The sequence below is a fragment of the Rousettus aegyptiacus genome, unplaced genomic scaffold (assembly GCF_014176215.1).
Source record: "Rousettus aegyptiacus isolate mRouAeg1 unplaced genomic scaffold, mRouAeg1.p scaffold_m13_p_2, whole genome shotgun sequence".
Taxonomy (NCBI): Eukaryota; Metazoa; Chordata; class Mammalia; order Chiroptera; family Pteropodidae; genus Rousettus; species Rousettus aegyptiacus.
The window spans coordinates 5,514,218-5,583,518 of record NW_023416295.1 but is presented as its reverse complement, the minus strand read 5'-3'; the positions used below and the strand labels follow the sequence as shown (position 1 = coordinate 5,583,518).

The window sequence follows — 69,301 nt, the reverse complement described above, 5'->3', positions numbered from 1 at the left end:
GCCCGCACCTGTCCCTACGTAGCCTCGGATCTCTGGCGCTGGCCCAAGGTGCCGGCATCATTTCATTTCCGGGCCGTCGTTTTACAGGAACTAGCCTGCGGCCTTTGTCCCTGGATTACGTGATAACTGAGGATGACCAGATGGTTAACCTGGGTGTTCCCTGGCTGCCTTCCCACTTGGCACACCGTGGATGCTGCTCGTAACTCCACTATCTCTCTGTGCCTCCCGCAAACACGCCTGTCCTGTGTGCTGAACGGTGTGGCACTGCTCGGGACCGCCAGTCACCGCTCCTGACAGGGACCTACAGAGCCAGAGGGACAGAGCCTGGGTTCACGGGAAACCCTGGGTTCACTGGTGGAAGGGGCGACGTAGAACCCGCAGAGAGCGCCTGAGCCAGAGGCGAGAAGTGTGGGGGCCAGCGGGCCTGGGTCATCCGAAACTAATGCATTATTATATGTCGACTACACTTTTTTTAAAAAAAGGTGCCAGGGCATGAGGTGGGGTCACTATCACCGTTCCGGGTGACGAAGCCGAAATGCCAGCTGCCGGCGGCCACACCCCCCTCTGCAGGAGGAGAGAATGCAGAACGGATCAAGAAGAGGCAGGCACACAGTCCCCGGTCGCCCTCCCTTTCCTGCTTCTCTGGGCCAACAAATTCCTGCCTTAAAAAAAAAAAAAAAATAAGGAAAAAAAAAATGATTCTTCAAGTCAAGTGTCACTTACTAGCAACCAGACTTAGACTTGGGGTTTCTGGTTGAGTTTGGGGTGCCATATGATTCCCGTCATGGCTGTTTCGAAATGGTGAGAGTCCCCTCTGGGACTAGGAAGGGGCGAGCAAGGTGACCCTGAGGCCAGAAGGGAAGCGAGACCCACAGTGAGGCAGGGATACGCTGGCGCCCCGGTCGCGGGCCGCTGGGCCACGAGACCCGCGCCACGGCCTTGGCGGTGAGGCCCGAGGTTCCTGTGAGGGTTCTAAGGTCGCCATCGGCAGGAGCAGCAGTGGGCCAAACAAACTGGACCCAGACGTTCGAGGTCTTCGTTGAAATTAAATACAACGTCTCAGAAACTCAGCCTGGCCCAGGGATGAAATACACAAACGCTCGAGATGAGGCTCCACGGCTCCGGCCTGGGCCGTCTGCAGTCCCTGAAATGCCGCCCTGCCCTTTGAGCCTCGCCTGGGACAGCTCTGGCCTCGCCCCCTGTGCCCTGGTGCAGGTCTCTGGGACCAGGCTCCAGGTCCAGCCCCACCTGGCCTCACGCATGCCTCATTACAGCATCACACTCAGGATGGGTTTCCTTTTCGCTTTTGTTGATTCTTAAACACCTGTAATCAGTGACTCCCCTCGCCTCCCATGTTCAAAAATGATCCTGGGTCCCAGTCTCCAGAATCATGGGTGCCCCATCCGCTCCTGCCCCTCACCCCAACCCCCCTCACTGACCCGCTTCCGTCCAATCCCTCCTCTTTCATCAACCCAGGGCTGCTGCCAATGTCCCGGCTCCTGCTCCAGAAGGATGACAGCTCAGGAAGAGGGGAGAGCAAGGGGGACTCACTCAGCAACCAGGAGGTCACAGTAAACAGGAGGGGAGGGGGCCTCCTAGCCTGCCCTCCTCTCTCTGTCCCGCTGCCTCTGGCTCCGCGAACCCTCAGGAGCCAGCTGGCGTCGTGGGTCTAAGGCTGGCCTCAAACCAAGAGCAAACTGCGATTCACAACTGCAGCCCACAACTGGGCCAAAATGGCATGGTCTGCAAATCCCAGAGAGAGGAAGTTTCCAGTCAAGCAAGAAATTATTCCATCAGGGTCTCCCCTCTCTGTTTCGATGGTGAGAACAGGCCTGGCTGGGAGATGGGAGAAGAGCTCAGAAGTGGGGTGGGGGGACCCCTGAGGACGTGGTCCCCCTCGACCCGCAGCTTGTCCTCTGGAAGTGGACCAGCGCAACCTCCCAGGGCCACAGGGAGCCTGAGGCTGTTTAGAGTGGTATCTGTCCATGGGGAATAGGGCGGGAAGAGGGCCCCGGCTCTCCCTGTCCTGCTGGAAGCTTCCTTGGTCAAGCAGGCCTAGGTGTGGCGTTTCATCTTCCCAAAGCAGGCTTAGCCGACGGGGGCAGGGGAGCAGCCAGCACCATGCTCCTGGATTGTCCATCCCCAAAGGCTGGCCTCGCAGCTTCGTTTCTTCCGTTGTCCAAAGCCCGAGACCCCGGGGGTGTCTGAGAGACCCCACAGGTGGGCGGCTGGCCGCAGTCCGTCTGGGCACATGGCGTCCCTTTGTCTGTGTCCAGCTTCTCGTGGCAAAGCCGGAGTGGCGGAGGGGTGGCGGGCCCCCCGGCCTCTGTCTCGCCTTGCTCCCCGGCCTCTGCCCGTCGCCTGGTGCCTCTCGGCTCCTCGCACGTCTCGCCTCTCAGCACCAGGCAGGGGCCTATCGGTCCCCGATCCCTGGCTGCGGGACACTTTCCAGTGACTAGAGCAAGCCGGGGTCTCCAGTGGGGCGGCGGCACAGCCCCCCGACACGTGTACCGCATTGTGTCTGTTACCACTTTCTGCGCGGAGCCCCAGTTTCTGAGACCCGGCCCTGTGCCGTGGAGCCATGGGTGCCGAGCGGAACCGTGAAGGGAGGCCCTGCAGGCCCCTGGGGAGGGGTCACCCCCCAGGAGACACGGGGTTAGCTCGCTCCTGGACCCAGCTCCCGCCTCCGCGTCCTTGGCCGACATGCGCCTTGGCCCCTGCCCGCCCTTCCCCGCGTACGCCGATTCCTCCCCAGGCCTCTCCCACCTGCTCCCTGTCACAGCGGGGTCGTTGCTGGTGAGCTCCAAGGGGGACCCGCTCCTCAGGTGGAAGTCTTAAAAGTTGGGTCCGAACTCTTCACTACTCAGGGAGAAGCCAAGGGCCGTAAGCTGCTTCCCACCTGCGTGTCGCTGTGCTGGGACTGAGGTATATGGTGAGCGCGGTTCAGCCTTTCTTACCCTTTCCGGTGTGGATACTTCTTGTTCTCCCAATATGTCACTCAGCTAGTTTCTGGATCTCTTCGAAGGGAGCGGCTCCATGTGCAGCTGCGGGTTTCGCCATGTGCGCAGGAGGAGGTGAGCTCAAGGGCCTGTTTTGTCACCCTCGTGGCCTTGAACCCTTATGTATGTTGACTCTTGCCAGCCTTGACAAGTTTTGGCCAAGCTACTAGAGAATGTCCTCAGAGAAGGCGCTTCTCCCTAGCTCCCAGCAAATGGCTCTCTCCCTTGTAACCTCAGCCTCGATGGGAGGAAGGAAGGGATCCGGGCTGGTGGAGAAGGGGCCACCCGAGCCTTCTGGAAGAGCTGCTTCAACTTTTTGAAGACTCGGGCCCAAGAGGGCCTGTCCCTCCCACACCCTTTGCTGTCCCCAAGGCCATGTGACGGTGGCTGTCCCCAAGTTCTGAGTGCCCCATCTACCCACCCGTAAGGGCAGACCATTTGGGAAACAGTAGAGTCAGAAAAAAATAAAGGCATTACGCCGCCCCCTCACCCCCCCCCAATTTTTTTTTCTTTTTTTTTTTTATATAACAGCATCAGTCAGGAGTCTTGGTCACGGGTGAGATAAAACACACGCAGAAATTATCGGTGCCTGTAACTACTCAGGGGAGGAAGGGCAGCCTTCGTTCTCGGGACGTACATAATCTTCCCAATGCCGCTGTCGCGAGTTACCACACTCTGCAGCTTGAGATGACTTAGACTTGCTCTCTCACATTTCTGTAGGTCAGAAGTCTAGGTTGCTCAGCGAGTTTCTCTGCTCAGAATTTTACAAAGTCAAAATCAAGGTGCCGGCCAGCTATGTTCTTAAGGGGAGGCTCTGGAAGAATCTGCTTCCGAGCGCCTTCAGGCTACGGGCAGAATCCAGTTCCTGTGGTTGTAGGACTGAGGTCCCCATGTCCTCACCGGCTGCTAGCTGGAGGTTGCCCTGAGCTTCCAGAGGCCTTCTTCCGGTCTCGGGACCACCAGTGGGTCCCTAGGTTTTAGAACCAGTTAAAGCACGGCAAATCCCTCTCACTCCCAGAATCTCTCTTTTTCTTCTGCCGCATCTCTTCTGCTCCCAGCCAGAGAAGGCTCTCTGCTTTCAAGGGCTTTTGGGATTAGACTGGGCCCGCCTAGACGATCCACGCTAACCGCCCCATTTTAAGGTCTAAAACCTCAATAACATCTGCATCCCTTTTGACAGCAACCTAACAGAGCCACAAGCCCTGAGGATTAGGGTGTGAACATCTCTGAGGGCGCGGCACTATTTCTCTGACCATGGGGCCTCCAGAACCAGGCTCCCGCCCTGTGGAGCTCCTTTTTCTGTGTCGTTCTGTTTTGTTCTCTACCTCCGCAGAGACTGGGGGGCATCGGTGCACGTGGCAACCGTATTTTCCCAATATGTTCAGAGTCACGTCCTCAAAACGCCCATGATCAGAGAGCGAAGGGGTGTTCCTCTTCCAGTTCCCCTGTGAAACTCCCCGGAGGCGAGTCCTGATTGGACCGGACTCGTTGTCAGGGTGGGAGGGGGCATACGGAGCTGTGTCAGGTCCGTCCTGAGAGAGAGGAGGGAGATCTCTTACCAAAGAAGGGAGAGATGCTGGGTGCAAAACCCACAACTTACGGGCCCTTCTCCGGGGCGTGCCTGGCTCAGCCACCTCTCCGCGCTCACTGGAACCTCACAGAGGTTCATCATGCTGTTAACCCTCATTGCCAAGACGGGGTCCCAGCTCCACCACTCACCAGCGGGCTCACCTTCCTCTGGGCCTCCATTGTCTCCTCAGGAAAATGAAAATAATAACAACCCTTGCCTGGCCAGGTTACTTACAGCCACTGGGGAGGCAGACGACAGGGTGTGTGAGAAGAAGAGCTCTTTACAGGCCTGAGGAAGCCTTTGACTGGCGCCTGGGAGGGACTCGAGGGACTTCGGTCTCACCGGCCCCTCCAGCTCCGTCCCCCTGCTGCTAGCGGGTCCCCAGCAGGCACTGGTGGGAGCAGTGCTGCCCAGAATGCACCTGGCCCGGCTCCGGGCCGTGAAAAGGCAGCCATTCAGCGCTGGCTTGGACAGGAGCCGGGCGATGAGAGACAGGAGCCCGGTGCTCTGCAGAGGAAGGAGGCCTCTGCGTGGCCTCCCCGTGGGGCTGAGCTGCCAGGCCGGGAGGCCAGGCCAGCTCACCAGGGAGGGGGAGGTGCCGGGGAGGGAAGACTGAGCTAGTGTTTGAGGCCGAGGGGCTGAAAGGAGGCTATGTGCAGCCTGGCGGGCAGGGATGTGAGTCATTGGTGGCCTGAGGGGGAGGGAGCAGCCCAGCTGTCCGGGACGAGGGGCACGATGCCCACCCGCGTGTGAATGCGTGTCAGTGTGAGTCTGAACGTGGGAGCTGGGGGTGGGGCTGGGGCTTCGCAAATCCGTCTGGGCTGCCCAAGGCTCCCTGAGGTGGGCACACCCGTCACCCTCGGAGGACGGCCCCCCTCGCTGCAGGGTTCCCTCCGGGCGGCCAGTGCTGGCGATTCACCCCCTGGGCTGTCTGACCAACGGGCATCTGTGACCCCTGCCTCCACGCTGCCAGAAACACAGAAAGGACTGTCCCCGCTCTCCGCTGTGCCAAGTGTGGCGGGATAGGTGGAAGAGGGACGGACAGACATGGTGCCAGCCCAGGCAGGGTCACCTACTCCAAGGGAGGGGACACTGAGGTGGCCTATGAAAGATGAGCAGGAGCTCACTGGATTCAGAAGGCGGCTGCGCGTTTGAGCAGCAGGAAGCCCGGCCCTCGGAGGATAGGAGGAGAAAGCCAAGCGGCTAGGGCAGGGGTTGCTGTAGCAGCGGGCGGCGTCGAGGCCCCACGGGCAGCGCCCGAGGCTGAGGGGCAGAACGAGGGGTGCGCACAGACTCGAGGACCTGGGGGCAGACCAAGAGAGGGTGCGGCAGGGCCCCGCCAGGTCCCGAGCCCATGCCCACGTCCCCGAGCAGCTGCCAGGCGGGGTTCACCTGTAGCAGATGAGCTGGTTGAGGGAGGCCCCTTCCACATGGGAAAGGCCAAGGCGCGCGCGCGCGCGCGCGTGTGTGTGTGTGTGTCTGCGGGTGTGTGTGAAGGTGTGTGTCTCTGTGTGATGAGTATCTGTGTGTGTTTCTGTGGATGTGTTTGTATCTCTCTCCGGAAATGGGTATCTGTGTGTGTGTGTGTGTGTGTGCGCGTGTGTGTGTGTTCTTACCGGATGTGCATGTATCTCGTATGCGCATGAGCGTGTGTGAATGAGTGTACACGTGTGTCTCTTTAAACAGGCATGCTCATGTATGAATGTGTCTGCTTGGGTCTGACCTATGTGTGCATGAGTGTTGTGTGTGTCTCTGAGTATTTGTGTCTGTCCCTGTCCGTGTGTGCGTACGTATCTGGGTCATTGTCACTTGCACGCCTCTGTAGCTCTGTGTGTCTGCTGTGAGTGTGTAGTTGTGTCTGTCTGTGTGTGTCTGTGAGTGCGCCCACCATGCTCTGCCGACAGGAGCCTGGGGCGCAGTCCGGCTGCTCCAAGCAACCTCTGTCAAGTCCCCCCAGAATCTGGTTCCTGGCGGTTTTGAACTCTGACTTCTCTCTTCGGCTGCTCAACTCTGGCCACACCTCACTGGCTCCCATACCTACAAAGCCGCGGGTGGCCCTGGCTGCTCCCCGGCCCAGCCAGTGGAGACTCAAGCACAGGAAGGGGGCCAGACAGTGGACAGCCCCCAAAAGAGCTCTGTCCACCCTCCCCTGGCCAGCCTGGGGCTCCTCCCACCCTGAAGAGAAGGACTTGTCAGGAAAACATGCGAAAACATGGCCCACACAGCCACCACCCCTCTCTTTCTCCTTCTAGGCTCCTGGTCTTAGGGAGTCTGTTTTGGAAGATGATTTAACAGTTAAAGTGGCTTCATATGAGCCAGAGGATTGGCCAGCATCTCTTCCCCCGCTTTCTCGATAATAGCAGCTTCTTCTGAGGGATCTGTCCTTCCAGATAGTTCCTGCGAGGCTGCTAATCCCAGGACCCTGCCCCAACCACGGCAGAGGACCAGGGTTGGCCAATTACACAGCCCGATTCCTCCAATATATGATCATAAGCCCAGGTTTGGGCGCATGACTAAAGCGAGATCAAGGAGAATGCGTCCCTGGAATTTTATCTGCGGAGCTTGGGAAGGGAAAAGCCTCTTTACTCCAGAAAGGGTGACACATGCCTGCGGCCATCTGCACACCAACCTTTCTCTTACCCCTCGTGGAAAAAGCCTGTGGGTTTACGAGAGAACCAAGAGACAGGCGAGGCTTGCAGGGGGCGGTTGTGGGGAGAGGATGAGAGAGAGCAAGAGGCAGGGCTTTCCTGTCATGTGAGTAAATAAATTCCTTTCGCTTGAGCTACTCTGAGTTGGGTTTCTGTGACTCTTGCTCAGAGGAGCCCGGGACAACCCCTGTCCCAGCTGCGGGCCTGGGTCTCCAGTGTACACCGGAGCCCCTCTGCCTGGCTCTTCACATGCTTCCCTGTCCCCCTCCGGCTTTCTCAGGTCCCACACAGAGGCCGTGGCCCCCCTTTCCCACTCTTCTTAAGCTCCTAACCCCGCCTGCTTCCTCGACCGCCACCTGCCTCACCAGGAAAAGTGAATTCCTCCCTGTCTCTGCCTCCAACTTCCTCCATAGCTGCCTCCTCATTCTGTCCTCCCTCTCCCCAGGCTCACAGGGAGAAGTGTCCTCAGCTGGCCCTTGCCCACAGCTGACCAAGAAAGCTGGAATTGGAGGGCTCAGCACCAGGGCTTCCCAGACCTGCTCGCACATCGGAATCTCCCGGGAACCTGGAAAAACACAGTTCCCCGGGTTCCAGCAGACTCTCCGCAGGCAGGCCCTGAACTGCGGTTCTGAGACATCTGACTAGTCATGGCTGCGTCACCTTCTCGGTTGCTGGGTTGGTCTTGGCTTTATCAGGAATTGGCCATAGAAGGGCATCTCGGGGTCCCTGACAACAGCATGTTGTCAGTTGTATTTCTCGTATAGAGACCTTGCAAAGAGCCCCTTTGAAATTCTCCTGTCTTCTCTCAACCCCTTGTGATCTGGGCTCCTCTTTGACCCAACCTTCCCTCGGGACAGGGCACTTCCAGACTCCCAGCCGGACCTGCTATGCTTTGAAAGCCCATCCTCCCTGCCCCTGGGCTCCCTGCCCTTCCCCCATCTCTCTCCTCTGCTGGCTCCTTCTTGGCCTCTTTCTCTTGCTCCTTTGCGGGCTGCCCTTCTTGACTGGGCAGACCCTCCCAGGGTGCCCTGCAGGATGGGCGCCCTGCAGGATGACCCTCTGCAGGGACTAGAGGTAGGCAAAGATGGTAGACCCCACCCACGCCTCCTCCCCAGATAGCATATTACAATGAAATCAGTGCTTCCCCACTTAAAACATCTATTGCCAAGCAGCTCAAAACAGACCTCCCCGCCCCCACTGCCTGGGAACCCTGGGGACCCTCACTCTGGGTGAATTCAAGGACATGATGACCAAAGACTAGCTAACCCTCCAATCGGATCATTACATAGAGGGATCCTGGACGAATTAGAGAAAGTTCTGGACCCAGGGCGCTATTCCGCTGGGTCGCTGGGCTCATCCATGCACGGGCGGAGGTGCATTTTGCCAGGCACGCGCCTTTAACGACACATCACTTAACAGACCCTTCCGTGCAGCCGGGCGGGCTTGAAGCACTGACCCTGGCCGCACCTGGAGTGTAGATTTCTGCTCAGGGTCTCTAAACACTGAGATGAACTCACACACACCACGCAGCTGCAATGAAGTGAATGCGGCCACCGCTGCTCTCCACCCTGTGGCCACTGCCTTGCCACCGAGCACCAGCCTCTGGCGATGGCAGTCTCTCTCCAAGGTGCCCAGGGCTCCTCACACCCTGCTTTCTGATCCTCTCAGGCCCCAGTCAGCTCCGCATTGTCCAGTTAAGGGCTGACTCAGAGCAACCTCTGGCCCACCAGGGATCTCCCCACATGGAAGGTCAAGACTGGTGCTTGGCCCCAGGCAAGCCGAGCTGCTGTGTGCTTGCTTGCCTGACACCAGCAGAGTGTGGATTCCAACTGACTCAGGAGGGTGGGCGGGGCAGATAGAAAGAAAGTGAGAATGAGGAAAAGAAAAGGGAAAGGAGAAAAAGAAACCGAGAGCAAGGTGGGGAGGAAGGGAGGGAGGGGGAAAGGAGGGGAGTGTCTCGGGGTTCTCCCTTATCAGGCCTCACTGAGTTTCCTCTTCCAGGGCAGAACCTCAGCTTGAGGGGAGCAGAGAACCTTCTGACAGAAATGCCCACGTCTGCCATTGCTTGGGACCCCTGCCCCTTGCCCAAAGAGCTCCTGCCAGGGCCTGACAGACCACCCCGACTCCCCACATCTGTAAGTCCATCCATCCATCCATCACTCCGTGCTCCTCCTGTCTTCAGCCAGGGTCCTGAGGCTGGGCAGTTTCCATCTGCAGACTGACCGTCACCCTCTCAGGGGCCTTCCTCCACCGCCCCCTGTGCAGCAGCAGGAGCAGGAATCCCCTGAGGCTCTGCCCACGGGGAGGGGCAGAGACAGGTGGCTGAGTCTCACTGATAGGACAGACCCTAGAAGCCAGCTCCGGGGAGCCTGTCAGAGCGACAGGACAGTGAAAGCTGACCAGGGCCTGGCCGGGCTCCCACGTCCCCCGCCCCCGCCACCGCCCCGCAGGCAGGCCCAGAGCATTTCATTGTTATCCATTTCTGCAGTCTGAGTTCCACCTAAGCGAAAATGGAAACGAATTCGTAGTGATAAACCAGCCCTCCCAAAGGACCAGATTCCCCTGGTGAACACTCAGCTGGCCTCGGCGGCTCCCCTCACATCACCACCTCCTTGGGCCCTGGTGGGTTCCGGGGCCTGGTGGGCTGAATTGCTAATATCAATAATAATATTAACATCAGCCAGCCCATCATGATGCCACTGCATGGGAGACACTGATCTGCACGCTTCACCTAATGTCACCGGTCCTCACAGGAAACCGAGTCTCAAGGGGATAAGCCACCAGCCCCTGATGACAGCCAGAGCCCTGACCCAACTCCTGCCCCTCTAGTCCCCAAACCTGGGCTCAAAACCCTTTCGCACACGGGGAACAGCTACGGGGAACAGCTACGTGCTCCCCTCACCAGGCACCTGAGGAGAGACCCCACGGCTTCCAGGTGAAAGGTCAGTGCTGAGGCAGGGCGGGCTGTCTGTCCTCAGGCAGGCAGGCCTTGGCCCTCCCTCAGGGTCACACTTACAGGGCAAAGGGGGAGAACCCGGAAGGCTGGGCAGTGAAGTGCCTGGTGCCTTGCAGGACCGGCAGCCAGTGGGGCTGTGGGTGGCCCTCCAGGGCAGGCAGGCAGGCCAAGGGGCCTTCTAGACACAGGTCAGAACTTCCTCTTGCTCTGGTACTTGGGAAGGGCTGTTACAGGGGCTGCCGGGCCCCACAAGAATTATTCCTGTCAGGCCCGTCACTTTCCCTGACTGGAGATTGCAACATCCAGGGAAAACCTCTTGCACCTTGAGTCTCTCCTGGCCTCCGAAGGGCCCTGAGCCTTACGGAAACGGCTAGAGGGGCTTCTGGCTTGAGCCTCAGAGGCCTGGGACCCAGCCTGGCAAGAGCGGCCTCCTTAGGCTTCTACTATCTACTTCTCACTGTACCCTGGGGGCCCACAGGTGGAAAGTCACTCCCTGTCACGGCTGTGCCTGCGAGAAGGGCCCAGAGCCTGCCTCCGGAGCCAGGCAGGCCTCCTGAATATTCTCACTAACTTTGGGCCCTGGCCCACTGGCTTTTTCCCCTTCTGGCACCCCTATTTCCTCTTTTGTAAAGTGGGAATAATAATAGTATTCACCCCCAGAATCAAGCAAGTCAGTCATGCACCAGCCCGGAATTGTGCTTGGCAGATCGAAACTGCCTGATGAATGTTAGCTATTGTTTACCGGACTGTGAAATGTTTTCGTTTCAGTTCTACGAGCATTTTTTAAGGTCCCATTGTATGCTCAGTGATGGGACCTCAACCAGAACAGGACTAGAACAGGTATCTGGATGAAAGCGGGCAGTGGAGGTTTGTACCTGTTAGAGGATTCTGGAAGTCGCCTGGATGGGAAGGCCCCACCCCAGCCCCCCGCTGGGCGCAGAACGCGCCTCCAAGTCCAAGCCCAGTGCAGCCCACACCCTAGGAAGGGCTGGGTCTGGCACGCACGCAAACGAATTAATAAAAGCTTGGGGACAAACGAGTTTTGAGTGAAATATTTGTTAATGGACGAACAGAAAGGGGGTTGGGCTGGCAGACAGGCCTTCCGTAGGTTGGGGGGGGGGGGACTGTGGCTCGGCAGAGGTGGGACGGCCGTGGTCGAGGTCACAGAGAAGCGTCTTACGCCTGAGCGCCTCTGTCGCCCCCACCCGGGAGTGCGAATGCGGCCGGAGGGAAGTGCGTCCCCACCCTGAGAAGGCTGGAGGTGGGTGGTGTCCGGATTCCCACGCGTCCAGATGCGCTGGCGACTTGGAGAAGCTCCGCGGGCGGAACCGCGCACCCGTGGGCGAAGTCGCGGCTCGGCCACCCACGCTCGGGCTGGGCGACCCTGGGTGGCTGCGCGCGCTCCGGAGTCTCGGGTTCCGCCTCTGAGAAGGGGGTGACTCCCGCGGGGCCGCCGCCTGGAAGGGGTTAAGGCACCTGGGACGCCGCCGCCCCTCCCGGCCCCTCCTCCGGCCACGGGGAGGAGAAAAGTCCCCGCGGGCGTGCGGCTCGCCCTCCGCCCCCGCCCTCTCCTCTCCGTCCCAGTCTCCGCCCGCCGTCCCCAGAGCCGCGCGCCCAGAGCTGCGACCCGCGCGCCCCGCTCCGCCGCCGCCCCGGCCCGGGCCGCCATGTCTCTGGGGTGAGTAGGGGCCGCAGGGCCGGGACACCCGGGGCGGGACGCGGGGACCCGGGGCTGCCCCTGCCCCGGAGGCCGGAGGGCCGACGGGACGCCGGACGGCTCCGGGCGGGAGAGATGCCGCGCTGGAAGTCGGGCTGGCCGCAGCGCCCTGGGACGCACGGGCTCGCGCGGTGGCGGCCGGAGATGCCCGGCCGCGCGCCCCGCCCTCCGCGGCGGCCCCGAGGCCCCCAGATCCCACCCGGGACCTCGGGAGTTGGGGACCCGAAGTGTCGCTGGCAGCTTGGTTCCTGCATCCTGGGCGAACTTCGTCCTCCCCTAGAGCTGGGGCCTCCGGCCTGCGCGCTCTCCCCTCTGCTCCCCTCCCCTGAGGGACAGTGCAGGTGGAACCAGCCTGGGGTGGAAGAGTCTCTCCGCATCCCCCTCCCCCGGGGTGACCCCCTCTGGACTTCCTGGAGTCGGGCCTCCCGACCTGGGCTGTGAGCACCGAGCACTCTGCTCCCTCATCCTCCCAGGGTGGGTCTCAGGGCTCACGGCCCTGCCCCAGCACCCGGGGTGACCCAACCTTCCTTCCGCCCCGCACACGGGAAACCTTGGGACCCCACAGGAACATGTCGCTCTAACGCGGCTCAGACTTCCCTCTCCCGCACCTTCAACCAGCCAGCCCTGGGGCCACCCCGGGCTTCCCAGCAGTGCCCTTGCCCTGCCACATGGAAGTCTGTCTCCCCATCGCCGGCACCTCCCCCCTTGGAGCCCAGGGCCACCTCCCTGCTGGCCTAGCCCTGGAAGCCCAGACTTTATTGGCCTGCCTTTTCCCCTCCCGGAGCCCTCAGCCACTTTGTCTGCAAAGGAGAGACCAGGACAGGCCTTTTGGTTACCCCCAGAGTGTGAGCTGAACAGAGAGGGACCCAGGAGCTAAGGCCCCTGGCCCTGGGCCTGCCAGCACTCCTGGGAAAGAAAGAAAAAAAATAAAACAAACCCTCTAATCTCTGCTTCTGAAACGGGTATGATGCGGCAAGGAGTGTGCCTGGAGGGGGGTGGTCCAGCTGTGACCCTCCCAGGGCAAGACAGCATTTCTCCTAGTGGGTCATTAAGGGAGGGGCCATCCGGGGGGCTTCAGGGGCAGCGGTCCTACTAGGAGATGCCCTGGGCTATTCTTTTTCTTTGAGTCCGATGGATGGGGTTGAGGGGAGAGAGACAGACTACTTCAGATCCTGGAACCTGCTACTCCCCAATGTCCCCCGCATATTCCTGAGATCCCAGGCTGCCCCGCCCAGTGGTTCTCTGGGTTTGCAGAAGCACCTCGCCTTGGGCGGCGGCGAACAGCCTCTCTCTCAGAGGCTGTCCCTGTAGAACCGGGGTCCCTGACTGCACACCCACTGCGTCGCCAGGTGCCCAAGACAGTGCTCCGGTCCCACACTATTGTCTTCATTTCAGGGGAGAGGAAATTATGGTTTGGAGAGGTTAAGGGAGACCCTCTCCAAACCATTTGGCTCGTAAGTGGCAGAGCCAGGAGTTGAAACCCCAGCAGCCTCACCCCGCAGTGCTGTGCTTAAGCTCTGTGCTGCGTGGCTCCCTGGGCCTGGAGGGTGGGGGGTAGGGGGGGAGCAGGACCCTCCTCTGACTGCTCAGGGCCCCGGGACCGAGTGCTCAGGGCCCACTCGCCCACTGGGACTGCAGCTCCACACCAGGGCATTCACCTTCTCCTTTCTCCTCTGAACCATCCCCTGCCCCCAGGAAGAGAAGCATCTACAAGAGCGTGTGCCTGGCCCTGGCCCTACTACTGGCCGTAGCAGTATTCCAGCGCAGTCTGACCCCCAGCCAGTTCCTGCAAGGGCCCCTGCCAGCAACCCTAGGGCTCCAGAAGGTCCAGATACCCACTGGTGAACACCTGGTGAACCCCAATGACTTCTGGAAGATATCGAAGGGCTCGGTCGCCCCCACGCACCCGGCCTCACGGGGGCCTCAGGCCTGGGACGTGACCACCATTAACTGCTCAGCCAACATCAACTTGACCCAGCAGCCCTGGTTCCAGGGCCTGGAGCCGCACTTCCAGCAGTTTCTGCTCTATCGCCACTGCCGCTACTTCCCCATGCTGCTGAACCACCCGGAGAAGTGCGCGGGGGACGTCTACCTGCTGGTGGTCGTCAAGTCGGTCATCACGCAGCACGACCGGCGCGAGGCCATCCGCCAGACCTGGGGCCGGGAGCGGGTGGCGGCGGGCGGCGGCCGTGGGGCCGTGCGCACCCTCTTCCTGCTGGGCACGGCCTCCAAGCAGGAGGAGCGGGCCCACTACCAGCAGCTGCTGGCCTACGAGGACCGCCTCTACGGTGACATCCTGCAGTGGGACTTTCTCGACAGCTTCTTCAACCTGACCCTCAAGGAGGTCCACTTCCTCAAGTGGCTCGACATCTACTGCCCCGGCGTCCGCTTCGTCTTCAAGGGCGACGACGACGTCTTCGTGAACCCCGCCAACCTGCTGGAGTTCCTGGCTGACCGCCGGCCGCAGGAGGACCTGTTCGTGGGCGACGTCCTGAAGCACGCTCGGCCCATCCGCAAGAAGGAGAACAAGTACTACATCCCCGGGGCTCTGTACAGCAAGGCCAGCTACCCGCCCTACGCCGGCGGAGGTGGCTTCCTGGTGGCCGGCGGCCTGGCCCGGCGCCTGCACCGCGCCTGCGACACTGTGGAGCTTTACCCCATCGACGACGTCTTCCTGGGCATGTGCCTGGAGGTGCTGGGCGTGCAGCCCACGGCCCACGCGGGCTTCAAGACTTTCGGCATCTCGCGGAACCGCAACAGCCGCATGAACAAGGAGCCGTGCTTCTTCCGCTCCATGCTGGTTGTGCACAAGCTGCTGCCCGCCGAGCTGCTGGCCATGTGGGGGCTGGTGCACAGCAACCTTACCTGCTCCCGGAAGCTCCAGATGCTCTGACCCCGGCCGGGCCACCAGGGTGGACTGGAGCCTGTGCTCTTGCGCCCCGGAAGTCACGAGGCTGCAGGTGCAATGCCGGGGCCTTTGGTCCTCTGTGGGAGGTGGAGGTTTGGGGCCTTAGGTGCCCCTGGGTGTGGTGCGGTGCGGGTAGCCGGACTGGACGGGGGACTCCCTGTGTGGACAGTCTCCAGAAAGCGGAGCTGAGGCCCAGGAACGTTTGGAACCGCCCAGGCTGGAGAAGGTCATCTGGGGAGCGAGGCTGCTGGCGGCCCTCCTAGCCTGAGTTCTTCGCCTGGCTCCCACTGCCCGAGTGGGAGGCCCTGGTGGCCTCTGAGGGAACCCTGCGCTCAGGTACCAGGGCTAGGCCTCGCCCTGGATTGCTCCGTGGCTGCCTTCTTTCCTCACAGAGAAGATTCTTCTCCCATGAAATGCCTCGGTCTTCCCCTGGGCCAAGCGACCCTTTCAGGAGAAGCGCGACCCTGTGCAGGCTCACAGGCCCCCTTCTTCCCCCCCACAGTCCATGTCCCTGGTCTCCTGGAGACAGAGCCTCCGAAGACTCTCAGCACACACGCCACCCCCACCCCCCCCAGCCCTGCCTGCAGCTGGCTGCGCAGCCTCTGCTCCCAGGTGGCTTCAGTCCCGGCTGTGTGCTTCGATGCTCCATCCGGCCCCTGGGTCTGGAAGCACGGCCGCCCTGACTACCTCAGTGACCCTCAGACGGCTGCAGCCCCCGCACCCTCACCCCGATGCAGGGCCAGAGAGCAGCGCTCGGACGCCCGCAGTCACGGTGCTGCCAGACCAGCCCGGGCCGAGGGCCCCGCTGCGGCCCCACTGAGGCCTGGCTTCCAGGCCAGGAACCAGCCGGTTTGGGCCTGGCAGTGGACATACCTCTCTTACTGTGAAGTTTTATTTATGAAGAATTTGGAGGGAGAAGGCAGGCGCCAGGCCTCAAGAGAGAGTGGTGTTCATCCCTTCCCTCATCCTGGCAGGACACCAGCTCCCTGGGCCACTCTCGCCCACCCCCAGGGCACCCTCACGCCCGAGGCGGCCTCTCTCCAGAACCCTGCCCTGCTTCTCCAGGGCCTGAGCAGACCAACATTTGTCCTAGTGAAGGGACAGAGTGTCCCTCGTGGGCCATCCTGCCCAGTTTTAGGGCCCTTAGGGGTGGGTGCAGAAGGATGCCACCTTCTGTCACAGGGCGGAGTCGCCTGGGAAAAAATTGAGGAATTGACTCTATTTTCTCAATAAAATTAGGACCAGTTTTTTTTTTTTCTGGTGTGAAACTTCCTGTTGCTATTTCCATCGGGGCCTGTCTGGGGCCAAGGTTGCTGGAGATCTCCGAAGACACAGCTTGATCCTTGTTCTTGGCCGGTGGGTACACGAGGATCCCTTGAAGGGCCTTACAGGGAAGTGAGTGCCAGGGTTACGACAGAGGCCACCAGGGCCAGAGTCAAGAAAGGTGTTTCCTGGACTGGGGTGGGGGAGGGGGCGGTCCGGAGAGCAGCAGGCTGACAGTGCAGTCCCACAGAGGGCAAGGCTAGAGAGGACACAGGCCGATGCTAAGGGAGTGGGGTCCGGCGGGGGCGTGCGGGGGCCCGTGGGCTTCCTGATGTCCCTTCAGTCAACCCGGAAGCACTGATAAGGCTGACAAGCCCTGGCAGTGGCTCGAGGCATCAGGTATTGGAACAACGTTGTGCAGGAAACCTTAGCCTTGGCTGCTTATCTCCAGGATGGGGAGCAGGGGGAACAGCCACCCCCGGTAGAAGAGTCTCTGGGGTTGTCATCAGCAAGCCAGCGAGCACCCTGCCTGCCTGGCCCCAGCATCGCAGAGCGGGTCACGTGCCCCAAGAGAGTCACGTGAATGGCTACGATGGGCCTCTGCTCCAGGTGAGTGATGGGAACGGCTGGGTCCTGATGTGCTAGAGGGGGCACAGGCCGATGCAACATCTCAGAGCACAGGAGGGCACGCCGCCTGGGTCCGGGCCCTCGGGGAAGGAAAAGGGGACGTCGCGGGGGCTGTTCCTTCCCCCCAATACCCCCCTCTCTCAGTCATCTGGCTACGTAATTTTCAGGACCCCTGGTTTTAAAAAGTTAAGAATTTCAAGATTGTCACAGCGGAGAATAAAGCCAAACAGGGCCCTTCTGCGGCGGCGCCTTGCGACGGCGAGGGTCACGCACCAGAGTCGCCACCCCTGTTTGTCCACCACTCACTCACCTTCTGATGCCAGGGGCTGCGGAAGGCACAGTGGAGCATGGGGGCCTCTGTCTTCCCAGAGCTCAGCCAGCGAGGGCAAGAGCAGAGAAAGGGCCACTGACTGGGGGGGGGGGGGGGACACATCCTTTTGTTCGGCTGCAACTTCAAGAAAAACTCAAAGGCCAAGGCCAAGGGGAGGGCTTGTACAAAGGGCCGGAGGGGAGGGAGGCCCTGCATCTGGAGCACAAAGGTGCACCTTTCTGCTGCGGCTGGGGCTGGGGTGTGAAAAGGGAAGGCAGCCGGGGAGGTAGGCAGGGCCTGTCCTCAGGTCTGGGTTGCAGGAGGGTGTTCAGATTTGAACCTAAGACAGAGGGGCAAGTGGCAAGGAGCAGGGGCGCTGGACGTGCGCCCCTCCCTCGGCTCGCTGTGGCGTCTCCAGCTGGTCCGGGTAAATGCGAGCACTAAACTCCAGCACGGGAACCGCTTCAGTCTCTGCTCCGTCAGGGCCTTGCTCCTGAACCCACGGCAGCCGTCAGCGGCCCAGACCTGGGTCGGCAGAAGGCTGGGGGAGCCGTGGGGCTCCAGCTTAGCCAGCTTAGAAGAAAGGAAGGGCCGGAGCCCCCTAAGGAGGCCAATGTAGCAGGAACACCCAGCACAGGGTGGGGAGCAGGCTTCACCCCTGGGTCTCACGGTACAGCTGCCTCTTGAAGGAGGGCTGGGGGGAGAGGAAGGGGGGACAGTCCAGGGTATGGACACATGCGACGGGCCAGAAGCGCAAAAAAGCGAGGCGTAAGGAGCGGCCAGCTGCCAGGTGTAGACAGCGCTGGAGATGGGAGGGGCTGGACTGGGGGTGTCCTGGTGAGAAAGGTGCCCCTTGCTAGGAGTCAGGGTGCTTTCTGCAGGCATTCAGGAGCCATCACAGCTTCCAAAGCAGGGAAGAATCAAGATCGGATGGGGACCCTAAACACACGTCCTCGCCCCTAGAGCCCATTGGGGGCATGGAGAGGCAGCCAGCCCCAGGCCTCAGGGATGTCAGGCTGGGAACATGGAACACGGCCCAAGGCCTCCTCACACTGTTCCCCGCCTCTTCTGTCCACTTAGCAGGAAGGGGGCTCCATCAAAAATGAGGCTAGTGACTGGGGAGAGAATTGCTGGGCATTGCCCACTCTAAGCCTAACCCCTAACCCCAAGCCTAACCCACGCTGTCCAGGATAGCCCAGCTGACTGTAGCCCTCAACCCACTCCCGGCGAGGCCTGGCCTGGCTCTGGCCCCCCACCTCGGCTGGTCCTGGTTTCCTCTAGCTGCCCAGGACTGTGACCTGGCTGCCCGCAATGACAGCCCTGGCCTTTCAGAGGTTTCTTGCTGATTATCTTGGGAAACAGACACAAAGGCCATACTGTTAAGTTTCCAGAACCTTCAGGTGTTTGTTTATGGCCTTGGTACCCGATAATAATGATAACGATTGTCATTTTATGGAGCGCATTCACGGTTAGCCCTTCGCATGTATAATCGGTATAACCACAACTCAGGGTATAAATATGACTACGTTTTAATCCCTCATGCACCCTTATTGGCAGAAAATGAAAAGGAATAGAATACGACACCCCAAAATATGTGTCTTTGGCATAAGGATTATCTTGAGCCGGTTATTTTTGAGAAATAGCCAACACTGGAGAAGCTCTGAAAGCCCAGTAGAAGTTGCTCTTTTGTAAGGAATATTTACATTTATAAAGGAAATCTCCCTGGGTAAGTTCCTCCCTCTCCCTTTCAGGAGATGAGTGGGTGGCTCTAAATCACAAGGATCAGTGGAGAAGGCGGCCACTTACAGATGCTGACCACCCCTGTTCGCAGAGCTTTCCCTGGTCACCTCCCAAGACTGGCCCCACCCACCAATACCGTTCATTTGTCTTGAGCTGGTATTTAAGGTGGCTTGGGCCATTTTGGTGTTATTGTTTGTTTGTTTGTTTGTTTGTTTGTTTTTTCCAGTTTTCCTGGGCATCTCTCATGTCTACAGCAGGTATACATTGTTATTAAACTTCTTTTTTTCTCCTGTTAATCTTTTATGATGGGGCGGGATGGGGCCATGTCTCAGCAAAGAACCCACAAGAAGTGGTCTCTTAATCACCCTCGGCAAGTCAGTCATCCTTCTCCCAAAGAGCAGCAGCAAGGTAGGGATTCTGGATCTACAGCCACGCCACTCTGAACACACCCAATCCTGTCTGATCTCGGGTGCTAAGCAGGATCGGACCTGGTTAGTACTTGGATGGGAGACCACCTAGGAAGACCAGGTGCTGCAGGCGTGTGAAAAAAAAAAAAAGATAGGGGTTCTGGGTCCTGAGGCTCCCAGTCAGCTGTAGAGGTGGCTGGGGAACCCCGCCGACTCACTCCAGCTGTCCTTGTGACGCAACTTTCCAGGCCTGTCCTGACAGTAAATTTTAGTCAACCCCCAACCTGAATCAGGTTGAGGGGCAATGAGTCTCAAGTTCTTCCCTCCCCAAGGCCCTGGGCTTCAAATGCAAATGCTTCCCCTTCTCTCCAGCCCCCAGCTCTGCTCTCCAAGGGGCCTGGCCAAGGGGTGGCTTTGTCAGGCTGAGAAAGGTTCTGTTCTGCCCTCTTCCCCGGGGCCAAGGGTGCCCTATCTGCCACATTGATATAACTAAAGGGGACTCCTCAAAGAGCCTCACCCTTAACAAAGACAGCCTGTTCCCAGGAGACTGTCCCGCTTAGCTGAGGAGCAGGGAGGGAAACTTCTAGAACCCCGTGATATACCACAGCCTAGTGAAAAAATGGAGTCTCCCAAAAACAGGATCCCAGTCATTTAGTGCAAAACTTGAACTGGAGTCTATGCTCTTAATCCCTTAGCCTTCACCCTTGTCCCTTTGTCCTTAATAGTAAGTTCCATGTGAGTAGAAAAAAATGTCCGATGAGTGATTGAAAATTTAGTATTTTTGTCCCGCAGAGCTTCCATTCACTTCACCGGTTGAAAAACCAGTCTTGCCTCCTTTTGCAATTAAATTCCTTCACGCTGTATAAATTTGTGCTTTTTATATGGAGTGGCCGGGTTATAGCGTCTGCTTGCCTTCTTAAATAAAATTGATCTTTACCTCATGCTCATTTTCATATCTGTACAAATTATGAATTTCTTTTTTCTGCAAAGTGTCTGCACAATAGCTTTTATATGGAAACGAACACAGACACATTCGGGAGTAGAATGAAATTGTTGCGTGGAACTCTAACACAAAAACTTGCATCTTGGAATACGTTCACCTTCCAGGTGAGCCTGGAGCTCAAGGCTTCCCGGGGCGGCTCGGCCCCGCGGCTCGTCTGAAAAAGTCCTCAAGGAAGCTTTGAAAAAATGTTTGCTTCCAGATCCCAATCCGGGCAGGTTACACCCGATGTCGATGTCGGGGTGGGCGCGAGTCTTGGTGTTTTAAACAGCCGCCCAGGTGACTCGGACTCGCGCCGGGTTTCTGTCCTGAGCGGCCGAATCCAGCAGGAATGCCGGGAATTCCTGCCCCCACCCCCAGGCTGGGCAGCGGTCCCCAGGGGCTCGACATCCCGGGCCAGAAAGGAGTTGTAGGAGGGTGCGGGCATCCGAGGGCGCTCAGCCCAGCCCGCGACCTTTGCTTGGGCAGTCACCGAATCCTTGGACTTTAGCGGGGACAATCGCGCTTTGCCCTCGGGGTGAGGGTCGGAGGCAGGGCGTGGTGGGACCTACAGGATCCCAGGGGCCTGGACAGGAGTGCGGGGTGCGGCGCCGCAGGGCCCGAACCCCCAAGCGCAGCACCTACCAGCGGGACCTACCTGTGGGCCCTCGCCGCTCGGCCGTGGCGGGAACGGGGCGGCTCCCAGACCCGGCTGGACCGGCTCCGGCGAGGCGGGCAGGGGATGACGAGGCCCCGCAAAGATCAGGGGCAGGGGACAGGGTGGGAAGGCTGGAGGAGTGCCTGGTACTGTGCAATCCCAGGAGAGGGCAAGGAGCGCCCCCAACTGACCACGTGGGACATGGCAACAGTAAGACGATTTGAACTGGTTATGTGAAATCTGTAACTTGCATTCCTTATACCCCGAGTTATCCGCGTTAATTAAGGTTGTGAGTGCCTCAGAAATGCTGGAAAACTCCACACCAAACTGTCTCACAGGAATAGGATTCCAGGGGCTTTATTCTTTTCTTTTGGCTTATCTGTATAAAGAAGGCTTTCTAAGATCACGTGTATCACCAGTTGAGGGATAAAGTCGAGATAGAAGTGTGTCCAGATCCGGACAGACATGGCCTTGGAGGGGGTGAGTTGGCTTTGAGGCCCTCGAGGTCACTTAGGGAGGCTCTTTCAGGGGAAGGAGGGATGGTTTTTATTTTATCCACCAAGGAGACGAGTGCAGACCCTTCCGGTTGACAGAAATCGCTGTGGCCAGCCCACCCCCACAGGCCTTCTAAAGTCCTAAGAAGGCCTTAGATAACTGGAAATTGTTGCTGTCATTGTATTGTTCAGTATCTGAGCTCTCATAGGCACATGACACAATAATCCACTTTTTATAAAAGCTAATATATAGCCAACATTGGTTAGACTATATTTGGTAGCAAGCGACGTAAAACTCAGCTCAAACTGTTTGAAACTTTCAGAGGGATTTGACGGCTCAGCTTGCTTGAGCGAAAGGCCAAGGGCAGCTGCCTTCAGGGCTGGACTGATTGAGCTGCTCATCCAGGATTTACATAGAGAGCAGGTGCCCCACTTGCCTGAGCCGCATGGCTGCAAGTGATGGGTTGAGATCTGCGCAAAAGCTGCACATTAACCGCCGCTGGGACCTGTGCACATGGTCTGCAAGATGTGAGGCGGATCTGGAAAGAGCTGACCATCCGCCATAGCTGCCTAAAAGAGCTAAAACCAGCTGCCAGTTGAAAGGCCAGACTCAAATCAGATCAGCCCAGCTCATCCAGACCTAGTCAAATGCTTTCTAGCTAGATATTTTTGTTTTTGGTTTGGTTTTTTTTTTTACACCTACAGCACCTGGTCTTCCTAGGTGGTCTCCCATCCAAGTACTAACCAGGTCCGACCCTGCTTAGCTTCCGAGATCAGACAAGATTGAGTGTGTTCAGGGTGTAGCTAGACGTTTTAATGTAATTTGAAGCTGTGTCATTTGGTACTTGAAAAGTAGAGTTACTGATCAATGTGTCTTTTATAATGAAGACTTATGAGCCATTGTGCATCACAATATGCTCAAAGGTGTCCCTCCTGCTCCCTGAAACCTCTGCACGTGATGAGATGTCACTCCCCTGATTACGTCGTGTTATATGGTACAGTTGACCTTAAAATAGGAAGATTACTTGAGTGGGCGTGACCTAATCCTATGAGCCTTTAAAGCTAGAGAGGTTTCTCTGGATAGCGGCAGAATAAGTCAGGGAGATTCAAAGCAGAAGAAGGAGTCCACATGCCATTGCTAACTTGAAGATGGAAGAGGCCAAGTGACCAGAAACGAGGGCTGCTGCTGAAAGCTGAGAGCGCCCCCTGCTGGTAAACCAGCAAGGACATGGGAACGGGTTTCAGTCCTACACCTGCAAGCAACTGAGTGCTGCCAATGACAGAAAGGAGCTTGGAAGCGGACCCCTTCCAGGTGCCAATGCAGTGGCCAACACCTTGATGGCAGCTGGAGCAGAGGCCCCAGCCATGCTGTGCTGATCTGGATGTTGCCAGATAGACAAAAATAGTGAGAGTCCTTGAAACGTAATCAACCTAGAATAGATGTAACTGACAAAAGTTAAAGACATCAGAGACACAACACTGCCATGAATAAGGTTGAATCAAAGATCCATATTAAACTCTGCACTGCACACAGTTTGTAACTTCCTTTAGTACATGAAATTTTTACCACATACATGTATTTGAAAGAAAGAAAATAACAAGTATCTCCCAAAGCAGAAATCGGACAGGCTAAACTCTAAAAGGAAACCAAACAACAAGAACAATGACAATAAGCTTAGCCTCTTTCTTTAAAAACTGCTGGGAAAAAAAAACTGTTGAGTCAGAGAAAATAGAAACTATAATGGTGCATCGTATTGAAATTAGGAATACCGCATAATTAAATTTGGGGGGATAATGCCCATTTACCTCATCATGACTTCGAGGATGTCACATGTTAGGCCTTGGCTCTAAAACAAGGGCTGTTGAATATTGTGAAATTTAACAACTTCAAACATATTCATTACTTTAAGGAAAAAAATATATATATATCTGACCTAATATTTCCACTCAGATATTTCAGAGAAAGAACTTTAAAACAGACTAAAGCAAAGCCAGAAAAAGGAAATAATACAGACATAATAAAGATGAAAGTTGGATTTAATAAATTTGAAAGCAGTACAATTAATAAATAAATCCAAAAGAAGATTCTTTAACAAAAACAACAAAAGGATTGAGATAGCTGGACCTATGCCAAATTCAATTAAGGCAAAGAAAAGGGAAATATAATAAGTATGTTGATATAATTAATGCAGATTAAAATGTAAAATTATAAGAATTATAATTCTCATATGAATAGATTTTAAAATCTTATTGAAAGTTATGGTTCAAATTAATTAACAAGAGAAATAGACTCAAAAAGAAAAGAAAACCCATCTGCTCCCATAAGCGAGGAAGAATTTGAAAGCGTTTTCGAAGAAATCAACTTCCTGGAGTCTCTGGACACCTTTTGGTCAGTAAGTTCTTTCGGATTCCCAAGAAACAACTCATGCCAGCCCATGTAATCTATTTCTGCCATGGAAAACTTATTTTACAAAGTTAGCGTAACCCAGGTCCCAAGCCAAGCAAATAGAGCACAGCCGAATTGCCGTAGCACACACCCAGACCGGTCTTCCGTCTCCTGGTCTTCGAGCCTTCAGGTACTTGGTTTCCCGTTTGTCCCTAAATCCTATTGATCAATAGTCCCCTTTGTCAAAAATTGACCAAGTCTTATCTTTTCAGAATTATCTCTGGGACCCTCCAAGGGGCTTGTTTCCTGGATAATTACCACAGCTGGGCTTTGCTCACTGCTCACTGTCCCTCTCGTCACTCTCCTTGGCTTTCCGCATGGATAACTGCCCCTCGCCCACCACCCCATGCCCACACGCCACCTCTAGGACTGCTTGCATAGCTCATGGGCATTACTGCACAGCTGTAGACTGGAAGGCCCCCTTGGAGACCTGTTGCATGCGAGAGCTGGCTCTGCTAAACCTCAGGGACACGTAGTGGACCAGGCGATCAGTCCATCCTCCCCTTATGGAGATGGCAGCTGCTCCCCCCCATCTCTTCAGCCCCCTCCCGCCAGCTTTCCCACCAGCAGCTCTGCATCTGGACCTGTCTGAGATGCATCTCCCCTTCTCAGATTTTATTCTCTTACCTGGGGGGCGGATCCCATAGTAGTGTTGCTTGGATCCCTGAGAAAATGGCTCTTTCTATTTCGCTACAAAACTTTCCCCTATTTGGGTGGCAGTCACTGGTACCTGACAGAAACCCAACTTCAAACTAACTCAAAAAAAAAAAAAAAAGTAGAACTTTTAGCGATGTAACACATCTCTAGAGTTTCAGGCATGGCTAGGTCCAGGTGCTTATCCATCACCCCAAGTTTTCTCATACCTCTACATAATTTCTTCTTTCTCTTCTTCTTTGCCTCCTCCTCTCCCTTCCCTGGTCCTCAGGCAACCACTAATCTGTTTCCTATCATTATGGGTCAGTTTATATTTTCTGAAGTCTTGGGGTGGTGGGCAGGACCCAGGCCTCGGCATCCCTGAAGCTGGCCAGAGCTTCTGCCCCAGGGACCAGCTATCCTTTCAGGATATGGGTGGCGGACCTGCCTTCCCCAGAGTCCTCCGCCAGCAGGGGGCCAGCTGCTCCTCATTGGGGGGAGTGCAGGAAACCAGCGGCCTGCAGAGACCCAAACTCCAGGCCTGCAGCTTGAACTTGCTTCTGGCAGAGCTTCCAAAGCGCCCAGTGGTGCAGGAAGTGCTTGTTTCTCGGCTCTGCTCCCTACCCGGGGGCCGGGCTGGCAAACGCTGACATGACATCTGGGTAGACAGGGCCCGCTTTGTCCCTGGGCCCAGGCTCTGTCCTGCAGACCTGTCCCGGCCTTCTCAAATTCCCTGGGCCTCCCCTTTAGCCATGAATGCTGCTGACAGTCACTGGGCAGGAAAAGCCACACGAAACTATTTGACTTACTTTTTAAATATGTACATGCACATCACACAAAATTACAGAAGAGTAGAGTAAGGAAAAGTTTCTTTCCCTCTGCTGGCCCCCAGCTACCACACACCTGTCCGCTGAGGCCGCCACTCCCACCTGTCCCTATAGAAGCTTTCTGAGATGATCTGCATACAGGCAAGCACACTTGGGGCTATTGCCCTCTTTTTATCTTTTTATCTTTTACGCAAATTGAAGCACAGGAGGCTCGCTGCCTTTTGCTTTTCCACTTGAAAGTGAATCTGAAAGATCATGTCGTATTAGTCCGTGCGGAGTGGCCACATTCCACTGGAGGCTGCTTTGCGTGCCATTCTGCGAATGACCCTGATGTCTGCACCCAGCCCCAGTCGATGGACACGCTAGATCGATTGTCGTTAATACAACGTCATCCCCATCCCCTTTGGCGTCTCCCCGGAATTTTCGCAATGCCTTTCCGGCATGTTCTAGGCTGAATTCTGCCCATAAGGGACACTCCGCCGGCTTTGGAAGGCTGAAGGAAGTAGACGCTGTGGCTCTCCAGCAGCGGTGGGTAAGCAGTGAAAATCATTGCTGGCGTCTTTGCTTGGCTTCTGGGGTCCCCCCTGCAAGCCCCCCACTTCGGCGCTATAGGCAGCTGAGATCCTTGGTGATAGCTTCCGTCAGCTCCAAGCATCCTCCCGGGGATCCTCTGTTTCGGTCCTGCTGGCCCCTGGGATCATTGGTGACTCCTTCCCCACTACCCCCTCACTTTCGGAGTCTTCCTGTCCCTTCCCGTCCCAGCCCCTCCAATGCTTCTCCAAGTATCTAGTTCCCCGTATTAATCTCCCCCTACTCAAAATACCTCGAATGGCTTCTGTTCTCCTCACTAAACCTTGACCAACATAAATAATATTGCTTTAAAAAAAAGTTCAAATTGGCAGCTACAAAATAGTCACAGGGGTGTAAAGTACAGCATAAGGAATACAGCCACTAATATTATAATAATTATGTAGGTGCCAGATGGGTACTAGACTTATCAGGGGCATCACTTTCTAAGTTACATAAATGTCTAACCACTATGCCATACACCTGAAACTAATATAATGTGAAATGTCAATTGTAATTTTAAAAATTTAAATTATACATTAAAAAAAAAAAGAAAACATACTGCTTGCATAGCCTCAGACACGCTCATGAACCCACCCGGCCGCCCCATGCAGCATACCTTCCTACAAGTGACATTTTCCAAGTCAATTTAAATTTTGACAGTGGGTTAGTCAGCTAGGGCTGCCACAGTGAAGTTCCATAGCCTGAGTGGCTTAAACAACAGAAACTGTTTCCTCACAGTCTGGAGGCTTGACGTGAGATCAGCAGGGTCGGTTTCTTTGGAGGTCTCTCTCCTCGGCTTGCAGACGGTCTTCTTCCCTCTGTGCATGTCTGTGTCTTAATTTCCTCTTCCTGTAAGGACACCAGTCATATTGGAGTAGAGCCAACCCTAATGACCCCATTTTTACTTGACTACATCCTTAAAGACCATATCTCCATATACAGTCACATTCTGAGGTACTAGGGGTTAGGAGTTCAACATTTTGAAATTTATTTGAATTTTGGGGGCTACACAATTCAGCCCATAACAGACAGCTGCAGCCAACTCACTCTCTCCCCAGAGGTTGTGCCAAACCCCACACCGTAGGGCAATACACAGGGACACCCCCCCCCTCAGCCCCTCTTGCCAAGGGCGAATTAGCAAACTTAGTGATCTTTGTCCATCTAACAGGTAAAAAAATATACATAGCATTGTAGCTTTAATTCGTATTTCTCTTACTCTGAGTGAAGTTTACATCGTGTCATGTATCTATGACTCATTTGTATTTTCTTTTCTGAGAAAGTTTTGTTTACAACCTTTGTCCATTTTTCTATTGGCTTATTTGTCTTTTTCTTATTGATTTGTAGAAGGGCTTCATCACAGACATTTGTCTGATGTGCAATGCCAATATTTTCCATTTGTCACATCTTTCAACTTTGTTCATTACTTTTCCATAATGCAGTAGTATTTTTATGTAAATTATCCATCTTTCTTTTATGGATTCTAGGTTCTATGTCATCCTCAGAAAGATCGTTCCGACTTTACAGTTATATAAAACATATTCTCCGTATTTTCTTCTAGTACTTTAATATTTCACTTTTCACATCAATACCTTTGATACACCTAAAATTTACTTATTTAGATATAAGGCATGAGGTATAATATAATGTTTTCTCCAGCTATCCCAACACCGGTCCATCTTCGCCAATCTGAAGAGCCAAGTTTATATACTGAATCCTCGTGGGCATTTGGGTCTATTTCTATGCTTCCTACGCAACACCCTACTTGAGAGCTCTGCTCTTCTCAAACCTGTGACTCTGACATCTCGCCACTTCTCATCAAATGACCTTGCCTTTGAGTTCACAAGAGCATGGAAGGACTCGCGAGAGAGCATCTCCAGTTTAACATGGAAAATTCATCTTCCCTCCTCTCTAAGGCATCCACCTTCCCAAGCTCCTCAGGGACCACTCTCTCTTCTGTGGCCAACATCTATCTATTGCTCCCCTAACCCTTCTCGATGGCCATTTAAATGGACGCAAGTCTCTCAAATATCAAAACAAATAAAAACAAAAACTCTCTTTCAAGCCTACGATTTTCCTCGGCTACAGATATCTTTACCCTCACCCTCACAGCCGAGCTCCCTGAGAGTGCCGTCTACTTGCTGTCTCTGCATTCCCTCTCCTGCTCACTGCTCAATCCACTGAAGTCAGCTTCCACCATGGTCAGTCTATGGTGCGGATGAGTGGGAGACTCTGGGCCATTCTCCATCCTCTGGTCTGTCCACCCAGTTCTGAACCATCACAGCCTCAGTCATCACCCAGCAGGATTCAGGCTGGACAGGATGTGGCTCAGGATACTCATTTCCATATAGTTCCCAGTAAGGGTGCCAAAGAGCAAGAGGTGTGGAGGTGACCACCCCTCTTTCTTCCACAGGTGACCAGGGAGAAGTCTGCAGATGCTGGGAAAAGCCGCCGTTTGCTCCGAGCACGGAATCCCTGGGGTCTGCAGGGGCGTGCATGGTCGCTAGCGAGAGGACAGCACGTGCGATTTCCCATCCGTGATGCAGGCCCTGGGTCCAGCCTCAGCATTTCCCCCATCGCCAGTTTCCAGGTGACACTTAAATTAGTGTTTGATGGAAGAACTGCGGGACTGTAGACTAGTCAGACTGACAAATAGAAGACTATCACATCACCGGAAGAAATCATATTGCAGTTCAAATACTGAAAAAAGAGAAGTATGATAAAGTCAATGTATTATCCAGTTTCATTTTGAACAACAAACACGACAAAACATAAAAGCCAGTGTTTTTTTGTGCTGAAAAATTCTTGCGAATGGAAGAATGAAAACAGAGAAACTGAAAGAGTGTGATGTGTGTGTCCCTCCTGAAAATGTGTTTAAAGATGCAGGGGGTTTTTTTTGTTTGTTTTTTGTTTTTTATGTAAGGAAAGCTCAATTCAAAAAAGCTGGACCACTTCCAACACTTGGATTTGCTACTTCACAAGAAGCTTTTGTTGAAGCATCTTTCTTACCAGAGGGCCGAAGAAAAATCTCCCACGCTTGTCAGGAGACACGTGAGGCAGGGTCACGGGCACAGACATTACTGAGCTACTTTCTGGATTGGATCAAGAGAAAACACTGGAAGCAGATCCCTTGACAAATGATGTGACGTCTTCCAGACTAGGCGACGTCTCTTATAACGTTTTAGAGCAGGTCGTTCAGGAAACAGCAGCCTCGCCATTCCCGATGGCGGCACCTCCTTGCTTTTGTTCATCGTGGGCATGCTCATTTTGTCCGTCGCCTTTGCAAAGTACATTTTGGAAGTGATAAAAAGGGTTTTCACCAAATAAAACTTGGCCTGGAAAGAAAAGCTTCATTCTCCGCCCAGCTGGACCTGATTTTACAACCTTAGTGATAAAGAAAGCTCTCCGTGCCGTCGTTGTTTAATGCTTTTTACGCAGATGTGAATGCGCAGCGAAGACTTTTCCGATGTCATGGAAGATGTTTTGTCAACATTCATAAAAGTCATCAGCTCTACCAGAAGCAGGTCTCTCAATCACTGCATTTGGAAAAAATTATCAGGAAATGGGCAAACAGTAATATGAACTGCTTCTCATTGGCTTTCGAAGGACAAGTTCTAGAGCATTTGTTCAAACTAACAGCAGAAGTCTCACTTTTTCTGAAAGAGAAAAACAAGCCCAATTCTGGACGGCCTTTGAAGGAAAAGATTTTATCCTTGGATTGGCTCGCTTGGCAGATTTTTTTTTTTTTTTTTACCCTCTTTAGTGCCCCCACCACTTCCACCCCTGACCTATGGATGTCGCATTTCCCCTTAAGAACTGGATCTCTGAAAGCAGGGTGTCTCCCCTGACATGCCGTGCACCCGGGGCCCAGCACACCTGGGTATGGTCCAGCACACTCGGGGGGCCTGGTGCACCTGGGGTATGGTCTGTGGCTCCACCTGGGGTGTAAAGCAAACGTGCTAACCACTACACTATGGAGCCACCCCCTGGCGGATACTTTTAACCACCAAAATGAGATGTCTTCCTATTTAAGGCTCTGAGATGACCATTTGTGATGCTCCTAGAAAATTTTCAGGCTTTCGTGGTAGTGCCAATGTAGAAGAATAAAATGACGCCCATGACACACTTTCAAATGATCAAGTGCTGGGGAAGAGATTTACCAGGACAGAGTGCAGACACACAATGCTCTGAATTTCTTTGCAACAAAAAATTTACCAGTATTTGGATTTTCAGTCTTTAAGGCATCAAAATTGAACCATGAACCCACAATTCTTTTCTTTCTGAGATGGCGTGTATTCGAACTGTGACCTGGCTAAGGATGATATTTAATATTTATAGAATCTGTAGTGATATTTCCTCTTTCATTCCTGACGTTGGCTATATTTTTTTTCACTTTTTTGTTATCAGTCCTGCTATCAATTAAACTAATTCTTTTAATCCTTCCAATGAACCAACTCCTGCCTTGATATTTCTGTATCTTGTTTTTTTTTTTTTTTTTTTTTTTTTTTTTTTACTTATTTTGAGCATCGTTTCCTCTTCCAAGGGCTGGAAACTTACACAATTAATTTTAAACCTTTTTTCTTTATTTCTAAAAGATCTTTTTAAAATTATTTATGCCACCAGCACCTGGTCTCCCTAGGCGGTCTCCCACCCAGGTACTAACTAACTGGGCCTGACCTTGCTTAGCTTCTGAGATCAGACATCAGGCTTATTCAGGGCGGCATGGCCATAGAAGACCATGGACCATGGCTCCACTGAGGCGCGAACCCAGGACCGTTTGCGTGTAAAGCAGACGTGTTAATAACCACTACGCTATGGAATCACATCCTCTAAAAGATTTAAAGTTACAGATTTCCATCTGATTGGTGCTTTACTTAGCTTCATCCCAAAATGTGTTTTCATTATGATTCACTCTGTAATATTTTCTAACTTCTCTTGTGATTTCTACTTTGACCCATGCAGAAGTGTTTTTCAGAAGTGTACTTAATGTCCAAATATTTAGGGATTTCTAGGTATTTTATTCCTGTCGTGTCAGAGAATGTATCATGTGGGTTTCTCAATCTTTGACATTTCTTGAGATTTGTCCTGAGGCCTAGGATACTTTGGTGAATGTTCCATGTGCACTTGAATGTGAGTTCTTCAGTTGTTAGGTCTAATTGGCTGACAGTGTTCATTCTATATCATTATTGGTATGTATCTACTTAATCTATTACTAAATAAGAGGCATTAAAATCTCCATCTATGATTGCAAATTTATCTATTTCTCCTTTAACTCTGTCAATCTTCACTTCATGTATTGTAAAACTGTTAGTAGGTACACATTTAGGATTGCTATTATCTTTCTGATAAACAACTTTTTTTATTATGAAATATCCTTCTTTTAGTTATATTCATCTTGAAATCTATTTTGTCAGATGTTAATAGAGCCATAACAGATTTCTTATCCTAAGGTTTTCATAACATATCCTTTTCCATTCCTTTACTTCAATCTTTTCCTTTATATTTAATGTGCATCTCTTGCAAAAAGCTCATTAGTTTTTGCATTTGTCTTCCAGTTTGGCAATCTCTGCCCTTTGTTTAGTCCCTTTTCACATAATTATTGACATGATTGAGTTTAAACCCATCGTCATGCGATGTGTTTTCTCGTGTTCCATTAATTCTTGCTCTTCTAGTCTGCTTCATTGTGCATTATTTTTTTAATATTCCATCTCTTTGGAATTAGTATTCCATGTTCTCTACTGGCTTTGCAGCTATATTTCTTTGTATTATTTTACTATTTTATTTAATAGCTGTTCTAGGGATTACAATATGCATTTTAACTTACCACAGTTTACCCTGAATTAACATTATACTAGCTAGTTAAGTGTAATATAAGAATCTTAAAACCATATAATTCCATTTACTTCCCCTAATTTGTGCTATTTTGGTTATACATTTTACTTTTATACATATGATAAAACCCATAATACATGTATTGCTTTTGCTTTAGATACTAGTCTTTCAAAGGCATTATTATTTACCATTGCCAGTGTTATTTCTTCCTGTAGATCCAGCTTTCCATCTGATAGTCCCCTTCTGCCTGAAAAATTTTCTTTAGCATTTCTTAAACTAAACTGCAAGTGTGCTCATGATGACTTCTCTCAGCTTCATTTAAAAAGAAGTTCTTTCTCCTTCATATCTGAAGAATATTTTATAGATATGGAATTCTAGATTTTTTTTTTCTTTTGGCACTTTAAAGATATCACCATCTTTATGGTTTTCCTGGTGAGAGTTTAGCCGTCATTCTTATAAATGTTCTTTTGCATTTCATGGAATTTTTTAGGTTATCATTTTAAAGTTTTCTTTATTTTTCAACAATTCAGTTATGAAATGCTGAAGTATAACTTTTTTCTTGGTTGGGTCTATGGGTCTTTTTTCATAAAACTTAAAAAATTTTCAGCCATTATTTTTCAAAGAGAGGCTTTTTCCTGCCCCAACCCTCCTCTCCTCTTCTTGGACTCAATTACACATCAGACAATTGGATATTCTGAGAGTCTGCTCAATTCTCCCCAATCTTTTCTCTTTGAGCTTCAGTTTGGATAACGTGGAAGTAAAATCTTTTCCTCTATCTTTCTAAATTCTTGGCTGGAGTCCCTGTAATAAGACAGATAAAAGCATACAAATTTACCTAATATAACGTATATGTATAAGGAAATGAAGACCTGAAGAGTTAAACCTGATCATCTTTTACATTGTTTGATGATGAGTGGTTTTGGAAAATGTGATAGGACTGGAAAAAAAGGCTATGAGCTAAGTGAGGTAAACTGGGGAAAACAGCAAGGCTTGTTCCTCCAAATTCTCTGCGTCCTAAGAGGAAAGGAGGGGTGCCTCTCACATTATCTATGACTTCCTTCACAGGAAGGCCAGAGAATCCTTCCTACACCTGCCACTTTTAAATTCCGCCAGCTTGAAATATTCAGTATGCCAAGGTGCCATATTTTGGGGTAGCATGTCCTCGACTCCAATTTTACTGATGTCTAGTTTATTAATCTTTTCTTCTACTATGAAGCCATTCTAGTGAATTTTTTCAGTTCTAGATTTCCATTTTGTTGAGTTTCCATCTCTCCAGAAATTTTCATTAAATACATTCATCTCCTCCTGAAAATTCTTTAACACATTTATGATTAAAGTTTTTGCCCACAAATTTCGAGTTGTTTTGTTGACCTTAATTATGGGCATTTTCATACTTCATTGCATGTCCAGTAATTTTTTGCTTACTATAGTGGATATTGTAAATGATACACTATAGTGAGTCTGGATTGTTTATCTTCCTGTGAACGCTATTGAATTTTGTTCTAGTAGGCAATTAAATTCTGGTGATTCCCCGATTATGTGGGGGCTTAGTTTTAGGCTTTGTTAGCTTGAGTCTATTTTGGTTTTGTATTTGCCTTAATCCTAGGGTTTAGTCCTTACGCCTGGAATGGCTGTTACTTCTCAAGTATGGTCCTTCTGAGTTTCAAAGAAAAACTCAGTTTTTTTTTGTTTTGTTTTGTTTTTTGTTTTTACCAAAACCCCCTCCTAACTAAGCAGAACTTAAACTCCGAACTCTCTAGCATCACTGCTGGAACCTATAGCCAGCTCTTACCCTTCCACCGTTGTTTTGCCTGGGCTCACTACAATCTTGCCCTGAGCATACAAAATTCAGGACTCAGTCAAGAATTTGTAGGAAATTAGTATGCAGGTTTTATGGCTTTCTCCACTGTCTCCTTCATTTTCAGGAAGTTTCAAACTCCAATGCAACTTCTCAGTGCAGTGAAACTTTTTGCTTTGAACTCTATGCCTGAGGAATCATGCTGATGGGGGTGGGAGCAGGGAGGAGGTACGGGGGCGATGGATCTCACCCTGTGTCCTTACCTCCTTTTAGGAATGGTATCTGCTTAGCTTCAGTTTCAGGTATCGTCCTTCAGCGCCTCCAAGTTTTTTTATATTGGTCCATAGTTTACCATTTTATCAACAGGTCATTAGTCTGTTACAAGCCACTTGATCATTACTAGAATCAAATTCCCTAACTGTACTGTATCAACACATCTCATCTAATTACCACAAAATTCTATAGAAAAAATTGTTCTTAAATATTTAACTGTTTTGATAGTTTCTTCTTGTAACCCTTTAAAAATGATTTTGAAAACATTCTGAGGGGTCCAAAGGCTTTACCAGACTCCGAAAATAATGACCACAAAAAATGTTAAGAACACCTGGCCTGAAGATTCTCTCTTGCTGCCACCATAGGTTTTCCTACAGTTGGAGAAACTTTCCCAGGTTTCCTTAACCACCATTTACTGATACCTACTACGTGTCAGGCACTGTTCTAGGCCCACACGACAGAACAGGCAACAAAACCAAGTCCCTCCACCCAGAAGAGGCTGGCCAGAACATGTGCGTATTTCCATGTAGAAGGAGCAGCGAGAGGAACCCTCCGTACCTTTCTCTTTGTTACTGGGTTCCCTTGCCAATGAGACAGCCACTAGCTCACATTAATTGGTTAAAACCAGACTGTTGATAGGCCCTCACCACGGGGTTCTTTTCCTTCCCTCTCCACCTCAGCCTCATGTCAGAGCCACCACTCTGCCCAGTGTTTCCCAACTGTGGGAGAGGGAGTTTTAGGCAGGAAGGAGGGGGGCTCATTGGTCAGATGAGGGAAGACTGAGCCCTAGATTCGCAGCCTTTGATCACTGGCACCCTTAGTGAGCACAATAGGGTGCAGGGACAGAAACCACAATGCTGACGGCCAAGGATTGGGAGGCAGAAGTGTGGTCCATAAGAAGGAACAGCTGTGCAGGGAGGTAGATCAGGAAACTTACCTCTTTTTGATGATAAAAACTTTTGACACTTTTTAAACCGACAGGAGACAGAGATGCAATAGAGATAAATCACTGAACCAAGCATGAATAAACGGGGTAACTTGGAGAGAGCCCAGGAGCAGCCTTCAATAGATTATAGTTCGTGGACCCAACCGGAATCCACTTCTTGAGACTCTGTAGCATCTCTGAAAGTGAACCTCCTAGATTCCCAGGCCATATCGCTAATCTGAGGGTGAGTTTGGAGTTAAAGAGCCACTGGCCTGGAACTAATCTTCAGGCTTCCCTGACACCTCCATTAGGTTTCCACATCCTCGTGGATGCACTGCCACCTGCTGGAAGAATGACAAAAGTAGCGACAACCATTTGCTGAAGGGACCTGCTTTTCTAAAATGGCTGCATGTGAAGCTCTCACCCAAAGAACCAAATCAGAAACCACAGGCACCAGGGAAAGACTGGGATGGATAATTTTCCAGGACGGGACCCCAGCCAGTTACAAACCCTAGCACTCCTGTCGGGCCCTGCAGGGTGACCGCCTCCATCCCCACCTTAAATCCTCAGATTAGCATTACCACCTCAGGCCGGAAGCAGTAATTACAGGGCAGAGATGTTTCTTTCCCTTAATGCAAAAGAATAGTAGTTACAACTTTTTCTGCCCTTGTCTTGCCCCACAGCTAGCTGGTCTATAGATGGGCTAAGACCAATGGCTGGCATACCATGGCACAGTATCAGGTGCATTCCTATTGAAAAGTGTAAAAACTCTAAATGTAGGGCAAGTATCTTACAAAGCAAATCCTACCCTAGCGGCCAAGAACTATCAGATAGGAGTTAGGTTCAAGCCTTCTCTACCCCTCCCCCAGCAAGGGAACCCACCACACCCAGCTGTAATCTCTCATCACCCAAGTATTGAATATGCACTAACTATGCTGGGCCTGAGCCTGTAGCAATGCTAATACACGCTAACAAATTGCCAAATTGCCTATTACATTTTCAGGTTATCTTAAACCTACACAACTACCACAAATTAAGCAGCCAGCCAAGGAAGGTACCCACTTGGGAGAATGCTGTGGGGTATAATGGAGAAGGCTGTCATCCTTGATGGGTCCCAGGAGACCCCAAGAAGTTCATTCTCACAGGCCCTTTTAAAATCCAAGTTTGGGACTGATTGCCACCAAGAAGGTAAATTTTAACACGTATTCAATCAGTTCTAACTCTACTTAGCCTTACCATGCTAACATACGACATTGAGCTCAACTGGAACTTTTGAGACCTAGAAAAATATAGGCTACCAAGGGTTCATTTTACTCTGCTATCAGAGGATGTTACATCCGCAAAACTTCATTGGCACTTACCCCTCAAAAGCGAAGCCTAAGTCCTGCTTTAAATCCAATTTGGAACAGAACTAAGTGGTGGGTGAAGTGCCATGTGGCTTAGATTTCATCACACTAGTGAAACTCATAACCAGGACAAAACTAATCCATTTTATAGGCTTTAGGTTGTTTTATAAATTTACTTCTACCACTGTATTTTTATTTGGCATTTTTTACTAGTCTGATTAGCACAGTTGAGTCCACAGGCTTTTGGACTTGGTTGCCTGGATTCAAAATCTTGGCTCTACACCACCTGGGGCACCATTTCCCAGCTAAATTCATGTTAATCCTTTGATCGAATGTCTCATGTGGTCTTTAACTTATCAGAAGCAGAGGCGGGGGGAGTACTTAACAGATGGAATATCTGAGTACCATACACATTACAAAATCAATGGCCTTTCTTGCCAGCTTAACCTGAGGTTGCTGGAACTTACTTTCTAACAAGCCTTTCATGCCACAACACACACACAGCTACAGAAAGCTGGTAAGCTCAGCCATTTCACCAAAACTAATGGCTGTAATACTTCAAACAAAAGCATCAGGCATTTCCACTAGGAGTGTGTTGGATCCGGAGTGACAGAACAAACTGAGTTTGTCATGCTCTACCTTCAGCCATATTCCAGCAGAAACACTCTAGGAAGTAGAAGTCTGGCACCAGAGTTTAGGACTTTTAATTTGTCCCAAAGTTGCTGAAGCAAAATCATGATAAAACATTCTGCTTTCCTTTACAACCCCCCAACACACACAAAAAAAACAAAACTATTTGTAGGAAAAAAATGGTTTTGTACATAGGAAGAAACAATATAAATTCAAAACTTACAGATAAGGGTTAGCTCTATCACTCATCTCTTTAAAAAGTTTATATGAATATCCAGTCAAAACCAACAGGGTATCTCCCTTGAAATGTTATCTATATGGATTTCCAAGTAGACCACAGGACTGTATACTGTCTTGGAATGTCCTTAGAAGGCTCTGTCATTGATCAAGTAACAGAGTAAAAACCCCAGAGTCCTTTCTTTCAAATGGAAGAAGGAAAGACAGGGATAGAAGAAACTATTCAAACTTCGTCTTCTTTCCTTGTGGCTTGTGATCGCCGCCACCTCCTCTGCCTCCTCTGAAGCCACCTCGCCCTGCAGGAAGGCAAGACATCATTAAAGAACAAAAACAAAGCTGCAAGGAATCCTCCCCTCCTCAGAGTGATTAGCAATAGCTAATTTAAGAAGTGCCTGTGCCACGTGCCGTCCAGTGTATACACAGAGGTAGCCCTCTATGCTGCTTACCTCCGAAGCCTCCCCGGCCTCTGCCACCAAATCCACCGCGGCCACCTCTGCCACCACCTCGGCCTCCGAAGCCGCCTCTGCCTCCACCACGACCCCCGAAGCCACCTTCACCCTTAGGCTTGGCCCAGTCCAAAGTAACTTTGTTTCCATCAATTTCACCATCTTCCATGGCCTCCTTGGCGGCTTTGGCATCTTCCTCACTGTTGAAGTCTACAAAACCAAACCTAAAACACCAGAAGAAATTACCCATTATAAAGCAGGTATAGAATAAGTGCCAAAGTTAACCTCACATGTTGGACAGTGATCTCACAGAAAGTACCCTTGCTCAATTGAGAAAAAACCAAGAGGAGCTCTCTGTGGAAAGCTAAAACTGGTTTTACTGATAACCTGAACCACAGAATGTCTCACAGAACAGCAGAAATATACCTCTGTGAAGACAGAAGGCAAAACGATGCTAGCTCTGTGAATTGTCTCTTCTTCTCGTGCGAATCCATAAACTGCCATGGAGCGGCAGAAAGGAGCTCAATGAGAAGGCACACAAGCTGGGAGGTCTTTGCTGGGCGGACAATGAACATCTATCTCCTGCATCTTACCCTTTGGAAGATCCAGTTTCCCGGTCCGTGACTATCCTTGCCCGAACAGAGCCGTCAAAGGACTCCTTTAATGTCTCTTCTGTAGTCTCCTCAGACAGACCTTTGACAAACAGAGTCTTGGATGGCTCTGAGAAAACAAAAACACACCTTTTATTTTAAATCTCAACTTATAACGATGAGATGCTAGATTTGTATAACATTTAGCCTCTGACTACTGGCTAAAAATGCTTATCTTAGCAGAAGCTAGTCTTTTATTTGAAGGGTCTGTACGAAAAGCAATCTTAGCCAACTAATGCTTAAAAGCGAAGGGGCTTAAAAATCAACTGCCATCTCAAGTTTACCTTGACCACCAAAGCAGTTCAATTCCTGCCTCAGATCTTTTATGGAAAGGAGAACCAACGCAAACGAGTGAGACAAATATAAAGCAGACAGCTACAATGGGCAAATCCTGCTGAGTTGACATGGCTGGATCAGAACTTGACTATCTAGAGGAATTTTCTTGGGATTTCATCAATTATTTCTCAGATAATCGATCATCATATCCAGTATCACGTCAGCAGCAACGACAACAAAAAACATTCACCTCTAGAACTGACTAAAAAGTTAAAACATGGCACCAAGGAGAGCTGCTCCCCACCACACTGTTAATAGCAACTTACGGCTTCTTGCATTAGGTGATCCCCTGGGTCCTTGCAACTCCAGCCTAATTGCTCTGCCCTCAATTTCTCTTTTATTACAGGAATTTAAAGCTTCTTTAGCATCTTCAAATGAAGCAAATTCTATAAATGCATACCTGAGAACAAAGTCAATATTTAGAATACATTACCTAGGGCATGGCTCCTCTATAATCACATCTGATACCATCAAGCTTTTTCTCTCAAGCACATATTTGAATGCTCTTTATTTCACACTGATTTGGTGTAGCTAAAATGACTCAACTTCTGCGAGCAGCCAGGAAAACATGACTTTACCTATAAAAGACATTCTTATCACCCATAACTAACATAAAAATAATTATTTTACCCTTTAGATTTGCCATTTTGGTTCTGGGGCACTTTGATAAAAGTTGCCTTCTCAAATACTTCCTGAAGTGTTTCTTCTGTTGCACTGTAGGAGAGGTTGCTTAAAACGAGAGTTTTTGATTCACCTACAAATAGAGAGATGCCAAATTATGATTCAAACAGTGGTTCCCAACTTCAGTTACAACTCTACGTTGTTCTTAAGAATGTCTATGATTAGAAGTAACACGCCAATGCTGATGCAGGTGGAATCCCACTTGTTACACAATGTATGTACTGTAATGTCCTGCGCTTCCTTCCATGCTTGTTCAGAAGTGTAAACTACTGATCTGTCTTCACAGAACGTAATTTTAAATGCACGATGTAAGTTATTTAAAGTACAAAACACACAAAGGAAGCTCGATTTGTCTATGTTCTAATGCAAAATGGTTTCATGTAGCTCTCATTCATTAATTACTATTACCAATAGAGATGTAACCTATCTAATCTACAACTGCAACCAATTAATCAGTCAATTTTATATAAATGCAAAGATGCAAATGATCTCCTGCCACCAATTCTGGAACCCTATAGAAAGCTTATAAATTCTTACCACTCCAAGTGCTATTCTTTCCACCTCTGTAGTCTTGACTTTGACCTTTCTCTCCAATATAGTACAAGGAAATAGATCGCCCATCTATCTCTGTTCCCTGCTTTTCTTCCAACGTTTTCTCTGCATCGGCTTCCGTTTTAAATTCTATATAAGCAATCCTGCAATGGGGGAAAAAAAAACGTAAGAATTTGCTTGTTTTTAAAACAATGTTAATTTCTAACACAAATGTTTTACACAACATGACCCGTTTCGCATTAACTGAAATAGTTTTTGTCATCTTCCACTTTTCAATTAAAACTTTCTTCCCACTACAAAGTTTGCCAAGTACTCCCAGAAATTTAACCCCACCTCGCCGCAATAGTTATTACTTACATAGCCACTTACTGTAGGCGCATTTTATAATCCAAACTTTATACATATTAACTCACGTTTTAAAATCTGAATTACATATCTTATCCCCACTGTACAAACAGAAAATTGAGGAACAGATATGCTCCCAAATCATACACCTAAAAAGATGCATCAACACTTCTAAAGAAGTGCATTAATTTTAATAACACTCAACATTCCAGTAGACACAAAACATACCCTTTACTCTTTCCATCCTTGCTGACTAATCTGATCTCCAGAGCATCTTCAAATACTTCTTTTAATTCATCCTGAGTAACTTTATAAGGCAGATTTTTAGCCAAAAGTGTTCTTGCATCTCGATCTAGATAAACAGAAATGAATTGGATGAGTTAAAAGACATTTCTCCTCACAAAGATAAAGACTGACCAATAAAAAAGTTCTGTTTAAAAAATAATTTGAGACCCTACAACTTACAAGACACTCTTGCTAGCATAGAGATACACAGCACTGGCAAGACGTTAGCTGCTGTCACAACTGACATCAAACTACATGCTGGATACTTAGAACTCAACCTAAAGTAGGTGCTCAGTATTTTTAATTTAAAAAGTCATGAGCACACACTTGAAACATGACAGTGTAAGAATACAAAGAGTAGCTAGGATCTGATCTAGCTGCAGTGATGAAAGGCCTCTCTCTATATTAATGTAGGTACAATTACATGTTGTTTTATTGTGCTTCACGGATGCATTACTTTTCTTACAAACTTCTGAAGATTTTTTAATTTTTTGATTTTTGTTCGAATTTCTTTTACAGTAAAACTGCTGAGATAATGGCCACACTCTGCCACCTCTCCCATGCTAGATACTTCATTTTTTCCAAATTGAAGTCCCTACCAGCAAAAAGGCTGCAACTGCTTTACCCTATTACGGTGGTCTGAAACCAAACTCGAAACACCTCCGAGGGATGCTTGGCACATAGAACCAATTCTTTTTCTGATTATTTGTTCTTGCTTGCCTGACTTGAGAATTTTAAACACCAGCAAGCAACACCAGGCACTGTCGTAAATATTTACACTTAACTCATTAATCCTTACAACAGTGAGAAAATCAAAAAAGATTTAACTACTGAACCTGGCCAATTAGACTAGAAACATATTCATCAACAAATTACCTATCAGTATCAAAATTACCTAAAACCTTACATACCTTTTTTACTGTCATTTCCCTTTGGTTTTTCTAGTTTAATTTCATTGCCAAAGACTTTTAAACCAGTGAGTTCCAAGGCTTTTTCCAGGTCTTCAGCAGATTCAAAATCCACATAGCCAAACTTCCTTTAAGGTGACAAGCAAAAAGGACAAAAGCAGAGGTTTGAAAAAACCAAACAAAAGCCACATTAACATGTATTCTAGCCAAGCAGCAACACTAACATAATGGTGGAAACCAGGGTTAAATAAAAACCCACCTATTCTATTTAATAAGATAAAGTCAGGCTCTGTAAGCTGTGATACAACAGAGCAATGTCTTAAGCACCAAAACCTGATGGAAGCTCACCTTTGAGAATGTCTTTATTACCTACACTGCTTATCACAATGGACGATAATAGCTAACAAGAAAACCTGTCCAAGCATCAAATAAAACAATCCTCACCATCATGACTGTTTGGGTCTAATAATCTTAAAAAATCAAAGTATCAAAGCTCATAGCGTAAGCACTAATGGCATCCCCCCACCCCCAACTCACCTAGAAACACCAATTCTGACATCCACAACGGCAAGGTCGTTTTTAGCAAAAACATCACTGATACCGGTTTTTAATTCAGGAGCAGATTTGTTGAAGTTCAGGTTTCCAACAAAGAGATTGAAAGATGTAGTTGGTTCTGTGCCTACAAAAAAAAAAAAAAAATGAATTCAAATCAGTCCATTTGTAAAGTATGGCAGAAATTTAAATTTAACTTCTAGTGTAAATTTCTATGCACAGCACATCAGCACATTACAATGCAACACCAGCTTTCAGTATTAAGTCCCTTTGCTGTTCATCACTTGTGCCATTGGGTGCACCCCAGCCCCCCAACAATTCTGCCAACTTACCTTCCACTTTCTGTTTCTTGGCTTCAGGAGCTGCTTTCTGTTTGGCCATTTCCTTCTTTCGTTTTCCAGGTGCTTCTTTGACAGGCTCTGGACAAGATTTCAAACAACCCATGTCACCCATTAATAGTCACTCATATTCAAGTACCTCCTTTAAACAGAATGCTTGTCAACGTTCTAACTCCATTACCTTCCTCCTCCTCCTCCTCCTCCTCTTCTTCTTCCTCATCATCCTCCTCCTCATCCTCGTCGTCATCTTCATCATCATCCTCCTCTTCATCTTCATCCTCAGCGGTGCTCTTGGCCTTCACAGGAACAGCCTTTGCAGGGGTTTTCTTGCCTTTGGCTGGTGTAATTTCCATAGGTTCTTCTTCAGAATCTGAAAGAGAAACCACCCAGTCAAAAACTCTAAGATTATCCCCTAAACAACATTAGTTCTAGAAAAATCTGAAGGGAAAGAAATGCAAAACTTGTCAATTCCACTGTGCTATATATAATATAGTCATGGTAAGAACAGATTACTTGGAAGCAAAACCCTACATTACAAAACACACAGAATGTGCTGTTTTAAGCATCTTCTCGGGGCAGGCAATCACTCGTGGGTACCCCTTCAGTGTACCACAACCAGTCCACAACTCTGGGAGGACTTTTATCTAATCTCAGGTTGTCATGAAAGAGTACATCTGCATGTTGCCCCCACCAAGCTCACCTCTACTTTATCTTGCAAACAAACAAGAGCCCAAGAATGAACAGGCCAAAAGAACACCTTACCATCTTCTTCTTCTTCATCGTCATCGTCGTCATCTTCATCATCGTCGTCGTCCTCATCTTCGTCATCATCTGAGGCAGGAGCAGCAGCTGCTGCTTTCATCACTGCTGGTTCGAATTCATCCTCATCTTCATCCTCCTCCTCCTCATCTTCATCTTCCTCTTCACTGTCATCATCTTCCTCATCACTGTCTTCCTTCTTGGCATTCTTGCCATTCTTTGCTCCCTTGGCTGGGGTGGCTGCTCCCTTCTTACCAGGAGTTGCAACCAATGCTTTGCCTGCTGCAGCGCCCTTCTTGCCAGGTGTTGCTACTGCTTTGGCTGGTGTAACTGCTGCCTTTTTTCCAGGGGCTGGCGTAGCTGCTGCCTTTTTTCCAGGAGTAACAACTGCTTTCTTGGCTGGTGTGGCAACTGCAACCTTTTTTGTTGGAGAAACCATCACCTTCTTTGCTGGAGTTGTGGTAGCTTTCTTCCCTTTCTTCTGAGGAATGATAACCTCAAGAATTAAAAGAAAAAAAAAATCTGTTATCAAACTCAAAAAGGGAGCCTTGGTCCTATAAATGAATGCTAAATTCTGGCACTGCCTCTGGTTCAAGACCACATGCCTTAGACATATGTTAGCATGTTAAACTGTAGGGTCATGTCCCTCTGCACACCTCTGACGTCCGAGTCATTTTCAGGTAAAATACCTAACGCATAAAGAATTCTTCTTAACTTGAAATACCTGTGAATTTCTGTACTTTGTATTATTTTATAATTGCTTCAGCATTAAAGCAACACACCCTATAATGGACTCTGAAGAAGTCCCAGTCAAGATGGCAAATACATAGGTAAACACTATGGTTTCCTCCTCCCATGACATTAAAATTACAACTAAATTATAGAACAAGTAAGCTGGAGAACCATCTGAAGACCAGCTGAACCGAAGTCCTATGACTAAGAACCCACGTCAAAATTGGTATCTACACATGTCAAAACTCGACCAAGTGTACACCTTACATATGTTTACTTATTTGTAACTTCAATTCTATCTGAATAAAACTATTAAAAAATATTGTCTAAAATTTAAAAAATGGAATCTGAAAAGATTGCTGAAAATAGCACCAACATTACATGTTGTTTTAAAGATTATGACTTGATTTATATAACTAAAATCCTGCGCTTTGTAAAATTCATGTATTAGGTTATTATTAAATCATTTGGGATTCTTATAGATAGCGGGTGGTGGTATAAAATTCACTGAAAGCTCATTCTTAGGACAAGAAAGAAAATGAGTACCAAATTGGCTGGACGGTTAATCCTTACAAAACTAAAACAAATTAAAAAATGAGCCCTTAGCCTGACAAAATTATCCATCTACATTTGTCACACTCAAAGCCACTTTTTGTTGACCACCAGTTATAACAGATACAGTGTTAGGAAACCTTTACTAAATTCTAAACAAAAAAACGAGCAAATGTAGTGGTTAGTTGTCTTTACAGGAAGCAAACAGCCAGGAGTACCAAACAGGGTCAATGCAAAAATCAAAGGGAGGTGGCAACCCTCACTTCACACCAAGAAATTGTTTTAATACAGTGACTCGCATTACGAAACTCACATGTGAAGAACCGAGACCTGCTTGAAGGATAGGAAAGGAATCTGGTAAGGTTAATCTCAGACCTGAATGTAATGTTCAGCACTGCCATTCACAGGGCAGTTAGTTGTCCAGGCTGTTTCTTCATCTAGCATGTGGGGCTAACATGTTCAAACTGGAAAAAACATGGATTTACATCACTACACTAAGCCCTGCAGAGGACACATAAAGAAACTCCTCTAATCTCTCCCTCAAGCTCATCCAAATACATATCCTTATGGTACCTTGACAGGTCAATGAAGAGTTTGTGAAACTAGTACAGCAATCCATATATGAAATACAACCCTTTTTCGCCAGTATCTTCTGACACCCAGTATCACCCCCCTTTTTGCTCTTCATTGTCTAGTTTTGTTACTCTGCATTAAATCATACATAATTACCTCTTCCCCGCTGCTTTCATCTTCTTCATCTTCTGACATTTCCTCATCTTCACTATCTTCTTCTACCTCCTTCGGGGGAGGTGCCATTTTCTTGGGGTCACCTTGATTTTTACCAGCCTAAAACAGACACATTAGTACATTACAACCCCCAATTTTCAGATCATATTTTTGTCATCATTCTTCATAGCATAACGCAGTCACCCCCCTTCTCAGAACCCACTTTCCATACTGTCCAATACCACAGCTAATGTGAAAACTCGTCTTGGTGTCCAGGTTAGCAATCTTCCAGTTTTCCTGTCAGGTTCTACAAAAGGCAACCTCAGGGTAAAAAGGAAATAATCTCCCTCTTCTGTTGCATTCCTTATTAAGCACATCATTTTTAAAAACTATACTTCCAGAACCGACCCTTACACGTCAGTGCAACTTTTTCATACTCAATAACCTACAATTAGACCATTTTAATGGCCAAGAATCCACGGCCCTTCACTCGGGGGAAAACTACCTCAAAAGACGACTTTGGTAAATTCTGGCACCTTATTCCACCACCCTCATGATTTAAAGTAGGACAACTTTTTTAAAACATCATGTCTTAACCTACCTCACGAAGTGTTCCTTTCCCAGGGAAAAGACCCCGCCCCTGCCAGACCCACCGGGGCCACGTGGGGGAACCTCACGGGCCACCACGTGCGCGCAGCGCCGCGCAGGACGCACGCGGCACGGCCTCTTCCCGAAGCCCGCCTCGAGAGCGCCCGCGGGCCGCCAGTCCCGCGCCCGAGCCAGTCCCGCCGCTGCCCGCCTCAAAGCCCAGACCCCTCCGCAGAGGCCCGGCGCGGCCCACGTGGCGGGCCGCGCACCCGGGCACGTGCGTCAGGAGGCGGGGCCCCGCTCGCGCCCGGAGCGGGAGTCCGGCCTCGTCCTCCGCGCTGACGCCCAGCGCCCCCTCTCTGCGCTCAATCCTGAGGTCTTTCCCCCCCGCATGAACCACCCGCAGCACCTGCCGAAGCTCTTCACCTCGCCACCAACTCGCCAAAAGCCGCGAGACCTGCCCGCAAATCACGCGAGACTTCCCGCAGCATGGCGCCCTCGAACGCGCCCGGGACGGCGCGGAGGCCCTCCTCCTCGCGGCGCCGCGCGCGCGCGCGCTCCTCGGGAAACAGGCCTCGATGTCCGTGATTGCAAGAGCGAAGCCTCTTACCTTTGCGAGCTTCACCATGATGGCGGCTACTAACGGCGGAGCGTGTGGCAGGCGAGTGGCGCAGATGAGCCCGAAGGAACCCAACGACGTCGATGGCGGCCGCTGCTACTGAAGACCCGGAGCGGGTACGCTTGGCTGCCAGCTAGAGCTCGAGACTGAGGCGAAAGACTGAGCCTGCCCAGTAATCGCCTCTGGAAAGGCGACGACGGCGCCCTCGTGACTCCTTTTCGACCAACCAGAGTCCGCGCTCATCCCAGGAGCCAACCGTGAGCCTCTGTCGAGAGCGGCGCGGGGCGGGGCGCGGGCGGGAGTGGGCGGGCCGAGGCGGCCAGAAGGGAGCGAGGAGAGTCGGCCTCGGCGCCTGGGGGCGGGACTCGCTTTGTGCAAAGCCGGCGCTGATTGGGCGGTGGGCGCACGGTCCCGAAGTGTCCCTCCGCCGCCTGCGCTCCCGGCGCCTGCGCCGTGGGGAGGATAGTTTTTGGCGCCGCGTGTGTCAAGTTCTGGGGGCGGTCGGGCGGGTATTGGTGGTCTTCGGTTCCCTAATGTGTCCGGATCTTGTCGACTAGAGTGGAGTTTCTTTGCGGTCCCGTCTCTTGTTTCACGCTCAGCCTCCAGGCGGCCTTGAAGGAAAGAGTTTGTCCCCCGTTTCTGTGCCGATGAGCCCGAGACCTTCGGAGACTACAGGTTCACATCGCCCCAGTCCGAGGCCCACCTTTTCCCCACGCGCCTACGAGTCAGGGCCAGAAAATCCCCCTATGTGCAGATGATGCCCTTCCCTGGTCACGTGCCTTTAATTGCCTCTTGAGAGCTGTTAATAAGGCAATCGTGCGTGTTTCTGTGGTTTACTGTCGGTAGCGCACAAACAAAACTAATCTCAACCCCGCGTTAGGTATTCCAGTGGGAACCGGTCGGGGAAGATAACTTTCTGGGAGTCACAGGATGTTACAAATGTGGGTTGGAGAGAGGAACTTGGTCAGGCCCACCACGGTGCCACGCTTTTGATCATTCACAAGTTCTCGCTTTGTTAATTTGGGACTAAAATGTGGCTGGGTCTGTTACCAGATGGTCCAGGAGGAGTATGTCAAAGGAGCCGAGAGAAAGGTTCCCTCCCTGGTGGAGGCACATTAGAGTCTTTATGCCTTTGCCAATTATTCAGCTAGGTCACTGTGAACAATCTTAACCGAGACCACTGCCTTCAGTTTAGAGCTTGCCTAGGATATATCCTGGGCATCTAATACCTAACTGTTCTACAAAACCAGGATACCTTAAGCTACTACTGTATTTCCCCAATTAAACTGATGTACATAATCACCTCTGGAGAGTCTAATTAAAGAGGTCTGAGTTGAGGCTCAGAATTGTGTATTTTAACAAAGGCTCATGGGGGTTCTGGTGAGCAATCAAGTTCTTTTGCAATTCTTAGAGACTCTAATGGGACTAAGTGTATAGAAAATCCACAGCTACCCCACTGATCAGGGAGGAGGCTGGGGCGGGTCCTGTGGTCTACACCCCGCGTTCTGCGCGTTCTGATGATCTGGGAAAGCCCCTGAGGAGAGTCATGTTTCGAACTCTGGGATGGGGGGCTGACGGAACATTTAGGGGGAGATGGGACAGAAAGAATAGCATGTGCAAGGCATGGAGGAATAAGATCCCGGTGTTTCCAAGCAGTGTGGCACAGAGCCAGCGTACTGCACTCAAGGGAAGAGGCTGGAGAGATGAGCAGTGGGCGTGATCATGGGACAAGGGTGAAGTTTAGAAATATTGGCATGGCTGGCTCCTTGTCATTCAGATCTCAGTTTATATCACCTCTTAGAGGCCTTTCCACACCCTCCAATAAAAAGTGCCACACAGACTCCTTATCGCACCACTCTATTTGAGTCTCCTGCAGGTATTTATCAATACATTAGTCTGCCAGAGGCATGAGGTGTCTGCTGTTATGCTGTCAGGATGGGCAAAGCCAAGTTCCCTTTACCAACCCTGCCTGCTTTTGTCTCTTGGAGTGCCCCGAGGCCTTCAAATGCTGTCCAGAACTTTCAGCCAGATGCCAAAGGGTGATCCTAAGCTCTTCCCTTGCCAGTCCTTGCTTGATGTTTAGGCCAGTGTTTCCATGCACGAGGCAACCTGGGCTCAGGGGCCAGAGTCAAAGGGCCTGACCTTTGTCTCCCAGAGACAGCCTGAGAAGCTTCATCTGCCAACTTAGAGCCTCCCTGGTCAGCCCTTGGCTCCCCAACTGCACCAGTGACCGGGGAGCCCCTGACCTGCTGGAGGAGGACTGGTCACAAGCCCCAAGATGATCACCGTCTCTGAGTACCCCGCTGCAGCTCCTTGTCCAGATGCATCATCAGCTTTCTATTCTACACCCAGGAGGTTGGGCCCTGCTGGTGAGAAATCCTGTGATAACACAGATCAGGGGCTCCACCTGTCCTGCTTAGCAGTTGCTCAAAAAGTCTTCCGGGAGCTCTAGATTGGATGGTGGCTCTCACATCCATCTCGCCAGCATCCTTTCCAAGTCATCTCTCAGGGCTCCTCAGCTCTCCCTCTCCGCCCTCCCTCACAACCGTTACCTTATTTTCCACTTCACAGGGAAAAACAGACCTCCCATGGGCATTCCCACCTTCTGGTTTACACATAGCCCTGGTCCTTAGCTTTCACCCATCAGGGCGCAAGGGAAGATGGAATCTTTCTCTAAACAACATCCCATCATGGCAAGGAGCCTCTCCCTGCCCCCTCCTGGGGGCTCCTCTTCAATCTCCTCAGCCACACCTTGCATCTCAGGACTCCCTTCCCTTCTCCTGTCCTTCATGGGATCAAGCTTCTGGGAGGAGTCGAGGAAAGTCGCTGCCAGTCCCTCTTGGGCCCTCCAACACCCTCTCGGTTACTAGCCCAAAGGACCCTTCTAGATCTTCTCTTTCTGGACCTTTCTGTGGCTTCTTTCCTTGACCGCATTTTCCTTGCAGTGTCTCCCCTGCCTCGTACCTCTTCGCCCACCTTCTTCCTTTCTTCTTCCCGGATGTTCTCTCCCTGCATAGCCTCCTGGCCACGAGGCTTCAATTCCCTCCTGTATACAACCCCACCTCCTGCTCCTCTTCTTGGGGCTCCTCTGGTGGCAGCTGCAGCTTCTCAGCCATGGCTCCACCACCCAGTGGATGACTATCACCTGACAGCACCCAAATCGGGGTCTCTCCAAGAACAACTTTCTTTGTGGGCTCTGCACATCTCCCTTTGGTGTCCTATAAATCTTCTAATTCAGAGTGTCACACACTGAATTCAGCATCTTTCTCCACCCTCCACTGCCATCTTTCATACCTCAGAAATGAGACAGCGACCACCCCCGTCAGTCGAGAGCTGGACCCTCTCCCTCAGCTCCCACAGCAGGTGCTTGCCAAAGCCCGGCCTTCAGGTGTCTGGAATCGGTCCACTACTCTTCCCAGTACTCTTCTAATTTAAGCCTTCATCATTTCTTGCCTGGATTAATGCAGCAGTTCCAAATTGGCCTCCCTGACACCAGTCTTGTCCTTGTACCCTGTAGCCACATCAGGTTTTTTTTTTTTTAAATTAACAAATACAAACACATTCTAATAATGAAAAGATTTCAATGGCTTCTCATAGCTGTCAGGATAAAATCCAAGTACCTTAGCCCACCATCGAAAACTCACTTCCCACTGCAGAGACGGAGACCAAGGCGAGGCAAGTAAGGCATTTGTCTCAGGCACAGAATTTAAGGGACACCGAAAACTCAATAATCAAGATAAATAATATTTCAGTGCAATTTTTTAAAGTAATGTGAAAAATCCATGATGAACAAACACACTATCAAAATTTAAATAAACACAGGATCAGTATCACTGATATTCCTTTCCTCTTTAGGCTCTTCTCTGGCTTGGCACAGCACTGTTACTGATCCCATCCTTAGGAAAACTTGATATTTTGTAAATCACAGCTTTTCTTGCATTAATTTGCATTTTTAAATCTTGTGTTAAAATATTATATCGATTACTGAGCTTTTGGCCTTAAATTCTGCACCCAAGGCAAGTGCCTCACTTGTCTCACCCTAGTCCCGGTCCGGTGCCCTGCTGTGACCTCCAGGCTTCAGCCAGTTGCAATGCCGACCTTCCCCCAGTGGGCCCTCTGGGGCTCTGACCCACCTGCGCCTTCTCCTGTGCTGCTTCCCCTGCCTGAGATGATCTCCTCCCATCCTTGGCCTCCAGGTCGGCCTTTGGGACTCGGCCACCTCTTTGAGGAGTCCTCCTTTTATCCCCAGATTGGACTGGGTCCTCGTCTATGCCCCGAGATCACCAGCTGTCACAATACTTGTGGGTAAGTATGCTTCTTGAGGTCATGTGCAATTTGTCCTTTTAACTTTAGGCTCTGTAACAGTTGACAAACAGTTGGTGCTCAATAAATGCTGATTCCGTGAATGGTGGTTTAGAGCTATTGGAGGAACTTCAGGATTAGCCAGGGAGATCGCAGAAACTCCAAAGAATGTGACATCCGAGCTACACCAGAGAACAAGGCAGCCACTTCCAGGTCCTCCAGTCTAACCCCAGCCCGTGGCCACCCTACCTGAGCCGGGGCACCTTTCCCGGCAGCATCCTTCCCAGCCAGACACTGTCCTTCCTGAATCTCTGCTGCTCCTGGGGCCTCAGCCTCTGTTCCTGTCCTGTCTTCCAGTTGTCCTCGCCCTGCCCTGTGCAGAAGATTGAAAGAAGGTGAGGTTGAAAGTAGCTGAGTTTCTGAACCTCAACTTTATAGATTCAGAAACCTGAACCTTTAAAAGATAATTTACACCTCATGTCCATTAGCATGCTTACTATCAAATAAACAGTAAACGAGTGTCAGGGAGGATGTGGAGAAACTGTCGATGGGAGTGTAAATGGTACAGCTGCTGTGGAAAACGATATGATGGTTCCTCCAAACATTAAAAATAGAATTACCATATGATCCAACAATACCATTTCTGGGGATATATCCAAAAGAATCGAAAGCAAGGTCTCAAAGACATTTGCACACCCATATTCCATAGCCATGTTTGGCCTTTATTCACAGTACCCAAAAGGTCCCAAATGTCCTTCAGTGAGTGAATGGATAAACAAAATGTGGCGCGCACACGCACACATACGCGCGCACACATGAATATTATTCAGCTTTAAAAAAGGAAATTGTACACATGCTACAACGGGGATGAACCTCGAAGCCATCATGCCGAATGAAATAAGCGAGTCACAAAAAGACAAATAACTGTATGATTTCACTTATATGAGGTACCTAGAGCGGTCATAGATACAGACGATAGACTGGTGGTTTCCAGAGGCCAGGAGCAGAAGGATGGGAAACAGTTGTTTCATGGGTATAGATTTTCAGTTTTGCAAGATGAAAAAGTTCTGGAGGTTGCACAACAATGTGAATATACTTAACACTATTGAACTGTACACTTAAAAATCATTAAGGCAGTAAATTTCATATTATGCTTATGTTACCACAATTTTAAAAAGATAATTTGATTTTCTGAATAAGAGATACAGTGAAGAAACCAAAAAATATAAAACAATAGACAGGAAAAAGTCTCTTGCATTCCTGTCTCCCAGTTTCCTAGTTCCTATTCATCTGCTCTGCTTTTGAAAATATGTCAACCATAAAAGGACAAAAGCTACATATTTATCTTAACAGATGCAGGAAAAGCATTTCACAAAATCCAGTACCCTTTCATGATAAAACGCTCAATAAAGAAATAGAAGAGTGCCTCTTCAACATGATAAAAATCCACAACTAATATCAAACTCAATGGTGAAAGAAAGACTGGAACTTTTCCCCTAAGACTGTAAGTAAGACAAACATGTCTGCTATCAACACTTCTTTTCAACATCTTTTTGGAGGTTTTATAGAGCATAACTGGCAAGGTGGGGGGGAAGGCATCCAGTTTGGAAAGGAGGAAGTAAAACTATCTCTACTTGCAGATGACATGATCTTGTATATAGAAAATCCAACAGGATTTGCCTCACACCCGCCCCCCCCCCAAAAAAAAATCTATTAGAGCTAGAGCTAATGAAAAGTTCAGCAAGATTGCAGGATATAAGATCAACATGCAAAAATCATACATATTTCTATACAATACCAATAGACAAGCAAAATGGAATTAAGAAAACAATTCTATTTTTTTCATTTGCATCAAAAAGAATAAAACACTTAGGAATAAGTTTAACAAAGGAGTGCAAGACTTGTACACTGAAAACTACAAAAAATCATTGAAAGAAATCATATATTCATGGATTAGAAGACTTAATTTAGTTAGGATGGCAATACTCTCCAAATTGATCTCCAGATTCACACAATCCCTATCAAAATTCCAGCTCCCTGTTTTTATAGGAAATCCTAAAATCCAAGACACCCAGCCAAACAATGCTGGAAAATAACAAAGTTGGGAGACACATTTCCTGACTTCAAAACTTAACTACAAAGCTATGGTGATCAAGACCGCATTGTCGTGGCATAAGGACAGACATACAGATCAATGGAATAGATCCAAAAATCCAGAAGTAGACCTATACGTTTATGGTCAATTCATTTGACATAATTGCCAAGATAATTTAATGAGGAAACAATCTCTTCAACAAATGGTACTGGGACAACTAGATATCCACATACAAAAGAATAAAATTGGATCCCTATCTCATGCCATATATAAAAATTAATGGATCAATGACTTAAATGTAAGAGCTAAAGCTATAAAACTTTCAGAAGAAAACCTAGACAGGAAGCTTCCTAATTTGGGAGTAGGCAGTTGTTCCCTAGATATAATACCAAAAGCATAAGCAACAAAAAAGATAGATACATTGGACTTCAGCAAAATAAAAATTTTATGTTGCAAAGAACACTACCAAGAAAGTGAAAAGATAACCCGCAGAATGGGAGAAAATATTTGCCAATCTTATATCTGTCTGCTAAGGGGTTAATATCCAGAATATATAAAGAATTCCTACAACTCAAAACAACAACAGAAACAAAATCCCCAATGCAAAGGTAGGTAAGGATTTGAGTTGACATTTTTCATAGAAGATATAACAAATATATTTGCACATAAACACATGAGAAGACGCAATATCACCAGTCATCAGAGAAATACAAATCAAAACCACAATGAGATAACATCTTCACACCCAGTCAGATGGCTATAATTGAAAAGTCAGATAATAACAAGTGTTGATGAGAATGTGGAGAAAGCAAAACCCTTGTACACTGTGGGTAGAAATGTAAAATGGTGTAACTGCTTTGGAAAATAGTTTGGCAGTTCCTCAAATGGTTAAATATGGATTTGCCATATAATCCAGCAAATCTACTCCTAGGTACAGTCAAGAGAAATGAAATCATATGTCCATACAAAAACTTGTACATGAATGTTCATAGTAGCATTACTCATAATTGACAAAAACTGAAACAACCTAAATTGAATGGATAAACAAAATGTGGTATCGCCATACAATGGAATACTATTCCGCAATAAAAAGAAATAAAGTACTTAGCTATGTTACAACATGATTGAATTTGGAAAACATTATGCTTATGAAAAGAAGCCAGATGCAAAATATCAGATATTTTATGAGTACATGTATATGAAAAATCCAGAATTAGCAATTCTTTAGAGACAGAAAGAAGATTACTGGTTTCCAGGGACTTAGGGGAGGGGGGAGTTGGGAATTGACCACTAATGGGGATGTGGTTTCTTGGTGAAGTCATGAAAATGCTCTAGAATTACTTGTGACGGTCACACAATTTTGTGACTATAATGAAAAAAATACTGAATTATAAGTTTTAAAAGGGTGACTATTATGGCATATGAATTATATCACAATAAAAACTTCCATTTAAAAATTTGTTAACCTTCAAGGAGAAATACAGTTCTCGCTGGACCATGACGGTATTCTTTGCAGACCTTCAATGGAAGCTGAACTAGAAGTAGCCTGGCAAACGCAGAAGGCCAACTGACTGTCTCACAATGTACCTAGAACCCTACCTTCCTTAGCACCCCACCTCTCCCATGACAGTAAGATCCATTCCCAATCACGCACCTCCAACTTTCCAGCTTCATGGCTTTCTTTGAAATCTCGAGATTGACTTAGCCATACACTCCCTTCCAGGTCTAGGTCTTGTTTTTCTTCACCCGAGGACATGAGTGTGGCCATTTGATTCCCATTTGCCTCCCCTGAGATCACCTGCATTTCCAGAGCTCCCCATGGGGTGTAGGCCTAGTCTGGCATCTCGTAGAACAGGAGTTCAGTGGATGCTTCCAGAGTGAATTGGAGTTAGGAAGACCCTCGTTGAGGAGATGCCATTTTGAGTCATTAAATGAGATTAAATTATGGTTGATGTGTTTTCATATGAATTACATTTACTGTGTTTGAAAGTTGGTTGTGCATTTATGATATTAGACATTAATGATAATGTGCATTAATTAGAGATCTCATGACAGGGCCTGAGGGATCTGTCAGCTAGGTGTGGTCACCTGCAGCCGCCTGTGCAAAAATCCTAGAGAGAGAGGGTGGCTGCTGTGTCGAGAGCTCAAGGGAGATGGAGGGGCTGGAAGGCTTGGGATCAAGGAGAGAGGAAGAAGATCCACAGAAGATGGGGCTAGAGAGGCAGATCAGGGTTTGAGGGACTTTCGCATTAGACACCTTTCATTGCAAGCAGCTGCTCAAAACTGTTCACAGACCCGAGGGGATGATTCCCTGGCTCTCGGCACTGCAAAGTGCTGGGCACCCCGACTCTCAACTTGATCCAGCGGATCAAAGATGTTATCTGTACTTGCTTTTGTGTCTCTTCCCCAACTTCTCCATGTCCACTTCCTGCTCAGACCAGCTTTCATCATGGTGGCAAAATACCTCCTGTTGCGGTTCAAGCAATGAACCTCATGTCTACACATCTTAGAGTCCAGAGGGAGTGAGAAAATATCTTTCCCAGCAGCCCCAGCTAAAACGTCCCCTCCTCTACCCTTGGGCTTTAGGCCCACCGGGAGGCCAGGTACTGGGATTATGTTGGCAAGTGTGGTCCTGGGCACTGCCCCACCCCCAGGCCCAGGCGGGTCAGCACTTAGGCCAGTGCGAAGCCAAAGAATGATCAGGGAAGGGTCATGGGAGGCAAACGCAGTAGCCAGAAAAGTTCTTAATTTGATTTCCTCTTCCATATGGGGGTATCATCTCTACTTTGTGGGATTGCAAAGAACAGGTTCAAGTGTGACAGTTAAGTTGTGCCATCATCTTTGGGGTGCTGTGGCTCGTGCCCCTCTGCCTCACGCCACTCCCGCCAGCTGTTTTCAGTGAGCGGAAAAGAGGCGGGTCACCTGGCGATCTTCAAGCCACTTTTCCTGTTTACCAAAGGTACTTCTCTCTGAAGGGAGGTGCAGTGGCCCTGGATGGCCAGCAGGTGCCAGCAGCGCTGAGGCGATTCCTGCTTCTGGCTCAGCCCAGGAGCTGGTGCTGGTTGGAGAAGGTGGCTGGGCCTCTTCCGCCAGATTCTGTAGCAGCTGGGCTTTCTTGGGAACCCCGACTCTCAGGTGGCAGCAGGGCTGGCTTCATGGGCATGCGACCCACACTTAAAAGAGCCCTGAGATTGATTCAATGCTCTGCTGTGCCATCTTGAAACCTTACTAGTCGTTGAATAGGAGCCTTGCCTTTTCATTTTTTAGTGGGCCCCAAATTTATAGTGTGGGTGGCAGGGCTCATACTGCCTCGGGGGTCCCCATCATGGCTATTTCCCAGAAACATGCTGGCCCCTTCCCTTTGCTGTGCCTTTGCTCAGCCTTGCTGGGGCTCCCATTTATGTTTATCTCGGTCAGCTCACTGTATGCTGGGAAGCCCAAAGAGGATGGGGACCCTACAAGGGGAGGACAGGACCCTATATGGGGGGCATGGGGCTCCTATACCTGGCCTGGAGGGGCAGCAAGCTGCTGGTGCTGGGCCCTTGGTCAGGGGTCAGGCGGGGACTTGGGAGCAGGGAGGAAACCCTCACTTGACAGGTAAACTGGCTGGCTGGACAGGTGCACCATGCCCACCTGGAGAACAGATAGGCTAGGCAGTGAGGACAGGGCAGGACCAATGGCCCCAGAGCCAGCTTTCAGCTACTGCTTCGTGTCCATTCCCACAAAGGGGATGGGTAGTAACTACTTCAGTTTTTCAGCGGAAGAGAGAGCGCCCAGGAGCGTTGTCAAGACCGTTGCCAGGAGTCTCTTGGTAAAGGAGGAAGGCTGCCCCCTGGTGACCTTTAAAGCAAGCTGGGGGAGGGGCAGGAGTGAGCGGGGAGTGCGGGCGGAGGGAGCCAGTGGAGGTCTTGAGAGTGATGCAAGAGAGGAAAAGCTGCTGTGCCCACAGAGGACCTGGGAAAACAAAGTCCTAGGCTCCCAGGGACTCCATACAAGGGGTCCCCAGCGCCCAGCCCTGTGGCGTGGTGGGTCATTTCAGATGTGTGTCAGGAAATGGGACAGGGTGCACTGGGATGGGGGCTCTCAGCAGACGACGCATCTCAGGCGCCTTGATCTCGGACTTCCCAGCCTCCAGAACTGCGAGAGGGGGCCTCCGCGGTCCGCTGTTCCCCAGTTGGCGGTGGTTTATCATAGCAGCCCCAATGGACTGAGGCATTCTCCGAGGCTCAGGCTCCCCTCCGCTGTAAAATGGGGAGAATAACATATAGCTTGCAGTATTCCTAGGGTTAATTAGTGATATAGAAGCACGTAAGAGACTTTCCATAAAAAGGGGATGTTTTTCTGCCTTGATTTTCTAGTTTCTACCCTTGTATTAAAATTGATTATCAAAATGTTTCAATGACAAGATTTCTGCTGCCCTTAGAAATAACAGAATCATGATTTAGTACTTCCATCCTTGGCTTTGAATGCTGGAGGAGCGCAACGCCCCCTCAGCTCCACGCCATGCCCGTTATGAACATTATGTTTGGGAATTCCATGCACAGCCATCATTTAAAGCTCCACTCTCTGCTGATGGCACGCACCCCTTACGATGCCCTATAAAAAGCTTTGCCTGAAACTGATCAGCCCCTCAGGTTCCCTCAAACCACTTCCAAGACCTTTATTCCCTCTCCCTTGGTCGCCAAGCTAGAAATCTAGGAGGCATCCTTGACTCTGTTGGCAGTCCCTCCATGGCTAGCTGACGCCCTCCCCAGCTTCCCTCCCTCTGCTTCCTCTGCCACTGCCTTGGTCCAGGTCCTCCCCTGCACCAAGAAGTCTCCTGGCCGGTCTCCCTGTCCTCTCACCCTGCCTCCGCTCTAGTCCAGTCCATCCCGTTTCAGTTCACTAGTGCAGCAAGCAAGAGCCTCGGCTGGAGTCTGGCCTCTGCCTGCCCCTCCAGCCTGACCTCTCTCCTCATCCCCCGCTAAGAGCCTTACACTACCCATGAACATTCCAGACTGTTTTTCATGCACGAGAGGCAAGAAACTATTCAACAACTTCACAAACACTGACAGGTGAAATGATTGAAATGGCACCGTTGGTGAGTAAGCAGCACCATAATAGCTCAAAATGTGTATTAATGATTTCTATGAAACCATCGGGTGAAGAAAGCAAAGCGCAGAAGCGATCAGTGGGAGGCTGCCGTTCGCATAAGAAGGAAATGCACACGTGCAAAATACTCACGTGCAAAAAGTACACCAAGGCTAAACCAGAAACTAAGGAGATTGGTTACCTAGCGGGGGCGGGGGTGTGACTGACAGGACAATAGGAGAGGGGTAGAAGGCGCGGGAAGTGACATTTCTCTATGTATGTGTTTGTATAGTCCTGACTTTTAGAATCATTACCGTGTTTCGTATATATATTTTTAAATCTAATCAACAAGGAATTAGGGAAGGGGGATCAAAACAACCCAAAATGGAACATCGACAGGAACAATGGACCCAACTGTATTACAAACGAATAACATCACAATACCAAGGACGTTGGGACACTCGCCTAAGTAACCTCAGGCAGGAGCTTTGGACTCTAAGACTAAAGAAAAAAAATGTGGGCTGTTGTACCCTAAATAGGTTTGTTTTTCACAGAGGCGTGAGTTAGAAATTCGGAAACTACTTAACGTGGATCAGCACTAAGCAAATGAGTAAATATATTGTGACTAATGAGAACCTGATTCATCACTGTCAGAAAAATGAGTTAGAAATAAGGAAAGAGAGTAGGAGAGCATAAACCCTGTGGTGTGGGGTTGGAACTGGAGGCATCGGTGTCAACTCGTGGTTTTCAAAATACAGATATAGACCTAGCTCTAGAAGTGCATGTCCATACACATGTTTCCTAACTCTGTCCACCAAGAGGACCTAAACGTCACAAAGCCCAATATCGGTGAACTAACCCAGCACCAGGATCTTGGTGGCCAATGCCTCGTAGGAGTGGCATCGCGTTTTCCACAGCAGCTGTACCATTTTACATTCCCACCAACAGTGCGTGAGGGTTCCAATTTCGCTACATCCTCTCCAACTCTTGTTGTTTTCTGTTTGCTGTTGTTTTCGTGGCCATCCCAGTGAGGGTGAGGTGGCATCTCATTGTGATTTAGACTGGTATTTCCCCCTAATGATCATTGATATTGAACATCTCTTCATGTGCTTATCAGCAATTTGTACATCGTCATTGGGGAAATGTCCATTCAGGTACTTTGCCCATTTTTTAATTTAGTGGTTTGGGTTTTTGTTGTTGAGTTAGAGGAGTTTTGGTTTTATGATATGATGTAGGGAATCAGTGGAGAATGTTGAGCAGGGGAGTGATGTTGACCTAAGTTGGGTTTGTTTTATTTTTTGGTCACTTGAACTCAGATCGGGGGGCGAATGTTTTGAAGGTGAAGAGATTATAGGTGGAGAGACTAGAAGCAGGCTGTAAACGGAAGGGGGAGCAGGACCTAGAGGCCGACATGGGTTGAGGGAAAGGCGTTTGGATTCTTTAAAAAAGATGGAGGCACCACCAGGAGACGGCGGCGGTGAGAGACTGGCTAGTTGCTCGCCCGGCCCCGTTCCTTGTTCCTTCTTCCGGACGCAGAGCTGCGGTGCATTTCCCGAACTCCCTTGGGACCGCGGAAGGGGTCCTTTGACCAAGTTCTCGCCAAAGGCGGGCGAACACACACCTAGGCCCGGCCCATGCTAAGTCCCCCACATCGGATCCTCCTCGTTCCTCGTTCTTTCCTATTAGCTCACTGAATTGAAGAGACGGCCAATGACCCAGAACACGGTAGAGGCACACAGTGGAGGGAGGCTGGGTCCCTAAAGGATCATGTGGAAGGCTACCTGGCCTGCGACACCACTCTGAACTCTGGCATGAGTGAAAAAGAAACTTTTATTCTGTTGAGCTACAAAGAATTTGGAGTCCATCTATCACAGGAGCAAGAGTTAACTTAAGACACTGGTTAAATAAATCCTTGTACAGCCATGGAACACTGTTAAAAACTAATGAAGCGGCTCTTTGTTCTTGACATGGAATGGTCTCCAAGGTACTTTAAAGGAAAAAAAGCAAGGTACAGAAGAACATGTATAAACTGTTAATTTTTTGTGTAAAAAATAGGTGGGAAAAATAATGTAAACATAATTCCTTGTTCATGCACAACAGTGGTAGGACACACACAAAAAACAACAATCACTTCCATACAAAGGAGCTGGGTAGCTAGCAGATGGATGAGACTTTTTGATTTGAACCAATTGAATTTTGAACCATGTGTTTCCTAATTTGAAATTTTTATTTCAAGTAGAAAATTAAAAGGCGTATGCCTGAGATGTAGGCATGTTTAAATATTGGTGGAAGGAGCCAGTACAAACAAAAATCTCAAAAGTATGGATGAAGGGTGGACTAAAGCCCTGAAGAGGCCAGATGGAGGCTGGAGCACAGCGGGAGGGTCCTGCCATGGGCAGGAAGAAGGCACCTTAGGACAGGGAGAGAGGAAGCTGGAGATGTGCATGTCCAGCGAGTGTGTAAATGCCAACAGGAAGGGAGAGCCGGGAGAGTTCTTCTCAAGTGCCTTTTAGGTAGGAGGTGAAGTTACCGAATGAGAACGAGGAGCAGTAGATTTTATTTGACTTGTAGGGAATAGGGGATCACATGCACATGGGGAAAAGGAAAATAGAATCCTTTCAAGAAGCACCGGTGGCCCAGCCAAGACTGGAGCTCTGAACTGAGAATTGGACCCTGTCCTAAAGTCCAACCCCCCCACCCTCCCGCCCGCTCCCAACTCCCTCTTTCCTCTGCTGGGAAGCTGTCACCAGATATGATCTGCTTTCCTTCCCTGGACAGCAGGCTTTTTCTCTGGCCTAGCTGAGCCTAGCAAAAGAGAAGAGGGATCTCACACCTGGAACTCAAGCCTATGGCTTAAGTGATGCCAAGAGAACTCACTCTGGCTGGCAAAGGCTCATCAGTACGCACCTGAAAGAACCAAATAAACTCAACCTTGAGCTTGGAACTCTGACAGAGGTTTAGGATTTACTGTTAAGTTGGGGAATGAGGGGAAAGGAAGCAGAATTCAAAATGGTCCACACATACTACACTCGACCATATGAAATAATGCTCAACCATAGAAAATCGACAGAAAGAAAACATGCCTAAATGTTACATGGGTTTCCTCTGGTAATTTAGGTTATAGGGTTTTCTATTTCTTTATAGTCTCCAAATGTTCTATAGTAAGTATATATTACTTTTATCTACTCATTTTTTTAAGATAGTTTCTGCAACAGTGAGCAGTCATGTCCCAATTTCACAGTGGAAAAACACCTTTTGGGTCACAGACCTCTTTCCAACTCCGATGGCAATTATGGGCCTTCTCCCTGGAAAGATGCTCCTGAGCGCTCACACACATCAACACCCCATTCTGCATCCCTTTGGAGTGGCCCAGACGCAAGGGAATGTCCATCCCTGCGTGTAAGAGACAGAATGACTCCTGGGCCAGCCACAACTGACTGTAAGCTGACCAACATTGAAATTCCAATAGAAATGTGTAAATCCCAAAGGGAAGCACCAAAAAAGATGCCCAGAGGCCAGTGTTGGCTGTGCTGCCCCAACTGTGTCCAAGGAAGGGGGTTACTCTGACCTGAGCCCTGCAGTCACTGTTGCAGGCCTGTCATCCTTGGAGATAGGATTGCACTGGTCATCTAAACATTCCATTCATCCAGCTGACCCCCACCCCCGTTCACACCCCTGACTCACAAGTGCCCTTAGGAAAAACGTGACTGCTTTTAAGGCAGAGGTTTATAAACTTGTGTAAGTCTAAGGACCAGAAAGGCAAAGTACAGGAAAAATAAACTGCCAGGGTATAATCAAACTTTATTTTATATAAGGTACAGACATATGATGCCAGAGATTGTACTTTAAACTTGACATTAAAAAAATATAATTTGGAAACAGAAGTAATTATTCAAAGTTTCATAATTTATTACTCCTCAGCTTGGAAATCCAAAATCTGACATTCCTTTCTGATGCCCCATGGTGTCAGTCAGTGTCAGGTGAATCTCACATAGCAGCTTGCAGGAGAGAATTCAGTTCTGATTCCTTTAACTGGGAGCAATATTTAGTTCTGTTTAGTTTCATAACAGAAAAGAGCTGCTCACAAACATAGGTGCTTCTGAACATGGACAGAATCTTTGCACAATGGTTTTTAGGGGAACCATTCCCTAGACATTTGTAGAATTCTGGGATTCCAACGTTATCATATTTAGTTTTCAGTATAGTGTTGCCCGCAATTCAATAACTTCCATTTGTAGCTCTTCGTTCACATTATTAATATTAATTGAAAAAGGTGAACTAAACAATATTCATTTTCATAAAGTTTGAAATCAGACATCCATTTTTGGAATTCAGCCTTCAACTCTTTAATTTTTGGAATGTAGTTCAGGCCATCATTTTCATTTTTGGAAACTAATTTCAGCATAGGGAAGTGGGCCAGATTGTTCCTTGCCAAATGAGTTTCCCAAAGACACAATTTCGTTAGGAAAGAGTGAACTGAATCATACACTTGTGTAACCACTTGTGAATGCCCTTGCAGAGAAATATCCAATGTATTTACATAAGTCATAATGCCAACCAAAAAGGCTAGGTCTTTGATCCAATCTTTGTTAGTAAGCTGAGGCACAGATTTTCCTTTAACAGACATGAAAAAGTCAATTGCTTCCAATACTTCAAAAAACTGCCTTAGCACCATACTGTGACTCAGCCACTTAAGTTCCATGGAGCAGAACAGGCTTCCATATTGTGCATCTAGCTCACTGAGAAAAGCACTGAATTTCCTGTGGTTTGAGCCATGCGAACGTATCCAGGTTATGGTGTAAATGACAATGCCCATGACATGATCCATTTTTAAATTTTTAGCACAAAGGGATTCCTGGAGAATGAGGCCATGTACAGATTTAAGTTCTGTGTTTTTGCAAAGCCTTGACACTTTAGATTTAAGTTTTGTAACAAGTTGTTTAACACCAACCATTGTGGAATTACCATCTGTGCTAACACGTACTAATTTTGACCAGTCTATGCTAAATTTTTAAGATTTTCTCAACATGTAAAAATAATTCATTTCCTGATGTTGTCCTTGTAAGGGGTACCATGTCCAAAAGTTCCAAGGTCATGTCAAAAGTTTCAACACCACCACGAATAAATACAGCTAACTGAGGGGCGTTTTTTACATACATAAGTGCTTTCACGAGCTGCAAGGGAGAAAGCCACAAATGATTTAGCTTTCTCCTGTAACTTGTCCTGGAAGCTCTCGGTCATCACGTCAACATGCTGTGGAACATTACCAGTTAGTCTTATCCTGGCAAATGCCTGTCTCTGCTCAGGGCACATAATTTCCGCAGCACTCAACAGACATTCCTTTATAAACTCGCCATCTGTAAATGGTTTTGATGCCTGGGCAATTTTCTCACTTAATACATAACTACATTTCATAGCAGCATCATTTATTTTATTCACATTCAGAAGCGAATCGTGTTGAAATTTCAGTCTTTTTTTCAGTTCATTAAGTTTTTTAGTTCACTTCTTTTGTGTATATCCACGTGATTCCTCCTATGGTTTGTGTCATAATGGCGTCTTAGGTTATGTTCTTTCGACACAGATAGACTTTGTTTGCATATTAAACATGTGGGAACACTCTTTACCTCCACGAAGAATAAGTTCTCTTCCACTTTGCTTGAAACGTGTGGCCTTCCTGTTCTATCTTTCGTTTTTCCACTTTTGAAAGAGACAAAGGAATAAGAAATGTTAAAACATCATCTTTACTAATAGAAAAAAAATACTACTTTACATTTAAAAAGTTTTAACTGTTTTTTCAAAGTATAAGGGGATGTTCCCTCCTTCAGAGTTGGGGAGAACTTCGAGAAAGGTGGAGGCTGCGACAAACAGAGCAAATGCCACAGCGAAGAGGAGCAGCTGCTTCTCTCCAGCCGGCTGCAGGGGGCTGTGCCCGGGGCTGCTAGATTCCCTGATGCAGCAAAAGCAGCTTGAAATCCAGATTTTTACATGAAATGTCTTGATCTTTAGAAAAATTTATAATAAATTCTATTTTTTCCCCCCCTGTAAATTCTGTATAGGCCATCTCCCCATCAGATTAGACACATTGGGGACACTGGTTTGGGGGGTCTCTGTTTTAAACCTGACAAAAATGCTGCTTGAAAAGAATTAAATGTCTAAAGGGAATTAAACACCAAATTCTGAAAGCACAGGTTTAAGAAGTTATTCAAACAGAAGCCAAGAGAGTACCCCAAAAAGGACTTAACTGATGTATCTCAAAATGCCGTTTCCTTTACAGATATTACAATTAACTTACAATTAATTAGGCCAATGCTCAGTAGCTTGATATAATTATGAGGATGGCTTACATATTTTTGATATGGGGAGAATACTGCATTTAAAAATGTTGAGCACCCCTAGTGCCGTGCCAGCCCCTCCCTCTGCCCAGGGGTAACCGGCTGGCACCCTGGCACGTCTCAATCCACAGAGCTTTCGTGTCTTTTACCTCTCTGGGTTCTGCTCTGTCTGTCTCTGTCTTCTTGGCCTTGGCTTTTCTTTCCAACGAAGTCCAGAACTATGGCAAGTCCTCCAACCTCTGTTCCTTGCTTCTCTTCCAAGGCTCTCTCTGCATCGGCTTGTGACTTGAAGTCAACATAGGCAATCCCGCAATTGTGGGGGTGGGGTGCGGGAGGAGAAGAAAGAACCGTCAACACTTAGTGCCTTTATTTATTTGTCTTTTGAATCAGTAATACATATGTATGATTCAAAATGCAAAAGGCAGATGATACAGCGAAGCCTTCCTTCTGCCCAATTTCTATCCTTAGGAGCAACATGCTGTATGTATAAAGGCAAATATACACACTATTTTTAAAAAAGTTATATTGACACGTAGTTCGCATACCATAAAATTCACCCATTTAAAGTGTACAATGATTTCTAGTATATTTACAGAATCGTACGCCCATATTCTAACTTTAGAACATTTTCACCCATCAGCCATCACTCCTCATTCTAACTCACACCTTCCCCCGCCAGCTGCAGGCAACCACTACACGCTTTCTGTCTCCACAGCTTTGCCTATTTGGGACATTTCTTAGGAGTGGAACTGAAGGACAACATGGTGTACGCACCCGTAACTGACGGACACTGCTACAAAACTGTAGCGACTTCAACTTCACTTTGACCAACGAAGGACGCACACACAGTTCCTCCACGCCCCGCTCCACACTGCGGTAACGGGGTTTGTGTCATACTTAGAAAGTCTTCCCCCTCTTGTAGATTAGGAAAAACAAATTTAAAAAATTCTACATGCCTCCCCGTAGTACTTTACGATTTCACATTTTCAATGTAATCTTTCATGAACCTGTGATTTATTTTGGTGACCGATGGGGACATGGATCTGTTAAGTAAGAATATGCTTAAAGATAACGCACCACACTCATTTCTAACTTAGGTATTACGCTTTATTTCATATGGCCATGGGTTCCCGGGCTTCTCTTATCTCTCCCTTATAATTATCCTTCATGTAAAAGAATGACTTTAAAGATTTAAATTTATCTAATTAAAACTTAATTATTTAGAAAAATTATATAGCTTTTGGCTTTATAATTATATTTGTTTTGTCCTTCAGAATTGCAGACTTCAAGGCCATGAACACTGCTGACAATTTGGGATTTATCCTTTCACACTCGTTTTCTAAATCTGCAGGATTCTTTTCTAGAGATTATGTTCCCCAGAATATATTGGCATAGATTGTTTTAGAGTTCACCTACACCAAGTTTAGTTCAAACATATCTGTAATTCCAACATTCAATTTTCACCTCACTGAGAATCCCTTCAAAATACATTCTATTCCGACCTGTTTTCACCATCTTCACCCTCTTACTCTACCAAAGCGAACATGCATAGTGATAATTTTCATTACCTACTTACAACACAATTCTGATAGGTCATTTCAATGTGCTGTTTTGGTACGTGTCCAGACAAGTCACCAAATGTGTTATTTTACTGGAGTCAGCCCTGGAGAGAGAGGAATGAAGATAATCTACGACTGAATTTTCCCAATATTCAATCTTGTGCTTGGTAGAATGAGTCTTCATTTCTCTACGATACCACTACAGTTTTTCAAGAAGTGTTTGGCTGTCCGTTTATGATGCTTCCTTCGGCTTTTTGTGCCCGCTAGTAGAAAGGTTGGATAACTACTCTTTCCTTCTCTAAAATCAGGCATAAGTGATTTGGGAGAATATAATGAAATTCTGTTTGTTCAAATCCAGTAGACACATATTCTTTTCCAGTTCAAGGTACAAAACATACCTTTTACTCATCCCATCCTTGCTCACCAGTCTGATTTGAAAACCATCCTCAAACACTTCTTTTAGTTCATGCTGAATGACTTTGTCGGGCAGGTTCTTGATCAAAAGTGTTTTGGCATTTTGATCTACATAAACACAAAAGAACATTTTTAGTCTGAGTTTAGCTCTCATAAGCATCAAATTTCTGTAAGAGAAAAAATACTTCTCAAGAGTTAGAGAGTAGAAAAAATAACACATATTCCTTCACTGAACAAATATGCTACGTGCTGGCTATGAAATTATGGATTTGGCCTCCACTCTCAGAAACGCGGTCTCATTGGGGAAAATGCTAGAAAACAAATAGACACATAATTACAAACTGTGGTAAGTGCCAGGAAGGAAAAGTAAAGGAGGAAATGAGAACATCTAGTAAAGGAGACTTAACCTAGTCTGTGGAAAGGGAAAATTTTTCTGATCTGAGGAAATGAACTCTAAGCTAAGATTCTATTTGTTAAGAATAGAATGACAAGCTGTTCTTTCAGAGAAACTGCTCATAAATCCAGCTATATACACAAATCGAAGAAAAAATATGCTACTATTTTAACCTTTTATTTAATTCAAATAATTTAAAATATACTTCCATGATATTTTAATGCAAATGGTTAAGAATTACTGCTTTGGAAGCAACACTATTTAAAATGTTACAGAGATTCTGCCAAAACAAACAAACAAACAAAAAATCACTGAGAATTAAGTTTGGGGCACAATTAACCTGCTTGGCTTGTAAGCGCAAAGGTAAAAACAATTGACGTGTAATTTTCCAGAAGAAAACTGGAGAGCAGAGGTCAAACATCCACTGAGACGCCTCACCAACAAAAAGCCTGAAGAACCAGCCAGGGACTCAAAGGCAGCTTTCTGAAGGGTGGCATTTTCACAGAACCCCTTCAAGAGTCATTCAGAGCTTACCCTTGATATCTTTCAGCCACCGGCTAGGAACAACCCCAGGATTTTTTACCTTCCTCAGCTGGGCCCAACTCATGGGTCTTACCTTCATCCTCTTCACAGTTCTCATTTCTCTTCTCATGGTCCCCTAGCTTGGCACTCCTGTCTTTTGGCAACTTGGCCCGTGTGGCTCCCTTCCTGTGTGGTGATATTAATTTCTCAGCAAACATGGGCGCCAGAGACTTTGTTTCCCCTACTTTATTTCCTGGAGCAGTAGTCACCTTCTTACCATTCTTCTGAGGGCTGACAACCTGGAGGAAAAATAGCAACAGTGAAGAGAAGTCTCCCCTTCGCCCGTGAGGTTACGACCACATTGTATAGTAAGCAAGGGCAAGATTGGGTGAGGCGCCTAAGTCAGCATCTATATGGATCTCTCTAGAATGAATTTCTTGATGTATAATAAGGGAGCTCCCAGAGCCAGAATCACCTGGCATGCTTGGCTAAAGAAAAAAAGAAGAAAAAAAAGACAATTCTTGGATTTCACTTACAGTTATCAAATCAGAATCTCTACGAAAAAGGATCTAGGTTTCTAGAAGTCTGCAAGCTACTGCCCTATGAAAATATTCCAAGGCGAGTACTATTTAGGTGGTTCCACGTGTCTTCAGGGTCCTAATTCTTCCCATACATGTAAAACAGCAAAGGAGAGGGCCCCCTGCACGGGAACATACACAGAAATGAGTGCCAAGCCCCAAAGACTGACCCTCAGGCTTCCTCCTTATACCATCAATTCCCATCCCATAGCTGCCAATAATCGGCACGGTATCGTAAAACTAAATGACTAAAGATGAAAATTTCAGCAGTCTTACCATATACAAAAGGACAAAAATGAGGAACTATGGGCAATGGATGACCAAGTGAAAACACACTGGGAAGGCAGACATCTAGGGGCCAAGGAGAGGCCTCAGAAGAAACCAAACCTGCCAACAATTCGATCTTCGACTTCTGGCCTCCAGAATTGTGAGAAACTAAATTGTAGTTGTTTCAAGCCACCCAGTCTGTGATATTTTATTATGGCAGCCCTAGCCAACTTATATAACTGGTATTCACAGACAGGTAGGTAAGTGTGGGGAGGGTGGGGAGGGAGAGACAGACAGGCAGACAAACAGACAGGTATAGCTCTCAACACGCCTCACGGGAAAGGGTAAGTAACTGTAATATGCTACGATTAGCTTTACTGGTTATAAAGAAAAGTTATAGGCCAACGGATGAGGGACCAGTTCATCCAGCACGAGAGTAATGTGAAATCAAGGAAGCCACATGAAAGAGACTAGAGTTTGAATTAAGCAATTTCGATGAGCCAACATTAGGATATTAAATTTTATTAAATTTTAGGCTACCCTAAAAATTAATGTGATACTACTACTATATGCTGCCTCAGTCAGAATAAACGGTTACAGGCACCACATTTTAAAGAGGGATGACCAAGGGTTACCAGGGTGGACAGTCTAGAACCCTACCACATGCATTTTGGCTTAAGGAAAATATGATGTGATCACTCCTGTTTTACTCCAAGCTAACACAGTCTGGGCTCCAAAACAAAAAGTGCGTTCACCAAGAACTCTGTGGCTCTGACCGGTAGAGAAGGCTAAAGCTGTATATCGTGACCATCACAGCACACAGTAGATGCTCTCTTAACTATGCCTACTAACCACGCCCACGTCTATGGGTGGATTAAGTGACAGTCTCAAGTCCTGAACAGGACTTACAAACCTGATGGCTGTGGAATGCCAAGCATGTGCGGCTACCAGGCGACTGCAGTACTCCGACAACACTCAGTCATAAGCTGAGCTGTATCCTTAATAAGCATCAGTTGTGTCTGTTTGCAAACCTGCACGTGACCATTTTATCTGCAGGTTCAGTTATATAGTAAATATAATATAAACTGAGCAAACAAATACAAAGCATTACTGAATCTATGAAAACAAAGCTGAAGGCTTTGGACATACTTGATAAAGCTTAACTTTAGTGGGAAAAAAACAATACAGGAGTCTGTATTCAAATTTTTTACTATGGTTTGAAAGTTTTGCTTTGCTTTAAAGACACAAACTTTAAATTTTGGAAGATGCAGCATGGGTTTACTTTATACAGCAAGGATAAGCTTCTCCAACAGTGAACCCAAAGTCAGAAACAACGCCTTAGTGGATCAATAAATTGGCAAATGAATACATATTAAAACACAATAGATTGGCAAATGAATACATATTAAACACATTTTAAATTAATATCAAAGGTATGTATGAATGACTTACCTTTGATTGATTAGGACAACCACTAGACTGAATTGGGTTGAAGAAAGTTTCTATTATACAATTAGCGGCTCGAAGTGGACAATAAACGCATGCTATCTGCCTCTCAAAACAGATTGCTTGGGGGAAGACTGAGAAATAAACCAGAAAAGAATAGGGGCTTTGGATTCGGGAGAACCATGTATGATCCAAGCTCTGGTCACTTATTAGTTGTGATACCATGAGCAAGTTAGTTAGTGGCTAAATCTGTTTTCCCATTTATAAACTGGAGCTAATGATGCCTACCTAATATGGTCACTGTGAGGGTGACATGAGATAATACGTAAAGCCTTAGCACAGTGACTGCACATATTAAGCATCCAGTATTTATTAGCTATATACCCGCTCATCCACCTCCATTTTTTTAGGACTCAGCTTAAACCAATCTATGTTGAAATACTAATGCAGAGACTCCCAGCCA

General features: G+C 48.3%; 4 protein-coding genes, 1 long non-coding RNA gene, 3 other non-coding genes and 1 pseudogene across 14 annotated transcripts in view; 3 read left to right on the top strand and 6 right to left on the bottom strand.

Moving 5' to 3' along the window:
• Positions 1-7,401, bottom strand: part of LOC118613711 — a 9,821-nt gene extending 2,420 nt beyond the window's left edge. For 2 of the 3 annotated variants that reach the window (XR_004955733.1, XM_036237019.1), the window contains exon 1: positions 4,804-5,989. Coding sequence is in view for 1 of the 3 variants with exons in the window: in XM_036237019.1 (XP_036092912.1) it covers positions 4,804-5,253 (450 nt within the window). In the remaining 2 variants the exon portion in view is untranslated. Of the gene's footprint in view, positions 1-4,803; positions 5,990-6,457 lie in introns of those variants that run through there. The other variant, XR_004955734.1, reaches the window with a different exon arrangement.
• Positions 7,402-10,021: 2,620 nt separating this feature from the next.
• Positions 10,022-11,209, top strand: LOC118613712. The gene is made up of 2 exons (XR_004955735.1): positions 10,022-10,159; positions 10,942-11,209. It is a non-coding gene; the product is annotated as an uncharacterized LOC118613712 (long non-coding RNA).
• Positions 11,210-11,299: 90 nt separating this feature from the next.
• Positions 11,300-16,054, top strand: B3GNT7 (UDP-GlcNAc:betaGal beta-1,3-N-acetylglucosaminyltransferase 7). The gene is made up of 2 exons (XM_016134695.2): positions 11,300-11,851; positions 13,586-16,054. Exons 1-2 carry the CDS (start codon positions 11,841-11,843, stop codon positions 14,781-14,783), a joined length of 1,209 nt encoding a protein of 402 aa, XP_015990181.2. The 5' UTR covers positions 11,300-11,840; the 3' UTR covers positions 14,784-16,054.
• Positions 16,055-19,159: 3,105 nt separating this feature from the next.
• On the top strand, positions 19,160-19,278 carry LOC118613997 (annotated as a pseudogene).
• Positions 19,279-36,605: 17,327 nt separating this feature from the next.
• Positions 36,606-46,036, bottom strand: LOC107504982 (nucleolin). Of its 2 annotated transcripts, none has more exons than XM_016134697.2 (14): positions 45,851-46,036; positions 44,656-44,772; positions 42,646-43,138; positions 42,065-42,253; positions 41,878-41,964; positions 41,531-41,672; positions 40,997-41,121; positions 40,029-40,152; positions 39,441-39,598; positions 38,853-38,976; positions 38,489-38,622; positions 37,830-37,956; positions 37,237-37,460; positions 36,606-37,086 (listed from the first exon to the last, which is right to left on the bottom strand). In XM_016134697.2, exons 1-14 carry the CDS (start codon positions 45,866-45,868, stop codon positions 37,010-37,012), a joined length of 2,139 nt encoding a protein of 712 aa, XP_015990183.2. In that variant the 5' UTR covers positions 45,869-46,036; the 3' UTR covers positions 36,606-37,009. The 2 variants fall into 2 exon arrangements, with proteins under 2 accessions (XP_015990183.2, XP_036092691.1); XM_036236798.1 differs by having other exon boundaries at positions 36,611-37,086; positions 41,878-41,966; positions 42,070-42,253; positions 45,851-46,010.
• Positions 37,634-37,771, bottom strand: LOC118614490. Its single transcript, XR_004956080.1, has one exon. It is a non-coding gene; the product is annotated as a small nucleolar RNA SNORA75 (small nucleolar RNA).
• Positions 38,295-38,374, bottom strand: LOC118614500. The gene has a single exon (XR_004956088.1). It is a non-coding gene; the product is annotated as a small nucleolar RNA SNORD20 (small nucleolar RNA).
• On the bottom strand, positions 41,767-41,836 carry LOC118614496. Its single transcript, XR_004956086.1, has one exon. It is a non-coding gene; the product is annotated as a small nucleolar RNA SNORD82 (small nucleolar RNA).
• Positions 46,037-61,022: 14,986 nt separating the features above from the next.
• LOC107504983 overlaps positions 61,023-69,301 on the bottom strand; it is a 9,631-nt gene continuing 1,352 nt past the window's right edge. Inside the window, exons 1-6 of one of the 4 annotated variants that reach the window (XR_004955823.1) lie at positions 68,845-69,301; positions 66,642-66,846; positions 65,616-65,739; positions 65,227-65,321; positions 63,808-64,573; positions 61,023-63,023 (exon numbers count right to left, since the gene is read on the bottom strand). The exon at positions 68,845-69,301 is cut by the window's right edge and continues 1,352 nt beyond it. Coding sequence is in view for 1 of the 4 variants with exons in the window: in XM_016134698.2 (XP_015990184.1) it covers positions 65,252-65,321; positions 65,616-65,739; positions 66,642-66,846; positions 68,845-69,063 (618 nt within the window). In the remaining 3 variants the exon portion in view is untranslated. Of the gene's footprint in view, positions 63,024-63,807; positions 64,574-64,840; positions 65,322-65,615; positions 65,740-66,641; positions 66,847-68,844 lie in introns of those variants that run through there. The other 3 variants (XR_004955825.1, XR_004955824.1, XM_016134698.2) reach the window with 3 other exon arrangements.

What these genes read in the sequence shown, in the direction of transcription:
- LOC107504982 (XM_016134697.2), bottom strand. An exon ending in GTCAGAATTGGTGTTTCTAG is followed by an intron (nt 41,122 to 41,530) that starts GTGAGTTGGGGG and finishes GTCACCTTAAAG; the next exon opens with GAAGTTTGGCTATGTGGATT. An exon ending in CAAAATGGCAAATCTAAAGG is followed by an intron (nt 38,623 to 38,852) that starts GTAAAATAATTA and finishes CTTTGTTCTCAG; the next exon opens with GTATGCATTTATAGAATTTG.